The sequence below is a fragment of the Ictidomys tridecemlineatus genome, chromosome 8 (genome assembly GCF_052094955.1).
Source record: "Ictidomys tridecemlineatus isolate mIctTri1 chromosome 8, mIctTri1.hap1, whole genome shotgun sequence".
NCBI lineage: Eukaryota > Metazoa > Chordata > Mammalia > Rodentia > Sciuridae > Ictidomys > Ictidomys tridecemlineatus.
The window spans coordinates 49,639,145-49,711,233 of NC_135484.1; the positions used below are offsets into that span (position 1 = coordinate 49,639,145).

The following is a 72,089-nucleotide window of genomic DNA, read 5'->3' on the forward strand; positions in this document are numbered from 1 at the left end:
AGGGAGGGTAAGTATATTTTTTTGCCAACATAAAAGCAGACAAATTCAAATGAGTGGTTGGCAAATATTTTCTCCCACTCTGTTGATAGTTGTTTTATTTGCTATTAAGAAGCTTTTTAGTTTGATGGAATCAAACTAAATTTTTACAAATGAATTTTTCCTAGTTTTGCTTATATTGACTGTACTTTTGGGTTTATATTAAAAAAACTGCATTGCCCAGTTTTTGTCATGGAGCTTTTTCTCTGTGTTTTCTTCTAATGGTTTTTAGAGTTTCTAGTCTTATATTTAAGTCATTTTTCCATTTTGAGTTGATTTTTGCTTAGGGTGTGAGATGAAAATCCAATTTTATTTCACTGCATGTGTATATCCAGTTTTCCCAACACAGTTCACTGAAGCAACTGTTCTTTCCCCATTGTGTGTTTTTGGTGCCTTTGTTGAAAATCTTTTCACCATAAATGCCTGGGTTTATTTCTGAGCTCTCCATCCTGTTCTATTTGTCAGTGTGTCTGTTTTTATGCCAGAACCATGCTGTTTTCATTACAATAGCCAAATTCACTGAAAATGGAACATTTCCCAATCTTAAGAACATTTTTGAGGTTTTAGATTGGCATATCTGCCATGTATCAACTCTATTCCTTCCTTGTCTTTGCCTCTACTCCAGTCATGCCTCAGTTATAACCATGCTTGGGATGAATCTTCATGGAAATAGGAAAGCATTCAGTAGAGTATAATCCAAGAACAGCTAAGACCTGGAGTTCAGAGAAAGGGTTGATAAACATCAGCTAAGTTCATAGAAGCAGCCCTTAAACTCCAAGAAAAGGCCCTATTGTTTTATGTAAATGTTCATGGCAAGACGGGTCTTGCGAGCTGAAGGAATTGGGTACACCAAAATCATATGACAGTAGTATATAAGAAAAAAGATGAAAAAAGGACAAATTTGCACTAATATCTTTTTTGATGGAGATGAATGTCTAAAAGTACATTTTTATATCCCATTTTTGGGGGAAATACATAGTACAGAGTAGTATATTCCCAGGAATCTGTAAGGGTTCTTTATTTCTTTGCCCTCTCTGATCTTAACTCCAATATAGGGTGTTCACTGAACAAAAGAAACAAAACACAACAATAAGAAAATGATCTCCATCTTAAAGCAATTGGTTTTTAATTTTGCTAAAGTATGTTCTACTTTCCTTTATCTCTTTATCTTCCTTTGAGTTCAGTTCTTTTCTTCATCCGTCTATACAGAAAGGAAGTGAGCCACAAGACTGAAAGCAAAAGGGTACAGATATAAGTACAGTAGGTCTTAGAATGCCTAATGAAAAGAGAAACCATCTTTGGAAACAAGATAGAAGATAGTTCACTGGATGCCCTGCATGCTGAGGAGGTTCTGTGTTATAGTGCTCAATCTATCCCATTCCCAAAACCTCAAAATATGAACTTAACTGGATATAAGATTTTTGCAGATGCAATTAGCTGAGTCATAATAGATTAGAATCAGTCCTAAATTCCACATGACTGATAGTCTAATTAAAAGAAGAGCTACAGATATGGACATGGACAGAATAAAGATGGCCGAGTGAAGACAGGCAGATATTGGAGGGATGCATATACAAACCAAACAACGCTAAGATTTTAAAGCAATCATCCACAGCCAGAAGAGGCAAACAGGAGTTCTTCTCTAGAGCATTCACAAGGAAGTATGATACTGGCAGGCACCTTCATCTAAGAATTCTTGTCTCCAGAACTCTGAGGGAATAAATTTCTTTAAAGTCACTTATTTTGTGGTACTTTGTTACAGCAACCCTAAGAAGTTGATCCACTGGGAAAGGTGTGAGATATGAACTTTTATCTTCAGAATTTAAAGAAATGCAAAGTAAACAACTCTTCGGGATAGGTAGAAAACCCAAAAGCATGAACAGGGGATGGTAAATCCTCACAACAAAAGCCTTGAACTACATTGGACTCAAAGTCAGAGACACATAAACAAAGGTAAGGGCAAATTACTTTTGAAAAGAAAATGGTTGTAATATGAAGAAAGACACAGAAATAATATTCTGAAAACATAAATACCTCATGATTACAAGAAGTAGGCTTTCTTTTCAAAACTTATGTAAATAATAAAATGCAATACATTTTTAGCCTAAGTCGTGAGCACAGACGAGAAACACTGTTAAACCTATTGTTAGTAAGATGCCTAAGGAGGCACATACTGCTACCAAAGTGTAGTCCATGGATCAGCATTGATCCTCAAGCTCTTTGCTTCTTATCTAAATGAGTGACTGGTAAACTTGTATATTTGGGCAAATAATCTGTTCCATTCCTGTGATTGAGTCTCGTGTCTTCTGAGTTGCACACTAATCATGAAAAATAGAATCATGTTTCAACAAGTAATATTTAAAAGTCAGTTTCTCAACTATAACCCACAAGTGAATAAAAATATTAAAACTGTAAGCATTTATGTATTGTCAATGTTCATTACTTATATAATCATTTTATTGTAAATTAAATTTTATTTTTAATTTATAGTTCAACATGATTAACTAAATTAGGAAAATGATATTTGCATTATTAAATCTTAACTCTCAAGTTTTCATTTACTTCTTAAGAAAAACATCTTCTCTGAATGAAATGATGAGGATGAAAGTGATTCCAAACAAAAACTGATAGCATTTGGATTTTCACCCAGATATATGATATCTCATGCATTGCATTAAATTTTATAGTCATGAAGAAATGCATTAAATATATGTTCTTTTTCCAGTATACAAGGTAATATAAAGGCAAGACAATCTTCAAAACTTGAAGGGATATGTTCTTCCAAGTCTCAGTGGCTTTCAACAAACATTTATTTTTAAAAATATACTTTATTTAGATTCACAGCAATATTGATCAGAAGATATAGAGAATTCCCATCTGCCACCTTCCACACATGTTTAGCCTCCCCCATTATCAATGTCTCTCTCTAGATTGGCACATTCATTACATCAGTGAACCTATATTGCCACATCATCATCCAAAGCCTATAATTTACTTTAGGGTTCACTTGATGGTGTGCATCCTAGGGGCTTAGACAAATGTATGATGACATGGATCTACCAATGTAGTATCTCATATCAGTTTTACTGTCCCCAAAATCTCTGTATCCTGCCTATTTGTACCTCACTTCCCCTTAACTCCTAGTAGCAATTAATCTTTTTTACTTTCTCTATAGCTTTCCTTTCCTAGAATGTCATAGTTGGAAATATACAGTGCATGGGTTTTTTAGATTGGCTTCTATCTCTAGGTAATGTACATTGGAATTTCCCCCAAGTTCCTTCATGGTTTGATGCTCATTTGTTTGTAGCACCAAATGATATTCCATTGTCCAGATATGCAACATTGTTTCAGCCATTCACCTACTAAAGGACATCTTGGTTACTTGAAAAAATTGATAATTATTAATGTATTTAAATATCCATGTGAGGGCATTTGGTGTAGATATGTTTTATTTGGGTAAATACCAAAGAACATGACTGTTGGATTGTATGATGAAACTATGTTTAGTTTTGTAAAAAAAAAAAAAAACTGTCATTAACATAGAACATTTAGTAATTTAGTTAGCTTTTGACTTCTTTTTTTTAAAAAATATTTATTTATTTTTTTAGTTTCCAGTGGACACAACATCTTTGTATGTGGTGCTGAGGATCGAACCCGGGCCACACACATGCCAGGCAAGCGTGCTACCGCTTGAGCCACATCCCCAACCGAGCTTTTGACTTCTTTTATCAGAGATTTTTAGTTTTTTTCACACAAATATTCTCTCTCTCTCTCTCTCTCTCTCTCTCTCTCTCTCTCTCTCTCTCTCTCTCTCTCACACACACACACACACACACACACACACCACATACACATAGTATAATTTATACCAAAGTATTTTTTCTTCTAGTGTAAATGATATTGTTTTCCATTTCAAATTTCACATGTTCATTATGGGTACATAAGAAAATGATCAACTTTTGTATACTAACCCTGTATCCTGAACCTTTCTATATTTGCTTTTTAGTTTCAGTTTATTGTCTATTCTCTGGGATTTCCAAAGGAAGGCCCTAACTCTCTTCAATCCTCTGAGATCTGAGAGAGGTGAGGAAGCTACATAAGAAAAGTTTGAACCTTTCAGATGTTTGTTCATGAGGATTAGGGAAGGAACCCATCTACATACTATAAAAATATAATATCACGCAGCAGGTGCTCATCTAGAATGTGCAGCAAGTTATCCAGAAAATCTACCAAAGATAATTGATTAAGGTGGCTTCACTGGACAGCAGGTTTCAATGTAGATTTAAAAGCCTGATATTGAAAGAAGATGCCACTAGAACTTAAATAGGTAGGGAGAAGTCAATTCTGGTCTTCAAAGCTTCAAAGAACAAGCTGATTATCTTCTTAGGAGCTAAGAAAGATAAAAATGTTGAAGAAAGTTCCAATGTGGTTAAATGCATTGGAACTTTCTTCAAAATTGTAGTCAATCCTTTCAAACTCTGCCATGTAGCTTTATCAGCTATGTTTATGTACTATTCTAAATCTTTTGTCATTTCAGTAGTATTCACTGCATCTTTACCAGGAAAGGAGTCTATCTTAAGAAACCACTTTCTCTGCTCATCCATAAGAAGCAGCCCTTATTCATTCAAGTTTTATCATGAAATTGTAGCAACTCTGAATTCTAATCCTCTTGCTATCTCCTCCACATAATGCAGATACTTTTTCCACTCACTGAAATCTAGAACCCCTGAAAGTCATCCATGAAGGCTATAATCAACTTCTTGCAAACTCCTGAATTGGTATTTCAACCTCCTCCCTTGAATCATAAAAGTTTTTAATGATATCTAGAATGATAAATTCTTTCCAGAACAGGCTTTTAATTCAAATTTTCCTGATCCACCAGAGAAATCACTGTCTATAGCAGCTATGACTGTAGTCTTATGTAATGTATTTCTTAAATAATAAGACTTGAGAGTTGAAATTACTCCTTGATCTATGGACTAGAATGGAAGCTGTGTGAGAAGGCATGAAAACAATATTAATGTCATTATCTGTCCACATCAGAGTTCTTGAGTGACAAAATGTATTGCCAGTGAACAGTGATATTTCAAAAGAAATCTATTTTCCTGGGTAGCAGGTCTCAACAATGGGCTTAAAATATTTAGTAAACCATGTTTTTCAACAGCTGTGCCATTACACAAATTTTGCTTTCCCATTTGTAGAATATAGCAGCATATATTTAGTATAACTGTTAGGGGTCCTAGAAGTTTAGAATGGTAAGTTATCATCGGCTTCAACTCAATGTCACCAACTTTCTTAGCTCCTAAAAATAAAATAAACTACTCAACTGTCTCAGATATTTGGGGATGAATGCTTTGCTTTATTTTCTTCCTTCAGTATCCTGCAAGATCCTCTTTAACTTGCCTCCCTAAACATGACTTGTCCATTTGACAACCATAATTAGAAAAATTGGACAAATAAGGTGGGTTCTCATTTTTATATTCTGACTTGGTAAACCAAACTGCCAACTTAGCAAAGCCCACTTTTGGACTTAATGCTTTTACCATAGGGACCTAATGATTAAATATCTATCCTTCTATTTAAATTAACATTTCCATATGTGCTCTCCATGATAGATATTTCTGCCTTCTTTTACACTTGATAACATTTTCACCATTTTATGATTTTTGCTTCCTCCTTATTTTTTCCTTGCCAATAATTCATCAAACTTGTTTTAGATCTGATATCATACATTTATTATAATATTTATCTCAATTTAAAGTGTGGTACTTGAGCATAACTTTTATAGCTCTTTTTTATGTATGCTCTAAAGGATATTTGAGCCATGTGTCAATGATCTTCTTTTCTCTTGTACTTCTCAACATAGTACTGAAGGCATGCCCTATGTTTCATGCACATTTATGGGATGAACACACGGCAGTCCCCAAGAATCCTCCAGTATTCATTGATGCCTTCTCACAGTCTGGCTTCTTATTCCCAGCCCTTCCTATAACTTTGTATTCTATATTTTATATTAACAGTGTGAATATCCATGGTCTGGTTTGCTACTGATAAAACAGTTAATACATAAATGATGATTACCATCTCCCATATACCATTGTAAAAATTTCACAACTATTAACTACTTTTTATAGCAACTCTAGTAATAATACCTTATGGAGTAGATATTATTATTCCTAGTTTGCATTTGAGGAAATGTTAATATATGGATACTGGGTCTTTGGGGGTATAAATGTGAAGATTAATTTTAAAAGCTAAACAATAGATAAATATAGACATAAGAAAAGATCTGATCCTATTCTAGCTATTAAGCAATTAAGATGGAAGGTATTGCTTCTGAGGATTTTTCTTATAGTAATTGATAAAGTCCTTAAACGAGTAACCCAAAGGAGCCAAAACATTATTATAAATCATCACTTAGCGGGTTTGTACATCAGATAAAAATGAAGCTCCCGTCCTGTCTACCCATGTGGAGCTCTCCATGAAGCTTAAGCATTATCTTTCATGTTGCTTTACTCGTTCGTTCTGCTGTTGCCACAGCAACTAAAGGATTCTATTCCACTGCTCTTGCAGATAATTTACAAATATGGTTTTTGGAATAAAGGCAATGAATCACACTTTTAAAAAACAAAGGTTGTCAATATAGAGAGCTATTATTTGTAAGTTTAATAAGACTCAATCCTTTTTTTCTTAGAAAAAAAACATGTCCATTGTAAGCATCATGTCCTATATAATATTGGAAGTGGACAACATCCTATATAAAATTGAAATCAGAAAAATCAAGTTTTCATTAATTTCTAAGGAATCCATGTATTTATATAGACCATGAATATACTTAACTATATTAGTAAGGGTTCTCCAGAAAGACAAAACCAAAAGGAGATGAGATTAGATAGATAGATAGATAGATAGATAGATAGATAGATAGATAGATAATAGATAGATAGATACGGATAAAAGGGACTTTATTAGGGAAATTGGCTCCTAACATATGGAGGCCTGGAAACCCCATGATAGGGCATCTGTAAACTGGACAACTGGACACACCAGTAGTATGGCTTTCTAAAACCAAATTGCTCCGAATCAGGGAAGTTGATAATTAATTCATGGTATAAGGCCAAAGGCCTAAGAACCTGAAGTTCTAATGTATAAGGGCATGAGAAGTGTGTCCCAGCTCCAAAGGAAAAAGCATATTCACTTTTCCTCTACCTTTTTTTTTTTAATCCATGCTCGTAGCTGATTGGATGTTTCCTCCTACTACGGAGGAATGCCAAACTCACATGCCAAGCTTCAATAGAAATATCCTCACATGAACAAACAGAAATTATGCCTTACCAACTTTATAGCTATCCCTCAATCCAAGCAAGTGGACATAAAATTAATCACCACATTAGTTATAACTGATCTATATTTCTCTAATCTTGAAAGGACAATACCCCTCTGAAAGTTTGCCTTTATACTCTCATGTTCTATGTTTCAAGAAAAAAAAAGAGTATGCTATTCTTTCTGCCTTCACTTAACCATTTTTTGGAAAGATTTTCTAATACATCAGTAAATTCTAAAATTGAAGCAAGTGACAACTGGGACACTGCTATCTTAATTAGGGCTATTTTGGTTGAAAATGACAAAAATATGATCCAAGTTTGATTAAGCAAAAGGAAATGTATTACAATTGGCCTTGAATAGTTCATAGAATCCAAAAGGTAAAAACATGGTAGGGTGAGAAGAACAAATCTAGTGAGGATCTCAAACAATGCCTGGTTGGATCTATCACTTATCTCCATTGTCTTTGCTCTTTGGTTACCTGCATCTTTCTCCCTAAAGACCAATTATAGTGAAGCAATGCAAACATGTGTAATGATGGCATAAGAATTTTACCTCTATAGTCTAAGCCAGTACAGAGATATTGGGCTCTTTATCCAACATGCTTAAATAAACAAAAACAAAATTTAAAAAAATGGGAAGAGAGTATTTATTTACTGGCCCAGTTTGAGTCAGATGCTATTCAAAGAACAGTCAGCACCTGACCAGGAGTCAGGGTCATATAGCAACTTATTTATCAGCAGTATGATTGCTCATTTTCTGCTTTTCAAAAATTATCCTTCCCCTGGTTCCCTGAATGCCATTTTCCCTCTGTTTTCTCTGTCTCTCTGGATACTTGATACAGTATTTTTCTCAACTCTATGCACACTCGCTTCCATAGTGGACCCAGCCAGGATCCTGTTACTAGCATATAATTTACATGCTTCATTTAAAGTTTTTTTCTCTGTTTCAGATCTCTTCTTTTTCTATACTTCATAAGAAGTATACTTATACTTCATATACTTTTCTGTCTTCAATTCAGTAACTAATACATATTTTAAATGTGATTTTTCAGTGATCTCATTCTTTGTATACTTCTTGAACATCTTTCTCTTCCCAAAGCCTTTTCTATCTTAGTTAAACCAACATCACTTTATGTTTTCAATTATTTAAGATAAAAACATTCTTGGGGTTTTCTTTGATTCTACTTTTCCTTCCATATCTCTCATACAATCTGTTATGATTTTGATATAAGGTATCCCCCAAAAGCTCATGAGTGAGACAATGCAAGAAATTTTAAAAGTGAAATGATTGGGTAGTGAGAGACTTAAACTAACAGTGCACTTAACTTATCAGTTAATCCACCGATAAAGATTAACTGGACATAATTGTAGGCAGCTAAGGTTTGGCTGGAGGAGACGAATGTCCTGGGCCATACCCTTAGTTTTATATTTTGTCCATGTTGAAGGTGAGCATTTGTCTGTCTGACTATCTGACTCTCTTTCTCTCTTTCCTCCCTGGTACTATGTCCTGAGCTACTTTCCTGTTCCATGATCTTCCTTCATGATGTTCTGTCTCATCTTGGGCTCAGAGGAATAGAGTTGAGACCTCTGAAATCATGAGCCAAATAAACTTTCACTCCTCTAAAATTGTTCTTTTCAAGACTTTTGGTCACAGTGATGAAAAAGCTGACTAAGACACAATCCATAATAAATATTCAAAATATTTTAATCTAACTTGTTATGCTCTCCACTGAGGCACCCTAAAGAGATAAGAAATTATCATTTCTTACTAAGATAATTGTAATAGTCTCTCAAATGGTTATTCTCATTTAGCCCTTGCCCTCTTGCAGTTTATTTTTAGTAGCAGTTAGAGTGATTTCTTTAAAGCATGAATCTGGTCTTGTCTCTCCTTTTCAAAAACTCTTCAATAGACTTCTCATCTCAAAATGATATGGTTCAGATGCATGTCCCCCAGAGGTTCATATATTAAAGGCTTGTTCCCTAGTGTGGTGCTTTTGGCAGGTGCTGTGAACCTATAGGAAGTGGATCTTATGGGAGGTACTTAGGTCTGTGGAAGCATGCCCTTAAAAGAGTTTGTGGGACCTTACTGACATATTCTCTCTCTCGCTCTCTCTCTCCCTCCCTCCCTCCCTCCCTCTCTCTCTCTCTCCCTTTCAAATATAAAGAAGAAAAATTATTTCTGCTCTGTTTCCTGGATTGAGGTATGGCACATTCTTCCACCTTGACATCCAGCTCTTGCCACAGGCCCAAATTAATGGGATTACCCAATCTTGTACTTGAAACTTCAGCACTGTGATCCAAAATAAACCTGCCTTTATAAGTTTCCTGTCTCTAGTATTTCATTATAGTGATTCTAAACTGAAAAACATACCAAATAAAAACCAAGCCACTGAAAATTGTTCTTTCCTCCACCAGAACACTATTCTCTCAGATGGTTATTCGTTTGCCCCTGGCAATTCTTTCTTCTTTACCCAGCTATAATGTCTCTCATGAAATTGATTGCCTCTGATGGTCTATATTTACTGTTTATTGCCTTTCCTCTCACTAAAAAGAAAGTTCCCTAAAGACAGATTTGTTCTACTTATAGATTATTGGCATCAAAACCAGTGGTAATAAGAAGTAAATATTCAATAAATAATATTGGTTAGTGATTAACTTGGTAGCTCTTTTTCACCCAGAACACTTTGAAGACTAGAGAAACTAAGTTTTCCATAAAATCACCAGAAAAGGGGACTGAGAAGATAAAACCATGTTTGCCAACTTCCAGTTGATATGGTGGGTTAAACAGGTATTTATTGCTTTTCCTTCCTCCTAAAATTATATTAAAGGTCTTTTTAAATGGAGTAAAAAAGAAAACTGTAGGGTCACTGGCAAAAAGAAATTTCAACAATTTTTGAAAGAAATAAAAACATATTAGGAAAACATTAACTGGTGAATGAAAGAGATGGAAACTGTAGCTTCAACTGTACATAGATAAGGGGAATGAACTTCAGAGAGACTTAAAATTCAGAGACTGGAATGAGAATAATAAGAAGTTGAACTTATATGAAGGGACTAAAGGTTTGTAGTTTCTCTGAAAGAATTACCTACATCCATTAAATTTAGCTCAGAAAGCTGCAAAGAGAAAGAGGGTAGGTATCTTGGATGTATCCAGAGATAAACTCTTTCTCATTTTGACAATTAGGGTCCCTGCAGTTTTAGACAGAATCCAGCTGTCTAAAAGCCCATTTAAAGTAAAATTTTCTGAGAGAGAGAAAGAGAGAGAGAGAGAGAGAGAGAGAGAGAGAGAGAGAGAGAGAGAGAGAGAGAGAGAGAGAGAAATTTCAAAATACCAAGGATTAAAGACAAGATATCTGAAAAATTTTAAGGATGGAAAACTAGTTAAGCAATAAAGGAAAAAAAATCAGACAGGCCTAAGAAGTTTCATTTATATCATAGATGAATGAACACAGTGGAGTGATGTTTTCAATGACTGAAGCAAAAGTATTTCTGCTCTAGAATCCTAAATATAGCCAGGATAACATTCAATGGTAGTGACAGAATCTTGTCATAATCAATTAAGAAAATTAATGTTCCTGTCCTTAGACATCCCATAAAGATCTTGCTTAACAAAATAATGGTATCAACTAAGAAAAATAACAAAAAATTGGGTAACAATTTTGAATTGAAGAACAGAAAATCATGAGTGATGTATGGCATCCTGTAGTGCAAGAACTCAAGCCTGGAGTAGGATGGAAGCTATGGAGGATGGCTTTTGAGGAAAATAAATAATAAGACTCAACTAAATAAACTCTACTATGGAGAGCTTGAGAAAACAGTCTATACAATACAGACACAAAATCTTTAGATCAATCCTCACCCCATTACCAAAGCAAAGTACATTAATATTAGAGAAAAAGATTAAGCAATAAGGAAAAGATGACTCAAAGCACTGATATCTAGACATCAAACAGTAACTTAGGTGGTCAAATTGGATCAATATCAAAATAAACACAATATTGAACCACCATTTTTTGATAATTACAGTCAGTTTCACATCATGATTGATTTCTGAAGCACATCAAGAGTCCATTCCCTGAGGAAATTGGAATCTGGTAGAGAATCATAAGATAATAAGATAGTGCACAAGAGATAATAGCATTTGTTAGGAGAATTGAGAGAAGAGCGAATCCATATGCAATACAGCCTGACCTATATCCACAGCAGCAGGCAGACTTTCAGAGCTGGGAAGACTTCCCTAGCAGACCAATGCTCATGAACTAAGCAAGCCTCTCAATTGCACTTCTTAATTAATCTACAGCAGTACAGACTCTGAATAAAAAAAAAAATCCCTGAGTAAGGTTTGATACACATTTGGTCTTGTCATCAGAAGTAACATCTTTCCTATTATAAGTCTCACTTTTCTCTGAATGTTAGGTTTAACTGCTTTAGCAACCACATTTCCACTGCCAGGGTTGTCATCAATCAAATTACTGGAGAAGTTTTGAAGAAGAGCAGGAGTTTAGGGTTTATCTTGTGTAATCTGCCAGTTTGGATTCCTATAAGGAACAAAGAACTGGCATTTTGGGTTTGGCCTTCCCTGGCATAGCAGCTCTCTAGTTCTAGTCTTTTAGAAAATGTTACTGTCCCTCTGTTCTTTTTATTTGATACAGACTGATTATCCTACTTTTTGTATTTTCCTTCCCCAAGCTGGCTCTCGAGAGGAAACATACCTCCAGTTGTCTCAAGCATCTAGCAATCTTTCATTTTCATTCTCTTGTTTATTATTCCTTCTTCTTTTGTCTCATCCCTTCAACTATCTTTGCCTTGTTCTTCTTTTTTCTACTTAGCTTGTTGTCCATTTATTTGTGAAGTCATTCAGCAATATTACACACAGTTACAGGAAGGAGAAATAAGAAAAGAAATAAACCATTTTTCTAAAAGTCTTCACTATCTGATAAACCTTTAAATGGACATTGTAGTAGAAGATGTAAGCTTCAATCAAGGTATGATAGAGAAAATATTTTGGCAATTAATGAGACTTGACATCAAGATGGGGAAAATAGACCTTGCTGAGTAAAGTTTTGCAGAGGAAGTACACAGTGAGTGGGGAAACAAATAACCCAGTCAATAAATGGGCAAAGGAATTGAACAGACACTTCATAGAAGAAGAAGCACAAATGGAAAAAAATATTTAAAAATGTTCAAAATCTCTTGCAAATTAGAGAAATTCAAAGCAAAACTGCATTGAGATTTCATCTCACTCCAGTGAGAGTGGTGGCAATTATCAAGAATACAAGTAACAATAAATGTTGGCAAGGATGTGGGGGAAAAGTACACTCATACATTGCTGATGGGACTGCAAATTGGTGCAACCACTCTGGAAAGCAGTATGGAGATTCCTTAGAAAACTTGGAAATGGACCACCATTTGACCCAGTTATCCCTCTCCTTGACTTATACTTAAAGGAATTATAATCAGCATACTTCAGTGATGCAACCACATCAATCTTTTTAGCAACTCAATTCACAATAGCCAAACTATGGAACCAATGTAGGTGTCCTTCAAAAGATGAATATTATAAAGAAAATGTGGTATATATACACAATAGAATATTACCCAATCATAAAGAAGAATGAAATTATAGCATTAGCTGGTAAATGGATGGATCTGGAGATTATCATGCTAAGTGAGATAAGCCAGTCCCCCCAAACCAAAGGTTGAATGTTCTTTCTGATATGTAGATGTTAACCTGTAACAAGGGAGGGTAGGGAGGTGAAGTATAGAAGTCTCTTGGATTAGACAAAGAGAAATGAAGAGAAGGGATGGGAGATGAGAACAGGAAAGACAGTAGAATGAATCAGACATAACTTTCCTATGCTCATGTATGAATACATGACCAGTGTAACTTCATATCATATACAACTACAAGAGGGTGATGGGTTGTACTCCATGCATGTATAATATGTCAAAATTCACCCTACAGTCATGCATATTTAAAAACAATAGGTAAAAATAAAAATAAACACTATTCCTCAAAAAAAAAAAAAAACTTAAACTAAACCAGGGAGTGGGGTAAGTAGGAAATGGTCCCTAGGTGAATTTGACCTTACAGAATGAACCAAGTGTTTGTGAGATTCTTCCTACTGGCAGTTCCTTCTAGTCTTGTTTGATTCTGCTCTCCTGAAGATACTCAGTGAATTCCATCAGTACTTCCACTGCTCCTGGTGGAGTATTCAAAGGAATTCTTCTGGGTAGTTCTTGAATTGAGTAGCTCACATTGACTCCCATTGAACCCCCTCCCCCATTCATCATTCTCTGCTTCCAGGATTTATCAGGGGTACCAATATTATCTCCAAATGTGAACTCTGGTGAAATTTGTTAACTTATCTTTTGCAAATATTAAACAGATTATTGCAATGACAGATATTAAGGGGAACTGTTTATACCTGTATTTTGAGATACTCAAATAATAGTCTTTGAGGGCAGCTTACCAATTGCATTAAAGGAAGTCATTTGGAAACTTCTTTACTGCTTTCAGAAACAGGAGAATTGAACTTCTCTTTTGCAGCCAACTCTCTTCAGCCACACACACACAAATGAAGGTTTACTAACACCCTTTCTCCCAAGAACACTATCTCCTGTGAGCCGTGCCAAGAGCTGAAAGCATCAAGCCTGCCCTTGCACTGTGAGAACACAGCTCTCTCCCAGGGTTTGCCCAGATGCTCATTAAAATCCAATGAGTACCCCCACAAGGATGTGTTGTTTGGGCCAACATCATAGCTTTTGGAAAGGAAAGAATTTCAACTTGGTGTGGGAAGATGGACAAAGTCAAGCACCATGGTAACTGGGTCAAATTAACTCTTTAAACAGAAGCTGCTCACAAATGAATGGATGTTGATGATCATACCCTGTAAGACATTACAATTTAACTTGCTTCTGCCTTCTGTGATTTTTGCTATTCTCCAAACTCCACAGCATTCATTTTTTTCTCCATATTCATTACATATTTGGGCCTCTTAAAATCTACTCCCTTACTCTTACCCTTCTGCCCCTATTCCTATCACTAATTGATGTTTTTCTCCTATTAGTTTGACCTCTTCAGAATATCTTAAAGACCTGTTCAACACGCTTACTTCTTTCATAACCTCTGGATCCATAAACTATAGCCATTTCTACCCCTGTATAACACTCTTGTGGGGGATGGGATAGGGAGTAAGCCACATGCCTAATAGTCTTGTCAAAAAAAATATATATATTATCACCATAATTCTCTCTTATTGAGCACAGTACAAATCAGGGAGAGATGAGTATAAATGAGAAGCCTAAAAATAGTTCCCATTTTTAAGGAGCTTTAAATCCATTCGGCTGTCACAAAGAATACTTTTATTAAGCTTCACTGTGTGAGAAAAATGCTTATTTCTCCTAAATAATTGGTGTGTTTTCTTTTGGCAGATATTGGAAATTATAGTATTTAGACTTGTTCTCTTGTTTTCTCTTGTTGCCAGAATGCCTAGCACCGAATGCAATGCTCACAGACTGTAATTACATAAACTTTAATTGCTTCTTTTTCTTTGCATGGCCTTGACTTTATATGCTTATTACAAATGGATAGATATTATTGCAAGGCTAAACCCTTCTTAAGCTTTTTTAGAGTGACATAGGATTTAAATAATGAGACAAAAATTTTTTTAGCCCTGACTCAGATAAAAATATAAAAGAAATGTCCATCAGATTTGTACATAAGAGGCTAGTAAAGATCATTCTAGTATTTTGTATGATGCTGGGTAGCTAGGAAACTGATTCCTGAGAATTTCAGGCAACTGTCTCCATGAGAACAGTGATTAGAATGGGAAGGTAGTGATATAGTGGATGACAGGCTTGGGTCATAGAGTTGAGTGAAGTAAAATCTGAGTTCTCTGGTCCAGTGGTAAATTCTTAAGGGAAAGAGGATGAGATTGTGAATACTTGCTACGAGTAAAACATTTTGGGAAAAAAAGATGTGTTTTTAATAATTACTTTAAGGACTTGTTCTTTTACAATGCAGTTAAAGCTCTTATGGTCATACTTTCGTATATTTTTTTTTATAGTGCATTCTGATATCAAGAAGCCTGCTTGGCTTTGTGATGTTAACAATACCTAGATTCAGAATGAAAAGAAGACTTGGCAGGCTAGGGAGACTGGTTAGCACTGACACGGGGAATATTAGCAAGAAAAACAACACATTGTAGTTTAGGTTCAATATCCAATTGCAAAATCACAGATTGAGGTAGACATATGAAAGAAGTAGAGGTTTTCATTAACAGATGATTTAAAGTGTGATGTGTTTAAAGAACAGTTACTTCTAGGCAAAATGCTACAAGGGTAGCATGGAAAACAAACAGGTGGTAGTCAGGGTGAACTACCATCAGTTCTGAACACCAAAAAATAAGCACAGTATTATTTTGTTGATGAACTACAGGGAGCATTTCATGACCAAGTGGGAGAGCAATTAGAATGATGTTATACGAGGAATCATTAAGCAACTGTAGGACAAAAAAATGGGTGGAAGGTAAGATCACTATTTTCAGATATTTCAAGAGAAACAGCTTGGCTTTAGGAAAAGAACATATGATGTCAAGGCACAGAAACTGCGATCAGATCTATATGATCTGCCACCCACTTGCCATCTAACCAGTGTTTTCACAACAATGGCCCTAGGCTCCATGGTAAATGGAGACAAAGGTCCCTGTGCAGCATATGGTGATTAGGAGGTTCTCATCAAGGGTGATTTTCTTCCTATAATAAAAACATGAAAAAGCATTGTACATATTCTCTACAGTCTTGAAGGGGTAGGTTAAAAGCCAATACAGTATGTAGGACCCAGAAAGAAACAGACTTTGGCCTAGTAAAAAAATAATAATAATAAAATAAAATATATACTTTATTTTTTTTCCAATATATAAAATGAATTGTTATATTATCTGATATACTTAGAAGGTTAAAAAAAATTAGTAGCCATTTTACTTATCTGGTAAAATATTCTGATAGACATATAGATCTAAGGAAATGAAATTCCCCACAAAATTCTAGGAACTGTAAGAAAAGCACAGGTGTACATGAGAAAGGAAACAATCGTAGTATTGGTTCAATGATGAAAGATATTTTTACAAATGCTGAGCAGTTATTTAACACAATGAGTTGGAAAGTTGGAAGAAATACTCAAGTACCAAAATAGGAAGTCAACTGATAATGAAAAACAGATAAAAGTAGCAATATAAGCTTACAGTTATGCATAGAAATAGGTAGATAATCAAAAGAAGAGCCCAGTTAAAAGTGTTAAATGTGGTTGTCCCTGAGAAATGTGACTGGCAGGTGAACAGGGAGAAAAGACTACCATTTATTCATTATGACTTTGAGTACTGTTTTATTTTTTAAATTTATTTATTTATTTATGTCAGTATGGACTCTTGTACTTCTGTTTTTTTTTTTTCCCTTTGGTGCTGAGGATGGAACCCAGGGCCTCACTCATGTTAGGCAAGTGCTCCACCCCTGAGCTATGCTTTAGGAAAAGAAGATGGGCTTTCTCAGCAGGTGCTTTTGCTTCCCAACTTTGGAAATATTCAAACCTAAACTTTCTGAGCCCAGTGTAAACTAAGAAATTGGTGACCTAAGGCAGTTCCTCTTGGGAGACTTTCGGCAACAAGGAATTTGGGGGGTCTTCTCTTAGAAATTAGAGACGAAGAAGAGGCAGAAGTGAGCAGGTGGAAACAGAAGTTAGTAAATGGCAGAAGAAAGAATATGTATCAATAAGGAAACAGAGCACCCTTGAAATAAAATAATTTGAGGAATGTTTTTCAAAGTTTCCATTTAAAAAGTCAAGTGAGGAATAATCACAGCCCAATATTAGCAATGGAAAAAAATACCCTAAATCTGAAAAGGCAGCGGGACGTAAGGGGGTCACCTTGAGAAGAAGGAGAACTAGAAGGTCACCTTGAACTGTTCAGGGAGGTGAACTGCTCTGGAGACCGGGAAGAGACTCTCTGGCCTCACTCTTCTCCTTCCTTCCCATTCCTAGGGCTCCCCATTGGCCAGAGACAGGAGAAAAGGGAGCAAGAGAGCATATTGGTGTTTACCAAATGGGTCTATTCTGGGGAGTGGGAGGCAGAGGAGAAAGGTAGGCCTTATTACTTAAAGATATAGCCTTAAACAAAATAGTGTAATTAATCTGTTTTCCATGCCTCCCAAAATTCCTTTGTAAAGGCAATCTAATCAGAAACTAAGAATTAAATTTCTCTTGACAAAAGCAAAATCCTTCTTTCTTCTCTCCTTTACTTTCTCCCCTTGAATTATTCCCTATGATTTATTGTATTACTGTTTTCCTAGTATTTCTGTGGCTGGATAAGCAGATGGGCCACCTCAGTTGCTCATAAGAGCTTATCATTTCAACCACTTTCACAGGTCAAGTACTTATGAAAAGAAAAATAGATATTCTTCATAAGTCCTTTACTTTTATTTCTTTTCTTTATAAATCTCCCTTTAGGATTTTGACTCCCAGGAGCAGATAAGAAAGGCTGAGTTGACCCTGACCTTTATGTGTAGCTGTGAACTCTGGGGTATCACCTCTGTTCCCTAGTCTCCATCTGAGTTGTACCACCCTAATTGGAATTGATTTATTCCCAGAAACTTTATGCACACATTGAAAGCAATTACTTCTGAATATGAGAGCTATAAATTTTCTGGAGGAAAAAATAATTTTCTCCAATAAGACAATATGGTTCATGTACTTGCATTGTATGCAAGAGTCTCCCAAATGGGCTGAGTGACCTATAGGAAATTCTTATATGTGTTATCTAGAAGAGTTTTTTTTTTTTACCTTCATTTTAATTATCAAAAAATGTGTCAGTTAATCCTCAGTAATTTAAGTAATCACCTTACAACAGAGCACTGCTTTGCAATCTTAGCTTCCCCATTTGTCTTTAAAACTGAATTTGCCAAGCAACATTTGCTACATAGGTAATGAAGTTATCAGTATTTTCCACATTTAAAAAATGCATTAAATGAACCTCATTTGTCTACATACTTCTTACTCTAAGAGTTGCAATAAATGAGAAAAGAAGTAGTTTCTGCACCTGATTTCAGGAATGATTAGATTGTGCATTAATTCATTCAAGTATTTACTTGGCCAAGAATAGGGTTGGAGGTGTGGATATAGAAATAAATTTTGATTTTGCATTCTATTGTGAGAATGGGAAAAAGAATGAAAAAATATGCAACTCAGTTAATAAGATAATAAAGGCACATAACCAAGAAAACATGAGTTAGTGATACTCAGATTTCAGTGGAGCCAAAGGGCAACTTTTTTTTTTTTTTTTATCACAGGAGAACCTTAAAGAGGTATTTAGTGACATTATAATAAACCTTGCTTTTTTGGCTGGCTCACTGGTAGAATTTAGTTGTGTTGAGTCTGATTACCATCAACCAGCAATGAATCTCAAGTTGCTAATTGCCATTTTGTAAACCATGCTAATGTGACCAGGCATTCATTGTTTTTATTAGTCCAATTGAAATAAAAACAAGAAAACTGATTAAATGTAGAAAAAGACCTAGGCTACATTTCTCAAATATTAATTCCAGTGTCTGCTGTTTGTTTTAACATATCAACATCATCAGTCACATTCAATTAACATTTTAATTATACTGAATTTTTAGTTTACATATAATTTGTAATTTTGATTTCTACTTGATAACTGTATAAGAGCTCTAAGAACTAGAGGTTCTTGAAATTACTTTCCTTAATAATAAATATTAATAAAATGTTTATAACATTCACTGTGGTTAAGATTACAGGAAAATATTTTGTAGAGTGAGAAAAGAATTAAATTTTACAAACTTTTGGAAAGGCAATCTTACAAATATGTTGAAATTCAAAAGTTTCACCTTTTTTAGAAAACTATTCACCAGAAATAACAGCATCTTCATATGTAGATTTATACATGATAATGATCATTGCAGTATTTCTATTAATGCCGCAAAAAACTAAAAAAAAATTTTTCATACATCATATTCAGCAATCTATAAAATAATAATCACATGATAATCAACCAAACTTTATCCCAAGATTTAACATTCACAGCTTTTTCTATCTTTTGTGTTAACTTTAATCTCCAGACCAAGGGAGAATTTTCCAATGTAAAGTTACTCTCCCCATCTCATCCCATTTTTAATACAGCACTGTATGGAAGAAAGTCAATATATATAGTCTGATTTGAGAATTTCCCCTCCTTGAAGATGGAAAATCTATAAAAACTATTTGGAATTCTTCTTTATGCATAGCAAATTTATCTGTTTGCCTTTGTCAATCTATCTGTTTATTCATATCTGCATGACTCATGGATATTTATTTAGTGTGCTAGGTTATAGCTCCTTACTAGATTGCTTATGTTGATGCTCAAATTGTTTCAATTTCAATAAATTTGGCCATTTAGCAATCTTTTAGTTGGCTTTTGTATGCCTCTGACATACTTCCATTGATGTGAGGTATGGCATTTTTGGAGGAGAAGAGAAACACTTCCTCACTTTCTGGCATGCTACTTCAATCCTACCTGGTACTAAAATCAGTCATTTTTCCAAGAAGGCCTGGTTCTCTTTTTGCAGAATGATATTAGAAACCAAGATCTGAATGCTATGTGCTCAATAATTTTTAAAACCGTAAAAGTGTTCCGAGATTAAAAGATTGTTGAACTTCCAGTCTCCAGTAACTGGTGCAAGATTCATTTAAAACTTGTGGATAATTACCCAATAGATGCATGTATGGGAGAACGCCGTGCATTGAAAAGAGCAAAAGGCCAACTTGTTTTGAGTCAGAGATGTATGACTTATAACAACTCACCTCCTTTTCTAATTAGTTCTTCAAACTCAAACTAAACAAATGAGCTTCACTTCTTTGTAATTCTCCCAAAGCATAAGGAAATCTTGTAAAAAATATGCAGCAACTATATATACTTGGGTTTAAAATAAAATACTCTGTCTTAATGATATCTCACAGGCCACAGTAATTATTTGCTCCAGCACTGCACTTTAAAACACATTATATCATTTTATTCTTACAGCAATACTATAAGGTTTGTATTACTCTTATGTCCATTTTAGAGATAAGGAGACTGAGACTCAAATGGCTTAATTTAACAACTGTAAACTTTCTAATAGTGTGACAGACATATATTTGGTTCTATGGTTAATATAATTGGGTTAATGTTATTTTCTTTATCTTTTTTTTCCTATTGGGTAAACAAACAATTATTAAAAAGAAAACTTTTGGCCTGTCTTACAGGCCACGGAGTTGCTTGCAGATCTTACGTATGCCAGGGAGTCTCAAAAGAGTCGAGTGCTCTGTGGAGCTTAGTGAGCCTGCTGGCTAGAAGCCATTCAGTTCTTGCCAAAGTTAAAGTGGTCTATGTAAATACCCTTCCAGAGCTGGTACAACAAAAATGTAAGTAACAACAACAATCATCAAACGTTAAAAAAAAAAAAAAACTTTTGATAGTACTTGAGATTTTACCCTGTTATAAGCAGGGTATTAAATGTGTAAAATTCATCATCTTATTTCATTGTCACAACAAATTTGCGGGATCTTAACTGGTACATTTTTTTAGGTGAGAAAACTAAAGCTCAAAGTGATTAATTTTATTTTTCAACGTGATGCAAATTATAAGTGGCAGAGCTAGTGTTTGAAGCCAACCCTGTGTGATTCCAAGCTCATTTTCTCAACCATTAGAGGAGAGAACAACAATTGCAGGCAAGTGGAGACTGCTATGGGCATTTTTCAGTACTTGGTAACAGCAGCAAGCTTCCATTAAGTTCCAGGGTTGCAAATATTCATAAAATGCAAATGACAAGTAGGCTTGTGAGAGCTGTCGAAAGGTAACTGGTGAAGGCTTCAAGTTAAAAGTCCGAATACTGATCAACTGTGAACAGATCTGATTAGGATTTGAGGCACTATTCACAAAAGTTTTAGAACAAGGATAAAGAAATCATCTGGCACAAGAAAGGGGATCAACTTATGACATAGAAATAGGATAAACTATGGGAATTTAGGTACCACTGTGGCAAATATGTGTTCTCTGCTGTTCCTAAAAATGTGTCTTCATTTTTATGTGGAAAAGAGATTAGATTTGAAAATTGAACTATACTCTTTTATTTATACTGTGAACATATGTATTTTTAAAATTCTTCTTAAAAAAAAAAGACAAGGCAAGTTCACACATTTTTCTGGATGTGTCTGTGAGAGTGTTTGGAAAAAATTAATATTCAAATAGGTTAAATCAGATTGTCTCACCTAATAAGGGCAGGCCTCATACAATCAATTGAGGAACTGAAGAGATCAAAAAAGTTGAACAAAAGGGAGCTCCTACAGCCTGACTGCTTTCAGCTGGGATATCAGTCTTTTCTTGCCTTTGGCTCTTGACTGCCACATTGAGACTGAAACATCACTGTAGGGATTCTGACCATATACAGGGAAGCATTCCTCTGGTGAGCAAACTCCTAGAGGGTAACTGAAACTCTGTTTCCCACCATAGAATGCCCCGAAGTTTCTCCCAGGAACTAGTAAGATAACTAATATATGTGCTATGTTTAGCTGCTGTGGCAATGCTGCTAGATTCTTATCAGCTTCAACCTTGATCTCAGGCACACAGCTCCTGGGAATAAAGGAACTCTCCTGTTAGACAACCACAATGTTTCACTGAACCTAAATCTCTTCACATAACAGTAACTTTATATAATGGACTTTCTTGAGAGCTATATTAAACTCCTAACATTGCACATTGCAATTGAAAATGTAACTGAGGAATAAGCTGCATAATGTTGCTAAGTCTGCAACTTGCCTAGTAACACAATGAACAATATGTACTAATGATGTCAATGACCTTAAGTAACCTATGGACATAAATAAAACTGGCAGCTTGGCCATTCTGCCATTCTACCACTTTTCCTGCCTCTGCATCTTGTCTCTGTGTCTCCTTTTATTTTCCTTACACATCACTATTGGTTCTTCTGGTTTTCTGGTCTTCAGACCCAAACTGGGGATTATAACATTATCTCTCTAGTGTCTCTAGCTTGCCAACAATTATTCTTGAAATTTGTCAGTATCCATTATGGTGTGAGCCAGTAAGTATGCATGCGTGTGTGTGTGTGTGTGTGTGTGTGTGTGTGTGTGTGTGTGTGTGTAACAAAATATATATGATATATAGTATTTATCTGTTAGGGTTCTGGGATTGACTGACCTCAACTGGGAACTTTTCATACATACATTTTTTATTTTTTAGGTAGTGGTGCTGGGGATTGAACCCAGGGCCTTGTGCATGTAATGCAAGTACTCTATCAACTGAGCAACATCCCCAGCCCACTTCATAATACACAAACACACACACATATGTATGTATGTATGTATGTATATATATTCCTGTGTCTTTGAAGAACCCTGACTAATACAAACTCCAATAAACAAAGGGTGGAAGCCGTGTTCTCTCTTTTCGAAACTGTTTCAGTTTAGGGATCATAGAATATAGCAGAAATAACCCTGTATAGTTTTAGAGATTAGGTCATAAAAGATAATAAAATTCTATCTGCTGGCATCTCTTGAGACATTTGCCTTGGGAGCTCTGAGTTGCCATGAAAGAAGTGCATCTCCCTTGAAGCCTGCATGCTGTGCAGACCCTGTGGAGAGATCATATAAACGTAGAGGAATGTGTTCCAGGAGCTGCAGTTATTTCAGCCTTCAGCTGTTCCACCCTCAGGCTATTGAATCTTTCTAGTCCAGCCACCAGACATGTAAGTGAGGAAGATTTTCAATGACTTCAGTCCCAGGTCCCACATGAGACCTCCTGAGAGAAAGTGCCTAGTTGGAGTCAGTCAATCCCCCCTACTATGAGCGATACTAAGTTATTTCTATTTCATGGAAATAGTATGGAGTTTATTGCACAGCCATAAAAAACCAAAGTATGTGTACATATAGAAAGAAAACTATACAGAGCAGAGAGCTATAAACCTAAGCATATAGAAGCATAAGGATGCAATTATGTAAGCTTCATTAGCATCATTAAGATACAGTGTAATAATCATCAGAAACCAAAGTAAATTGTGAGATACACTGTATTAGTAGTCATGGTTCTCCAGAAGAATAGAACCAACAGGAGAGAGAGAGAGAGAGAGAGAGAGAGAGAGAGAGAGAGAGAGAGAGAGAGAGAGAGAGAGGATTTTATATATAGATAGCTATGATTATAAAAAAGGATATTTATTAGATTGGCTTAAAAAAAAAAAACAGAAGCTGGATAGTCCCACAATGGTTGTCTGCATGCTGAAGAGCTGGAGGAACCACTAACTGCTCAGTTTAAGAAGCCATAATCTTAGAACAAGAGGTATCAATGATGCAGCCCCAATCTGGAACCAAAGACTTGTAAACTACTTGGAGAGTCAATGGTCAGAGTATGCTTTGAAAGAGTGAAGCAACTGGGGTTTGATGTTCTCAGGTGATCGAAGTAGCAATTGAAGCCCCCACTTAAGAATAATCAAGCTTGCACCTTGCTGCTGCTTCCTTGTTATTTCAACTTTTGTCCCATCCAGACCTCAACCTATTGGACTGTGCTGCCCAAACTTAGGCTGGGTTTCCACCTTGGTTGGCTGTTCCACATGACAATCATTCCCAGAAACACCCTCATTGATATGCTCAGAAGCCCCTTGATTTCAGGCATCTCATAATCCAATCAAATTGACAATTCAGATTGACCATGACATAAGCCTTTCCATGATTATTTCAAAAATATGCAGCCAAAAACTGTTTTATACAACTTTTAAGTACCTCACCTACCTCTAATATATAAATGAGTATAATTGTTGACATTTAGGACATTTAGGAAGGATTGTGCATAAAACATTTTTGGACAAAGATGCACCATGTTTACACAACTCTACTCCTCTTCCCACCATCAATCAACATTCTTCTCAAGTCCAATTCAAGAAACTCCAATAGAATGATTTAGAGAACCTGGTAACTTACTGTAGTCTGAGAAATCTAGAGGATGAAAGATGGGCTGGTTAGTAGCTTCAGTGGTGGAATGAAAAGACCTTGACCCAAGGACAAAATTGAACTGTACTATGCAAAGGACATTGATTTCCAGTGGACTGGAGTTAGGCTAAGTTGGAACTAATAGATCTACCCTACAGATATTTTTAATTATTTCTAGAGGATTAACTGAATGAGTGACAGTGAGTTTAGAGTAAGCTAAGCAGTGCAAGAAGGGAAGAGGGATAAATATGCACCTAGAGGAAAATATATCACTGATAAAGTAGAAAGTACAGTTGAAGGTTCCCAGGAGTTTCTGAATGATCCACAGGCCTGTGTGGGAGTCTATTTCATTTATCTGCTTGGCTCAGAGTTCTTCAAGTTATCTTAATATGACAATAGTCAACTAGGCAATGCTCCCCACACCCACACACACTTCTGCCCAAACTCTCTGGTCTCTCTTACAGCCCAATAGCAATGAAGGAATTTGGTTAGCCAAATAAGGCAGAAGATAGAGATCTACCTTGCCCCCACTCTTATTGGAAAATAATACAGAAGATCTTATCACAGGTACAGAAAGCAATTTTAATAATTTGAAATTTTGAATATTAAATGAGATTAGCTATTTCGCAATTGCACTGCATGTGGCAAGCATTGCCATAAGTTCTGGAATTAGGACTGTGAACAAAACAAAAGTTCTGTCCTCATGCAATTTGCATTCTAATGGATAGATTCAGACAATAAGTAAAGGAATAAGTCACACTTATGGTATACCAGATGGTGACATGTGCCATGGAAAATGCAGCAGTCTCGTCCACATCCTACATCAGCAGAAGAAATGGGGTTTCCCTCGGTGGAATGGGCTGGCTGAGAAATAAACACTAAGAAAAATAGAATGGCAAAAAAACAGAGAACCCAGAAAGCAGTTTTAAAAGCGGGGGCAAAATTAATGGCAAAATTAAGCCTGCACCTGCTTTAGAGTGGTCTTCACCAAAAAAGGTTAATAGTGGGCTTTCAGTTCCTAATGGGTTACACCCATCTCCAGAGCTACTATGAGGATCTTTCTAGCAGAGCATAGATAAAGATTGTATGCATTGGGCTGTCTATTGGAGTGGGAGAGCCACAAATAGTTCCTAAGGCCAAACCTAAATCTCCCTGGCTTCATGCTGAGAGAAGATCCTTATGTATTTAACAGATGGCTTCCCACACAGCAGGGATCTGTATAAGGAGGGTTAAATGTGGGTCGAGTAAGTCATCATGAAAGCCCTCACTGAGAAGATATCACTTTCTATTGATTTTTTTCTCTTGAGTTTACTTATAAAGCAGTTGAAAGGTTTTTTATTAACTTTTTATTTATATATGACAGAAGAATGCAGTACAATTCTTCTTACACCTGTAGAGCAAAATTTTTCATATCTCTGGTGGTATACAAAGTATATTCACACAAATTTGTGTCTTCATATACGTGCTTGAATAATAATGCCCATCACATTCCACCATCATTTCTAACCCCATGCTTCCCCCTTCCACCCCACCCCTCTGCTCTATCATATTACTTTGGACAGAAATGTGTGTGGGTGTGGGGAGCATTGCCTAGTTGACTATTGTCATATTAAGATAACTCTAGAGTTTGTCTATTCCTCCCATGCTCCCCCTCCCTATCCCTCTATGAATCAGTCTCAGAGAAAACATTGGGCATTTGTTTCTGGGGGATTGGCTAACTTCACTTAGCATTATCTTCTCTAACTCCATCCATTTACCTGCAAATGCCATAATTTTATTCTCTTTTATTGCTGAGTAATATTCCATTGTGTATATATGCCACATTTTTAAATCCATTCATCTATTGAAGGGCATCTAGGTTGGTTTTACAGTTTAGCTATTGTGAATTGTACTGCTATAAACATTGATGTGGCTGCGTCCCTGTAGTATGCTGTTTTTAAGTCCCTTGGGTATAGACCAAGGAGAGAGATAGCTGGGTGGTTCCATTCCTAATTTTCCAAGAAATCTCCATACTGCTTTCCACCTTGGCTGCACAAATTTGCTGTCCCACTCAGCTCCATAAGGCAAGAGATGTTTTGTTTTGTTGTTGTTTACTTGTTTTAATTTTAAAAACATCTGCTATTAAGGGTATAATGGCATAGGATCCTGCCCATTTGTCCCAGGTGAAGTGAAAGAGTACATGTAGAAAACACAGATGTACTTTGCAATTGAATCCCAGATAGAACAGACATCACCTGCATCCATTGCATGAAATCACCTATCCACGTGTAAATAGAAGTAAGATTAACAGTGCATCCACAGAATAGTGGTAAATATGAATTTTGGTGATCCTTGTGAGTCTTGGGCCCACAGATCATTCTCTGGTTTTAATGGAAGCAAACAGACAATGAAAATTGAATATTGGAACACTAGTTGAGCTAGCTAGGTTGTTAAATTTCTTTCAGCTATGGTGCCTGATAAAACTGTTTGTAAAATGTGGTATGTAATTATGCTCAAGTACTAGAATTGGAGACAAAACATTAATAGCATTTTGATTCGTTAGACTATTATGAATGACTTTTTATCTTGTATTCCATTTTTATTAATTCTTCCTTTTATGTAATGAAAAGACAGAATTTATTTTAAGATAAAATTAAAGACTTGCTTAAATAAATGTTTGCTATATTTCTATGAAATGTCATCAAAGTTTCATGTTAAACTAAAAATATAATTTAGCAAAGACTGTGTTCTAAAGATTCATATTCATTGGACAATTTATCATGCAGCAAAAGGGCATTTGTAATATTGGGTGTATATAAGGAATTAATTAGAGAATTGCAAACATACCCAATATTGTATTTTGCTCTGTTTTAATATCAGATTGTTGGAAGATATCATTTATTTCAGGGAAAATAACAAAAGCATTAGAAATTGAAATGAAAACTGAATCCACAGAGCATAGATATAAAGGAACACAAAATTTTATTTTGAGTGGTGTAGACATTTCTTATACACCCTTTCCTAGTATTGAATCATCTTTTTTTTTCCAATATTGATAATTTACCTAGTAAGTCTCACTAACAAAGTTCCATTTAGCCAAAAGTCCCCCAGGATTTAAAATGCAGAATATTCTTTTAGATAACAAGACAATCCCTATGAAAGACACCCTTAATAGATTAAAACTGTAGATGGAGCGATGTAAGAATAATTGTCATCAGCAGTTTGGATTTCTTAAAAAGTTATCATTTATAACTTTTTCTTATTTGCTTATTTGATTACCTTTCCTAATAATTTATAGAAATTATTTTTACATTTCAGGTACTTGGTTTTTTAAAATCATATGTGCACCAAATATAATGTCATTTTGATTTTATGGTTTCTGTCTTTACAGTACCTTCTGTCATAACAAAATTTTTATCTAAATTCGTTAAAAAAGTCATATGTATAGTTTTCTAAGTTTATAGAATTGCTGTTCATATTTGGTTCTTAAAATAATCATTAGATTTTTGTATACAACATGAGATAAATGTATTTTGTTTTTCTTTCATATAATCTACTGTTCAAGTAATGATACTGAAAAGTTTACTTAGTGGTTAATTTGCAACATCACTGCTATCATTCTCTTGATTTTTTAGATTTGGATTCTTTGTATGTGGAAGATTGAGAGATCCTGTAGCAGTAGTAATAAGGCAGAGATTTTTCAATTAATTAATTAATTAGTTAATTAATTAATTTTAATTAGGTATATATGACAGCAGAATGCATTTTGATTCATCATACACAATTGCAGCACAACTTTACATTTCTCTGGTTCTATGCGATGTAGTGTTGCACCATATGTGCAGTCATACATGTACCTAGGGTAATGATGTCCATATCATTCCACCTTCTTTCCTGCCCCAAATACCCTCTCCCCACCTGAGACAGAGATTTGTATGCAGGATATTTATTGTGATGAACACCTGTGGAAGAAAGTAGAAAGTAAGATTGGGTACATGAGAAGTCAACCTATGGTGCAGACCCAAAAAAACAAACAAATAAACAAACAAACAACTCAGCCAATTCTGCAGGAGCTTGGGATATAACACGGCCTAAAACTTGTTCTCCCTTCCAAATCAGTCGTTAAATGTGGGCAACTCTGGAAACCTGTACCATGTGAAAGGTCACCCTCTGCCTGAGGAAGATCCCAAAAGAACTGGAAGCTGACACACATGACCTTGGCAGCAAAGTTCCCTGCCGCCCAAAAAGAATAGACTTTGTAGTGCATTTCCCATCCACCAAATTATTTTATTTCACATTTATATTATTCTATCTTTACATAAAACATTAATATAGGATTATATTAATATAGTCTTCAAGTTGAATTATGTATTATTAGCCCTTTCCTTTGTATTTTAATTTTGGGATTTGTATAATAAGTTCCAAAAATACCCATAAATTTTGGTTAGAATTGCATTGATTTTATAATACAGGAAGAAATAATATCTGAATATGACCTTATCATAAAAATAAATAATATGTTCTCATTTATTTATGTTCCATTTAAAAACCTTTATAAGTATTTATAATTTTGTCTATAAAGAATTTTCACATCTTTTCCTCAATCAATTTTCACTTCTAAGGTTTTTAAACCTGTTTTAAATGGGATTCTTTTTTTTCTTTTGCCATTTCCAAATATTTATTACTGACATATAGGAGCACTCTTGTTTTTGTATAGTCAACTGGTACCTGGAAATCGTGTTCAGCTTTGTTACTCTTATTGGTTTATCTGTAGATTCTTTCATATTATCTTCATAAAAAAATCATCATCCTCAGGATAATAATTGTAGATATTTTTGCTCTACTTTTATTTTTTTGTGATTCTTATGTTTTCCATATTTTCTAAATTTTCTTATTTCAAGGATAAAATTCCTAGTATGATCTTAAATAGAAGCATTATTTGATTTCTTATTTAAAAACTGTTTTTGAATCTTCCTCATCAACTTGGACTTTAGATTTAGGTTTTACATAGGTGATTTTTATCTGCTCATGATGTCTTATGTCCCAGTTTACTTTGCTTTTTTTTCTTTTTTTAATATTTGGTTGCTAAATATTATTGAATACTTACCAACATCTGTGATTTTCCTCTGGATCTTTTTTCTTTTATCACCGTGTTTTAGTCTTTATTATTAGATTTTCTTATGTTGTCTTCTTCTTACATTTCTGGGTTAAAACCAAGTTGCCTCTGATTCATCTTTCTTTTTATACATTTTATGTTAGAATTTTATAGAGGATATATGCATCTGTTGTGAATCAAGATTGGTCTATATATTTCTGATCTTGTACTATCTTTGTCTGATTTTAGTTTCAAGTTATTCTAACCTTATAGAATGAGACATTTCAAAGTTTTTTAAAAAAGTTATTTTAGTTCTTTAGAATAAGGTTATTTTTTTCTTTGTAATTTGACAAAAGAAATTCTACATAGGAATGGCAAAACAAAATTTTTCAAAATATGTAATGTAACTGTCTATTCATTGATAATGCTTTATGTCATTTTTTCTTGATATTTATAAATACTTATCTTAGTTTGGCTTTCTGATATTAAGATCAATTTTAGTTTATTAAATTAATTTTAATCTTCCCAGTTTTAATTCTTATTTCATTTCTTTGGTTCATGTTATCACTATCATTCTATTGCTAATTGCTTAACTTAAAGGTTAAACTCATTTTTAAAGTTACTGGTTTAGTTAGAACTGCTTTCAATATAATCAATATTTTATAGGCTGTTCTTTTACTTTCAGTTTTAAATATTTGTTCATGACCAGTATGATTTGACCTTTATCAAAATATTTAGAATTGTACCTTAAATGCCCTATTGAATGTGCTTTTACACACACACACACACACACACACACACACACACACACACACATATATATATAATTATTCCTATTATACACTGAGATGCAATGGTTATTGAGAAGCAATATCAGCAGCAGAACCATGTAGGTAATGATATGGAATGTGAATTAGGTAAAGGTTAACATGTCAACCAAAATTACTTTGTTGTTCAAAAATGGACAGTATAACTGTTAATACTTGGTAATGATGATCACTTTCCAGGGTAATCATTCTTAGGAGAAACATTCTGTTGGAGTGTTAGATCCACAGCAGGATATCTTATTGTTCCTGAAAGATTAGAAACCTACGTGGGCTCAGTTTTTTAACATGTGAATTAGACTATCAGCCTTGCTTAACTATGTGATAATTCAGTACTGTTACTGATCTCAATACTTACATATAAAAGAAGGAATATAACATTTTTCAATCACACATAAGATTGAAGGCAAAAACAAGTTTCTACTGATTAATATGACAAGTTTCACAATTTAATGACAAGTTTCATAATTTAATAACACTTATCAATGAAATAAGGTGTCATCTTTCTAATTGCATCTCTATAAAAAGTTGTCAGAGATATCTTTGAATTTAACATATTTATTTTAATTTAAATTCTAGGTGTTATTTAGATTATTCTTCCATCAAAGTATTTTTTTTTCTGTTCTAAGATTTAATCCAATATATCATGTCGCATTTGATTGTCATGTCTTTTCCAATCTGTGTTTCTCATCTGTTTCTTGGTTGTGCCTTTTTTCCCCAATATCCTTAATAATTTTCGAGAGTTTTGGCTTGGGTAAGTATTTTGTAGAAAGTCCCTCAATGTGAGTCCATCTAATGTTTTCTCATGATTAGACTGCTGTCATGTGATATAATATTTTGATTTTCTTTTTTTTTTAATCAAGAGAAACCCGTGAGCAGGAAAAAAGCATGGCTCCAGAGTCCATTTCTTTCAACAGAAGATAATTAAATTTAATTATAACTCCTCAGTGTTGGACCTGGATAGTAATGAAGAACTACTGATGATGTTTGAAAATACAATGTCATTTGCTTCTCTTTGGATAAGGGCTAAAATGAGTATCCCGAGACCTCCTGTGATTCTGGTGTCTCTACTACGAATGATATTAAGAAGAAAAATAGAAACATCTTAGATATACATTATCATTTGTGAAGGACATTTTGTTCATCTATTCCTGACTGGATAAATTGACGAATTACCTAAACCCACTTGTCTCATAAACCTTCCAATTTTTGTTGCTATGCATTGGTATCATTTGAACTGTCTAAGGGGAATCACTATTTTACCAGCAACTATTTGTATAATGATAAAAAGCTACTAGTGTAATAATGATGCTGTATATTAATTGCTTCATATGGTCTTTCAAGTAGGTGTACAATATTTGAAGATTTTTCCCTACGTTATATGTGTTCTAATTATATTTATTAAAATGTAGTTTAATGTCAATTGAATGTCAGGAAAACTTGTGCTTGTATTTTGGATGCCTTTGAAGTCTTTTCCATTTAATTTATTTGAATTCACTGCATTATTTCATCCTTGTCCTTTATCTCATGTATTGCTTCCACAATTCTCTTATGTATTTATTTATTTATGAGTGCTGGGGATCAAATTCAGGACCTTGTTTTTATTAATCAAGTTTCTACTGCTGATCTAGTCCCCAAATCCTATTTCCATACTTTTTCATGTCTACTTATTATTGCACCATTTCTGATTTTTTCTTTAAAAAAACCTAGCTCTACTTAAAAGAAAGTTGTACATTCATTTTTTTCTTTAAATATCTAATACAATTAATTTTAATCTATTTAAAAACTTTCATTAAAGTAAATTTTAAATATATTTTTTTTAGATGTGTAGACCTTTATTTTATTCATTTACTTATACGTGATACTGAGAATCGAACCCAGTGCCCCACACATGCTAGGCAAGCGCTCTACCACTGAGCCACAATTCACAAGCTGTTGATTTTAAAAAAAAGGAAGAAATCTTAGCATTAGAATATTTGTAAACACTCCTTTTAATTAGAAATCTTTTTAAGTAATTTGCTTTTTTTTCTTCCTCTATTTTTATTTTTCTTGTTCACTGTTATGCTTCATGGACACTTGTCTGGCTTTGAGTTTTGTGATTGCAGCCTTCCAGCTTCCCAGGCCTCTGGTCCAGAATCAGGACCTACAAATACATCTGGAACCTTCCACTATCATGGAAAATGAGTTCATGACAGTACTTTTTAAACAAATGGATAACTTTCTTCAGTTCTTGAATGTTTGCTTTCTCTTCTCTATGGATCTATATCCTTCATCAAACCACAAAAGATAATTACTAGTGGCCCTTGAGGTTCTGTCTTCTTCAGAGGTTCTGGCTTTGGTTTTCTAGTTCCCTAAACCTCACATACTCAGAACAACTTTGACCTTTCTATCTAATGGGAACCAGTACCTGGCCCCAGCTGCCCACTCCTGAACCAGGAGCCAAATTGATCACTACCTTCCACTCTGCCAATATTTTAGGTTTCTGTTCCATCTTGGACATTAGAAATGTCTTGAACCTGAGTTTCCTATTTTATATGTATCATCACTGTGACAACAGTAACAAAAATTAATCCAGAGTGTGAATCTATAGATCTATTTTGACCAAAGGTGTTTAGAATCCCCCACCTCAATTGTCTTACTAGGGAAGCATTGAAAACAAAAGCTCTATCAGGCCAGAATTTAGTATATTTTTAGTGTCTCTTTTGTCAAAACAAATCATCACTAATGGTACCCAATTTAGAATTTCTGTTGTTTGGTTTGTGATCATAATTTTAAGTTGAAAAAAAAATCATTACTGCAGACATTGAAATTCACATGAAATAAAACTTGAACTAAAATTCTGTTCTTTGTGTCCTCCCACACTTAGTTACTAAGATAATGCAATATGAAGAAACACAACATCACAGAAATTTAATAACTATGATTCATCTTAGTTATATCAAAAAAAGAAACCCTTTTAACCAATAAGATTTGCTTCCATGTATTATAAATCTTTTCATGCTGGCCTTTATTGTTATTAATAATAATAACATACTGGGAATTTTTCCTATTTTCATGCTACTATATGAAGTTTGTAGTGAATGTCAAAACAAAGATATTTCAAGTTGAGCTTAATACTGGAATTCTTTTCTGTGAATGAGCAATAGTACTACTAAAGTGGTATTTTTCCTCTTCAAACATTAACAGCCCTAAAGGATGATATGTTTAGTATTTAGGTTTCACAAGTATATCTTTTCTTGTTCTACTTTGTGGTAATAAATTTGGACAAGACATACTCCAAATAGTGACTAAAGACTGAGTTAATTGGCCTTGATAATACATTAAAATTTAACTATAAAAGCATATTTAATGTTCTCAAAGAACTTTTTTGTTTCTTTGAGAAATAAGTTTATCAAGTATTTTAGGAAGAAACAACAGACTCAAACATTTTTGCTGCTTTTAAGATAAAATCTAGTGTGAAAATATTAGTGTTGGGAGCCTGGTCAGGAACCATTTGTCTCTAGAACAGACTCTGGTGATTGCCTATCTGGTAGCTATTTTCTCCCACATTTTCCCTGTCAGAAGATCTGTCCAAAGAGACAGAAAAAGTCTGGATATTCATTTTCCAACACCCCTGGTCTGCACCTGACGATATGCAATGGCATAGGAAAAAGTGCTCCCTTTAGAGAGATAATGGGAAAAAAACAAAACGACCACAACAACAATCCTACTTTTTTCCTTGACACTTTTGGATGTTGTCATGCAAGGACATAATAATGAATGCTATAGCAGTCATCCTGTGACTGTGACAGATAAGCATCATTCTCTGATACTCCAGAACCACAGAGAAAATAGACTTGGTAACCCCTTATCTATACTTTCTCTTCCATGATTTTTTTTAAGTCTCTGCTTTTATGTACCATCCTGGCTAAGGTAGTCTATATCTAATAGAATAATTCTTGTTTATACAGAAATTATAAACTACACAAAATATGTACACATATTTTGGCCTGTTCCTGTTACAGGTAGAAGGATGAAGAGGTGAAGGATAAGGAGTGTTTGCTATTAAGCTGAAATTTTAGTCTCTGATACTTAATACAACTACGTTTGTTTTTAATGATTAAGAAAAACTTAAAGGTCATATCGCTAATACAAATGATACTAAATATTAGCATTTTGTATGGGTAATTACAATTTTTAAGAAAGCGTAATGAGAGAGGAAGATTTTAGCTAAAACAAAAATATTGAGAGCTAACATCTAATTTTGGCTCATAAACACCAGAACCTTCATTTCAGTGGTCATATAAGTATTTATCCATTAAAGACTTTTGTAATATTTAATTTTCTAAATTGAGGAATTTATGAAAGCCGATTTGTTTTTAGATATGCACACTTTGGATGTTTTCACACATTGTAATCAATATCTTGTGAGACTCTGACATTAAGATTCAATCTATCCTCAACAGAGTTGTCAGAGAAAAAACTTAGTTTGCTGAGAAGTAGATTTCTCTAATCCTTTCAGGGTTCAGATTCTGCTGATCCTCTTGAGCATTTTATGGCATTCTGTGCGGAAGGAATGATTGGCAGGTTTAAGCCATCCTGTAGAATGGAAACCACAGAGCCTTGCTCTTAGGTATGTAGAAGCTCTCCAGTTGCTTTTTTTTTTTTTTTAAAAATCTCTTGCATTTAGTGGTGATGGGGCTTTCTGGAATGGTAAATTCTAGATCTATGTCCTATGAAAAAGAAACATAGATGCCAATCTTCATCCAATATAACCCAATCTAAGTATTGAAAGAGAATGGTGAGTCTAATTATTCACCTTTAATATGTCAGAAAAAAATGGTATAATTTAGATTTATGGCATTGAAACCCCAGTCATTTGGGACTAAAAAACCATGAAAAAAAATAGAGGCTTTGTCTCTAACAAAACCTGAGAAATATAATATTTGCTCCCCCGACTTGCAGCTCTGTAAAGGAACAGCTTGATAATAGTGAGAAAAGTACCAGAATAAGATTTACATGTTCTAAGTTCTAAGTGTGGTTCTTTTATTCACTGGTTGTTTAATTTTAGACAAAACACTCACCTTTCCCAAGTCCTGATTTTTTGCCTGTACCATGAAGATGATAATTTCTTTTCTGACAAAAACAGCATTTCATGAAGAGTCAAAGAACTAATATGCATCAATGTGTTTTATAAGCTGTAACACATTAGGAAGTGGTGTTGTCTTGCCTCTTGGACCACAGAAATTTTGAAAGCTATTATTTGGAAAAGAAGAGCCTTTGAGAAGCATGCATACTGACATCAGAAGTCACAGGTGAGAACCTGACCCCAGAGTGGAAACCAAAGCACAATTGACAGCCGTAATGATGATAGAGTTATCAATAGGAATGTGAGTCATAATTTAGAATATTGTTTTTAAAAACCTACAAATTAGCAGTATCATTTACAATGCTGTTTCAATGGTTCAGTTTGTCCATATTTTTGGACAAAAAAAGAGGTGAAAATGGATACAAATGGCCCATATCAATTCTAAATATCTTATAAATAGTGGTACCAATTGCTTTGGATCCCCAGCTGTCTGTTCAGTGATGAAAATCTAGATATTCCACTGCCTTTATTTGTGCTCTAGGCACAAAGTAAAAATTTATCTCTCTCAGGAGAGGCAATGTAGCTCAGCGGAAGAGTTCTAGCACCTGTGAGGCCCTAGGTTTAACCCCAGTACCACACACACATACATACACACACATGCACATTATATATAGTATATAATCCTTCAAAATATGTATATTTGTGTGTATATATACATATATATATAATACCTTTTATACATATAGTCTTTCAAACTCTTAAATTAATCAAAAATTTTAATTATAATTTTTACTCAAATATTTTCCTTAAAAATGTTTTATAGTCTACACACCAAGTTGTTCAACCTCTTTTGACTTCTTCTTGAGTCTTATTTGCCATCAGCTTCCTCTCCTTTCTGGACCTATTCTCGGCACAGCTATTCCCTTTGTATACTTTGTTCCAACAACATCTGTGAGCAGTGAGCTCCAACATTCACAGATAGGACCCCTGTAGTGAATATGAAATGATTTTTCAAAAATTTGACACCTATTCCATCAAAAGGGAGAGTCCAATTGCTCCCTTTGAACAGAGACCAATCAATGTGAAAAACTATAACGGGCCTGAGAGTGTATTCTACCTTCAAGTCAATGAGTTGGCCTGTCACAGTTTCAGAAATGTTTGCAGAAGAAATGAGACTCCTGGGTCAGAAAAGAACCTGATTACTCACAACAATAGTAATAGCCAGAGTACCAGCATTTTCTTGTTCCCTAATTTGCTGGGTTCAAATTTCCCCAGGGAAGCACAAAGAGAGCCAGATGACAGATGCACACACGGGAGAGAAATCTGAGCTTACGGAACCCCCAAATCTTGCAAAGATCAGTAAGTTCATCATCTTTCCCTTTGGAGGGAGTCATTATTTTTTATTATAGTGGGTAGTAAGTATGACTGCCCATTTTTCTAGAGGGCACTCTATATTAAAATTCTGTCAATTATTTGAACATCCTTTAAAAAGATCACCTGGACCAAAGGCAGTCAGTGTCTCTATTCACAAGACAGCAGGAAGCACAAGAGATGTATGGAGATCATCTCCCCATACTCTCCAGAATGATGATGGGTGACTTCTGAGACGGAGAGGTTCTTTTCACAGGCCTGGTAGGGATCTAACTGCTAGATATGCAAGTTAGTCTTCAGTTGGGTTCAGCTCCCAGGTTTCAGGCCATTCTGATTAACAGGTAGATAAGCAGCCCCACCAAGCCATGCTCAAATTACACACTAATGAGCTAGCAAAAAATATTTTTTTAAGCCACTGTGTTTGAAGACAGTTTTTTATTCAGCAACAAGTAAACAGAACAAACTGTTTATATCTATACAGGTCTGTAAAGGCAAAACTTCCATTAGATTTTCCCCAACCCTGGGACTAGAATCCATACTCAAAGAGTTTGAATAAATCTGGTTACTATATCTGTACCAAAAGGAAAAAAGAAAGGAGGAGGAAAGAGGAAAAATAGAGAAAGAAAAGTCAGTGAGGAAGTTGTAACTCCAATGGAAAACACTACCATCAAGATTCAAAGGGATTGTAGTAAGTAGAAACTGTTACCCCCTCAGTCCCTCCCTGTGTGATCATTCCTCTACAGGGGGGGAAAAAAAAACATGTATTTGGTATTTGGTAATGAATTTTCTGCATAGTTCAGTCTTCCCTAATGCACGTCTCCTTGCCATAATTCAAACAACTATAAAGAAGTTCAAGAAACTTCATGTAGTTTTATGTTTGTTATTAAAACTATTTTTAAGATGTTGGGTCTACAAAATGTAGTTTTAAAAAAATAACCACTTGGGGACCAATTCTGCTCAGAATCTACCAAATGAGGTAGCAGTATCCCCAGCTTAGACCTAGCATTTTCTGATGTCACTTCTACTTGGAGGAGAAAACATCTGTACACTTTGAGCCTGTTGAAAGTTAACGTGAGGGTGTTGAGTTGTACCAATTTTAATTTTAATTTCCCAGGTCTTTGTTTATGATTCTATCCCAGCAAAGACAATCAATTTATGTTCCCTGAAGATAGTCATTTTTAACTGTTCTTATTGAATTAGCTTCACTAATGAAGTGTTTGTTGAATCTTGTTGGTTATAAATTGACTTGATCTGACCATTCCTGGTTCTCAAAACTGTATACCAAAGCACTTGCTTTTGATAAAACTCTTCCAAGTCTGAACATATATAGAAAGCATATCTTCTTTTTGCTGCCTTATACTGATTAGCTCAACATCATTACCCTGGTGATGTCTCTACCCCACTGTGTTTTTCTTTGGGGGCTGCCAGGGATCCTGTCTCAGAGGTAGATGTTTTGAGAAATTTCCTTTTAATGTTCATTCCAAATACTATGTCTTGAAACCCTACAATTAATCTCCAGCGCTTCTTACACCACAAGTCTGGTTATCTCTGTAATATTCCAAGGACTTGACTGAACCACGATTCAAAGGATGATACTATACTCCCTAAGAATATCTTCAGTCCTTGGTAGACTGTGACCTAAACCAGATATTTTGAAAGGCTGTTATAAAATTTTATCCCAATCTTCAGATGACGTGGATTCAGTTGGTAAAGTAACACAGACACACACCAAAGTTTATTGGGACACAACGACACCCAATCCTTTATGTATCACCCATGCTGTTTCTGTGCTACAACCGCAGGATTATCAGGACAGCGACCACATGGCCCCAGAGGCATAAAGAGAAAAGGCTTGCCAAACCCTACTTCCATTGCTATTACACATATTTTCATGTACTTTTAATCTTTTTTCTTCTGTGCCCTTCAATTTACATATTTTCTATTGGTCTTTCACTAATACTCTCATCTTTTTTTATGCTATATATAATTTTATGTTAAACCCATTAATTGAGTCCCTAAATTTGGGTATTATATTTTTCACATTTAGAATTCTATATAATTCTTTTTTATAAGTTTTTTATTTCTGTTGAATTTCTGCATTTTATAATTCATATGCAAAACACTTTAAGTACATTTAAAGTTCATGTTTTGTAGGCCAATATGTAGAGCACTGTGGAAATATTTATTTTTCCAGGTTTTTTCCTGTTTTTTATTTATTTTTCTTTGCCTGACTCATGGTAGTCTTTTTTTGAATACCAGATAACAATGGTTGAAAAAGTGCAGAGAAATCCTGAAGCATTGTCTGTGCTTATCTTCATTCGCAGATGAGTTTCTTTCTAGTTGGCAGTTAGAGTGAGACAGATGACCATCATCCAGAATAGTCTTGAGCTGGTTGGAAACTGGATTTCAGTAGTTCATAGGGTTGGTCCATGGCCAGGTCTTCCTTCTCTTCTGATATAGTTCCTCCAACATCCTAACTGGATGCCTAGAGTAAAAACACATCTTTTTTCCTGGACTCCTGTTGTAGTCTGCCTGCCCCATGTAGCTACTTGTAATTAATTACTGCTTGTTTTTTTCAGTCTCTCAGCAGCCACTTCTGGATTAGCTCTGCAATCTGGCCACAGAGAAAAAGAGTGCATAATGTTAGGTGTCTCTAGTGAGCACCTCTTCTCTCTGGGACCCTCTCAAGTCCTGGCTGACTTAATAGCTTTCTGGAGACTTCCAACACATTTTTTTTTTAAATGTCTGTACATACCATGAACACTATTCGAGTTATTCTCATAATGGAGCATTGTCTACAAGAAACCATTCAACCATTACCTCTCTATTATTTGTAATAGTTGTTTTCCTGTGTTGTGTATTTCAGTGGATTTAGGGCCATAGGTTTCTGTCTTTGGCCACCTGCACTGGAAGAAAATCACATTAGGGTAGAATTTTTCTCTACGACTTTGTTTTTTGTGTTGGTTGCCTGTGGGGGACATCTGCTTTGGAAGGAAGCCACACCACACAGTTTGTTGATTTGTTTTAGCTTGTAAGGAATCCCTGTTGCACTGAATTTGTTTGTTTTGGCTACCTGCCCCACTGCCTGCCTTTACCTTGCCAAATTAGGGGTTTTATATAGGGTTCTTCTGAGATTCCTTCATTTATATCCCCAACATCTTTTTCCCATTCTGAAGAATTGTGAGTCAGTTAGATGTGTCTGCTTCTACACTGAACCACATATCCTATATTATTACAAAATTCCTCAAAGCTCATGGCATGTATATACCAATTTTCCTGATTTCCATTGCTGGTTCAGCTTTCCTTCAAATATCTGCATAGTTTTCTTCTTGAAAAACTATACATCTTTGATCAAATGTCATCTTCTAAACAAAGCTCTCTCTGTTCATTTCATTTAAAATAGTAAACACTTTCCCACATGCAACCAATCTCTTACCTTATTTATTTTAGCATTTATAATCTCTGATATACTATACATCTCTCCTACTCCATTTTCTATATGAGCAGTACCTGGAAGATTACTGGGAACACAGTAGATACTTATTACACTTTTGTTAAATGAATAAAGAGAAATAACTAAAAATTTAATTGCATGTATTACAAACTGCTGGATGAGAAACTCAATGAGAAAAATAATGTAGTTGATCTCAGGGATCATTGCTCTTTCATTGCCTGATGTTCAGTATCTTGAGAACTGGTGTTTTATTTATGTTATCCATTTTATAATTGCCTCAAATCAGAGAGTAAAATGACTTTCTGTTACTTCATCTTGGCCAAAAGAAGTTCATACCTTAACTTTTATTTATGTGTTATGTGTGTGTGTCTCTAAAAGAAAATAATTTTCATAAAGTTAGGGGATTTTTCTGTTTGGTGTAATGCTGATTTCTTAGGACATGAAATGCTTTCTACATGTAGCAGATACTCTACAAATAGTAGATAAATGAAATATGTAAATGTTTTTTATTATTTCACTTTTAAAAGTTAATTATAACTTAATATTCAATATATTTCCTATTATTCCCAAATATTACATTTTATGGGTTTTTCTAGATTCACTCTTCCATCAGTATCTGTCATAATTTATTTTCACATATATTCTCTGTAACCTGTTTTTGTTGAATGTCTAGTTATCTGACCACTGGGAACTATTTTCTATGGTGCACAGAGCATATGATAGATGTTTTGAATCTAATTTACGTGTTAATATAATAATGACATGTGACAGCAATGACTTTATTGCTATTACCCTCTTTCTCCTGGTCTAGGTTATTAAAAGGGAGTTTAAAAACAACTTTATTTCTATTCTATTGCCAATATCTTAGAGCCTTTGCTGTATAATCTTCATTCGAAGAAATACGTGTTGATAACACAATACATATGGAATGGAAGAGAGAGGAATCAATTACTCCGTTCTAAAAAAAGTCTAACATTCCTTATTGCTATTGACTAATACAGCTGAGCACGAAATATAAAATGTAGACAACAATCACTTCGTTTGCAAAGTTCATTGTAATCTCTACACTTGGAAACCTCATTAACATGGTTTCAGCATGTCCATAAGAGTTTGTTTAGATAGCATTATAATTTTGCTTTTCTGTAGATGCCCTAGATAAATTAAGTGACTTTCTAATTGTCAAACATTAAGCATTATTGCTAGAAAAAAATATTCATAGAAATCCAAGAATCAGAAAGTCTTTAACACCCACTAAATTTGCAGACATTTATTCAGCTGAATGTTGATTTGTGGCAAGGGGGGTGGGGAACCCATAGTCTTAATAATTCATTAACTCAGCACTTTGCTACACACAAGAATTATATTTGATGAAGGAATTTTCTTGACCCAAGGGAATGCAAACTTGAAGGTTGAGTAGCTTATTTGGAATGGGAACTCCCTGAATGGAACATTAGACATATGCTTTGGGGTTTGGAAGACACAAAGCTTGTAAAACTATTAAAGTCATGCCTGGAGTCTCTTGAAATGCATGGCTAGTCTTTATTTTCAGAAACTGTATTGCTTATTTGTCTTTTTTCAGATATAACGTTAGCAATTCTTTCATTCTTTGGGTGCTAAGGTCTGCATTTAGTGGCAGCAATTAAGGAGTGAGCGATTTTATCTCCTGCATGGGAGATAAAATCACAGGAGGAGAGAGCAATGGAAAACTGGAAGCTAGGACTCTCATTGATTTAGGAGGGGACATAGACGGCAAATGGAACCAATCATGAACAGCGTGCCTTCGAGGAAGAGCATGAACACATTCTGCAGCCTAGAGGAGGAAACTCAGCCTCACACAATTTGTCTATTTTGCTCTGCTTTACAGATTCATTTCCATAATATGCTTAAATAGATGATGATGGACTCTTAGGCATTTTGTGATAATTTAGTAACCAATTTCTACCTCTTAAATTACCCCTGAAAAATAATTAAAGAGTTAAAGTTTATTTAGACACAACAGGACCTCAGAAATGGTCTGGAGTGCATTCACTTTACATAAGGATGAGAGGGAAAATATAAGGCCCAAGTTCATAGGGTTTACAAGCATGAAGAATTTATGTGTATCATCTCGTTTAATTGTCTTCAAATTTCCATGAGGTAGTCAGAGAATTGTCCTAATTTCCATTTAACTGAAGACAAATGTTGAGTTTCAGATATTCCAGTGCCCAACATGAGCAGAAAAAAATGAGGTATAAAATCAGATCTAGAACCCAGAGCTTTTAACTCTTGCTAAAATATTCTGTGGCCTCTGGATAGTACTTAGATTGTAAAGTATTAAGAACCACAGGTTCTGCTGGGTGTGTTGGTACATACTTGTAATCCCAGAAGCTTGAGAAGCTGAGGCAGGAGGATTGCAAGTTTAAAGCCAGCCTCAGCATCTTAGTGAGGCCCTAAGCAACTCAGTGAGGCTGTGTCTCAAAATAAAAAATAAAATGGGTTGCTGATGTAGCTCATCGGTTAAGTCCTCCTGGGTTCAATCCCTGATACCAAAAAAAAAAAAAAAAAGAAAAAAAAACCCAAGAAACAAATCAACCTCTGGCTTAGTGTAGCTGCCTACTATTTTTTTACTAAACCACTAGTTCTTCCTTTGAATGAAACTTGGGATGTTAGTCAAAAGAGCTGTTGTTCTATTACCCCATTTCCTTGTAACTCTTATAAGACTCACTCTTATAAGACTCACTCAACATAACAAACCAACAAATAATTCATGGACAATTATGCTCTTTCTATTGTAATTCCTGCTAACATATACCATACAGTGTAAATGTTATGTGCACACAAATGACACTCCCTTCACCTCCTAGGCCCTTGGCCTTTAATTTGACTTTTCAATCTGTTTTCCTGCTCACATATTGAATATTAGCCAATGATAAGAAATATTCCATCTCAGACATTTTAAACACCAACATCTTAGGGAAATGCAACATGAGGTAAGGATGGAAATTTTGGCTGCAGCAAGATGATGGAAGTGGACACAAACCATATGACTGATTTTGGACTTTAATGAAATTGAAAACCATTCAAATGTTTTAAGCAATTGAGTGATAAGATCAGATCTGCATTTTTTAAAAAAACATCACACTACTATCTAGAACAAATTGAAGAGTGACAGGAGTGAATTCAGACAGGCGATTGAGGTTATTAAAAGATGATAGTGGGTTGGATTATGGTGATGGCAACGGGAATGGAGAGAGTTTAGTGCTGGAATCAGCGGAACCTGAACTTAGGTGGAATATAGAATTCAAGGGAGAGGAAGCAGTTAATGTTTTCAAAAAGTGTTAGGGCTTTAAAAACTAAGGTGAGTTGTGCCACTGGGGAGCACTGAAAGAGAAATACAGTGGGGGGGGGAGCAAGTGGGAAAATTTATGAAATTAGGATTTGATATAATGATTTGTGTTAACTCGGAAAAAATCTGAGTCCTAAAGGGAATAATAAATCTGGGACTGGAATGAAGTAGAGAGTTTAGAGACTCGGGGCTGCAGTGTCATAGAACACTAAAGACAAAAGATGCTCTAGATAAGTGAATGTGGTCAAGTGAACCCAAATAGCATCCACTGGATTTAGCAACACTGAAGTCAGAGAGGTTTTTAGTGTGAGTTATTTCAGATTGATGGTAGCATTCAGAATTAAGTGGGGCTGAGATATAAGGTTAATATAAGAAAATGGAGGCAGAAATTACAGATACTTCTTTTAATAACTTGATGATCCAAGTTTAGGCTGTCCACTACTGATCCTCTCACTCATTGCCAAGATGAATATCAATCACCCCAAACTGGGAGTTCTACTTCTTTTTTTTTCAGAACCATCCTCACTATCTCCACTAGGCTCCCTCTGAACTCTCTTAAGTTTTAAATGGGTCTCCTTACCTTCAGCCCTCTTTCAGAGCATTATTCACCAGAAGGGTCTTTCTAAATCCCAACACTACATCAAACCCTTCTCTATCTCTCTTTATCATGACCAACTTCCTAACTCTACACCTGCCAGCCTTGGTGCATCCCATGTTCTAGCATAACACACTATTTGAACTCCCTTATAGTACCTTCTTTGCTTGGCATGTGCTTTTTATCTTCTAAGAATACCAAAAGCCTTCATTCATACCATTTCACTTTGTAGATTCTTCCTCATCCATCAAAATTTAGCTCAGATTTCAATTCCTCCAGGAAACTTTGTCTACTCATTCCTACCGCTGCATTGATGGTGCTTCTGTACATAGTGTGTTCACCAATTTTAACAGGAACTGTTTGCTTGTGTGCCTTTCATGGCTTTATCCCCAGTACTTGGTGCAGAATCTAAATCTACATTGATGTGGGCTGAAAAAATAAATGTGTGATTTGGAGACAAAGAGAAAGAGATGGAGATGACCTAAATCACTCTCCCCTAATCCACCTTATTTATCATTTATTTCTTTATATTTATACTTACATTTGCATTCAGGTGACTTGAAAGTCATTATGGTTAGCCTTTATATTTCTGACAATTTAATATTTTTAGGAATAATTCTAGTGAGGATTGAGAATGCAGATTTTAGATTATGCAGAGCTTGTGAGAGAAAGAGATCACAAAATGTGTGTTAGGATTTTCATTCTCTATTGTCTTGTTCCCTACATGTTGTATATTTTTGTAGGTGTAAGTATTTTTAAATCCCATTAACATGATGAGGCATGACAATTAATTCCATGAAGAATTAACTCCATGTAGCATTCTATGAAAAATTATATATTTTATGTATGTATATATACAAATATAAATGCAGACACACACACATATATATATTCAATACATATAACTTTAATATATATAAAACATACACGTATGTGTATACATATATACACATACATACACACATAGTTTTAAGGTTCCTGTGTAATTAAACAGGTTATGTAGGCAATATGAGGACTTGTGAATGTCTCCAGTTGTTACCATGGAAACACAATTTTTAGAGTTGCTCTGCAGAGTGGTGTGATACTGATTAAAGAGTTCAAGCACTTCATTTTAAAATTAGTCGAAAGAACCAGCCAGGAGGAAGCTGCACATTGCAGGGCTCTTTCGCCACTGGTTGCTGAGCTGGGTTGGGTGGCTCATGCCAGGCTGCCACCACCAGCAGCTCTTCTTTTAGACCCTCTTGATATAAGGAGGCCAGGAGGTGATTTATGACGTGGTGGCTTTGGCGATCATTGCCAAAAGGTTAATAGTTATGAACTTCGCAGTTAAGAAATGTAATTATGTTCGACTCTGCAGCTGTGAGTGCTCAGCCCAAAAGGGTTCAATGAAGATAATCTCCTGGCATTTTGTATTCTGACAGGAACCTTTATAACCATTAAAAACAAATGCTGGGGAAATTAATGGCTGTCGGATCTTTATTAACTTGCACTGAAATATAATATCACTTTCATTAAAATATATTGCTGAAAAATGATGGTGAGAAAAATATAATCTGAATGACAGTGAAGCTGTGAGGGCCTCGGGCTACTTATTTGATTACCATGGCAACTGTGATAAAACACACACACCATCCATGTTTTTAGGTTTACTGAAGATTCTAAATTATAAATCCACTTGCTAGCTAATTTCAAATTTCATTTTTTTTAAATAGTTATTTTTAACCTTCCCTCTAAAACCAGAATTTTAGACTCTTCTGAGAAAGACAAATGTAAAATGAGTGCAGGACAATAGAAATTTTAAAGTAATACTTTAAAAAAATTAAAAAAATTTTTGTAGCTGGATTTTTCTCCACACCTCTCTAAACCTTTCCGCCTTTTCTCTTCTTGACTTGTCAAGAATAAAGTGTTGTGTAATTATGAAAATTCCAGTATTTGTTGCTATGAATCAGAATGATACTTCTCAAAGCATTTGAAGAGATGCTAATTCGTCAGTTTTAAAGGGCTCTTGCACGACTGCACAAAGCCTCTGGAGGTACAACGGCATGGTGCACGTTTCATAGAATATGTTCTACTCATTGTGTCATAACTTAAAAGAAGCTCTCTGCCAGAGTTAAATAATAAATAGGCCCATACAGACATGTATTTATAAATAGATAGACAAATTATACATTCATGCTTAAGCACTTGCCACTAGTAAAGTAGAGGAGGTGGAATTTCAGTCAGCTGGAAAATGCTGAAATATGAGTCTAGTTCATTCATTTATTTATAAACTATTTATTTAGACCCTACTAATTCTGTGTATGCAAAGTTCAAGGACCCTCACCTATCCACAAAACTTTAAATTTACACATATTGGCCTTCACCACAGATCGAGTAATTTATAAAGAACAGATATGAAATTGGCTCACAGTTAGCAGGGTCAGTCTCTGGTTCCAAGATGGTGTTCTTCTATCTACGTCCTTCAGAGAAAATGGATGCGCACATGAAAAGGTGGAAGGACCAAATTTGCCCTTTTTAAATGGCATTAATCACACTCATGAGACCCAAGCCCTCAAGGCCTCATAGTCTCTCAGACTCCACCACCCAGCATGTGCTAGGACCACCACCAAATTTTCACATGAGTTTTAATAGGGACAAATTTTGAAACCGTAGCACTTTTCCGACCAAACTAAAAACTAAAAATTTGTGATTCTTCTGTTGAAATAAATGATATTTGGTACTAAGGTCTAATAATTACATGTATTCTCTGGTTGACTGATCAATTTTAATAATGAGAAAAATAAAAAGAACTTGGGGTTTCTTTCTATTTTAAAAATGCATTTGCTTTATTCTGCTCAAGAATATGGAAATAGAGATTACCAAAAACAGTGACTTATGATTTTGTTTGGGTGAATGAAAAAAATTTTTTTTTTGTTTTGTCCTGCCTGGAGTCTACATTTTGGAAGAAGAAGTTCCATTTTGTAAATCTTTTTCCAGTGGACAGTGCATGTGGGCTCCAAGAGCATATGTTAATTTGTTGCAGTTTCTTCTTTGGCCTTCCTTCATTTTCACCAAAATAACCTGTAATAATTTCAAATAATTTGATCTTTTTTTTTTACATAGAGAAGCTATTTCTTTTTCTTTCTTTCTTTCTTTTTTTTGTTTTAGTATTATCTTATAGACCACACATCATATCAAGATAAACTCATATATATTCATATTTATTAATATATAGTTTCTTTTTTTATTTTTGGTATTGGGGATTGAACTCAGGGCCATTGACCAATATATAAGCCATATCCCCAGCCCTATTTTATATTATATTTATTTATATTTAATTAGAGACAGAGTCTCAGTGAGTTGCTTAGCACCTTGCTGTTGCTGAGGCTGGCTCTGAACTTGAAATTCTCCTGCCTCAGTCTCCTGAGCCACTGGGATTACAGGTATCTGCCACTACACCTGGTTTAGGGAGGCTATTTCTGACTGCATCCCCTCAGAGTTGTGTGGGCTGTCATACTAAGTTCAGATCAACTACTCTCCCAAACAAAAGGCAGAACCAGGTTGGATTCACAGTCTATGGTATACAATATTTACTCAAAACCTTGTTTGAGCTCCAGGTTCATCATTTAATATCTAGTGATAAACCAGGTGCAGTGGTGCATGCCTGTAATCCCAGCAGTTTAGGAAGCTGAGGCAGGAGACTGCAGGAGATTTTGAACCGCAAGTTCAAAACCAGCTTCAGCAACTAAAATATAAAAACTTCTGTGAATATGGTCAACAATTAAGTATTTCTGGATTCAATCCCCCATTGTAAAGAAAAAAAGAAATAAAGAAAGAAAAAAGTATTCACAATAATACTTTTTAAACCGGTTTGTTGAGAAAATTGGAAAAGATAACATGTATGAGTGCCTAAACACTGTCCTATCTTTATTTCTCACAGATTTATTTTTATTTATTTTTAATCAAACAACATAGCCTGAATTCTCATCCAAGGAAAAAAGGTAAGATAGGCCTGGGATGGCAGCTTGAAACAGATAACACCTATGTGTTTGTGCACAAGTTCGCTTGGTGGTTTTCTATCTTGTCCCAGAGTCATAGTCAACCCTTCCAATTCTGGGTATTGAGAGAATTTGAAAGGAGGAAGATGAGGAAGTAAGTAAAACAAGTATCATTTATTTGCAGCTGTCCCTTTATTTATTTATTGACAAAAAAAAAATCTCAAGTCCACATAATAATTGCAAACACAGTACAAATAATGTTTCCCACATCTGAACCATTTGAGAGTTGCTAATAGCATAGCTAGTCATATTTAATACTTTGGTATATATTTCTTACAAAGAAGGACAATGTTCTATACAACCAGTATCTGAAAATCATAATCAGGAAACTAACACTAATATCATCTAACTTTCAGATTTTATTTAAATTTCACCATTTGTCCCAATAACATCGTTTATAGCCCAAGAATGCAATCCATAAATCATTTGCTGCATGTAGCTGTCATGTCTAATTGACATGTCTCATTAGAGCCTTCAGGTGGACCTGTGATTTGGTCTGCCCTTGATCTTTTATAACCTTGACACTTTTGAAGATGACAGGGTAAATATTGTGTAGAACATCCCTCGATTTGGTTTTGGCCAATGCTCCTTTCTGTTTAGATTTGACTTATGCATTTTTAGCAGAAATACTACAGAAGTGTTTTCATGGGATCTTATTTTGACTTGTACAGCTGTAGTGACTCTAATGACATTAAGTTTGATGAAGTTGATTAAAGTAGTATCTACCAAGCTTCTATACTGTAAAGCTGTGATTTACCCTTTGAAATAAGGGGATAGTTTAAGGACAAATTGATATAAATATTGAGATAGAGATATAAAATGAGAGAGAAGGATCTTATTTCTTATCAAATTTTCACTTTCATTTACTTATATCCATTCAGATTTCTATTTTATCCATGGACTCGACTCTATTATCATTATAATTTATTTGATGCTCAAATTGTCCCATATTTGACAGTGAAAACCTCTTCAAGTTACTTTCTGTCATTTTTTGACATGACCCTATTATTCTTTATTTCTCTATTTTCTGGAAAAAGAGTATTCTGGAATCACTTTGTACTTTTCCTACTTGAGCCCTGAAATCAAACAGTTGTCCAATAAGCTCTGATTCTTCTTTTTTTTAATATTTATTTCTTTTAGTTGTAGGTAGGCACAATACCTTTATTTTATTTTTATGTGCTGCTAAGGATCAAACTCAGTGCCTCAAGCATGCCAGGCAAGCACTCTACCACTGAGCCACAACTCTAGCCCCTGCTCTGATTCTTTTTTTGTGGAAATGGGTATTTAGGAATTGATTTGTTCATTAGGTATTCTTTTTGCTATTGGGATATGTTTGTTTCCAGGATTTTCAAGACAAAAACTAGAAAATATATATGTGTATATATGTATATGTCTATGTGTGTGTATGCTCGAGTATATGTGTACCTATGGATTTATGCATTTACAACTATAAAACTTCACATTTACAACTATATTTATAATCTGCCATATAAAATGAAAACTACAGGTTCACACCAATACCTCTAATTCCAAACTAAAGCCACAATATTAATCTAGTTTTCTTTGATGCTGCAACTGCAACTTTTTGTCTCCAACAGCGAGAAACTTGGTTCTCATCATACTTAAAATATCGATTGATTCCATCAGTCCTCTGTATGTAGACAGTCTTAGACCATATTTACCTTTTCTAGCACAAATGATCTCCTTCTGCCTGGGCCCCGATACCCCACAGTGGGCCACTCTCCTCCTCTGATATCCTCCTTCGCACCTTGGGCTCTATACCCTGAGCAAGGCTGTCCTCTAGATGAGGGTCCTTTTCCCTCAAGCTCTGAAACTAATCTGAGTCCGTCTCTCTTCCTCATACCAGCATGTCCTTGTCCTCTCTAGCCTCATGGCTTTTGGACTAAGTTATTTGGGAAGGGAAGAAAAGAAAAGAAAATGAAGAAAGGAGCACAAGAAGGAGAAGAAGAAGAAAAGAAGAAATTTGGCTCTTGTGGCTTTTGAGAGTTCTTCTTGCATTTGTATTCATTCTTTGCCTGCTTCATACCCATTTTCATTTTTACTTAATCTTATAATTTTACAAAATTGGAAGCCTCTCTTTCTCTGTTTTCTTTAACATATTTTTGTGATATTTTAGCTGAGTTTTGTGATTCACACCTGTATTCCTAGTAGTTCTGCAGATTGAAACAGGAGGATCACAAATTCAAAGCCAGCCTCAGTAATTTACTGAGGCCTTAAGCAACTTAGCAAGATCTTATGACTCAGTGGTTAAGTACCCTTGGGTTCAATCTCCAGTACCCCCCCACCCCAAAGGAAAAAACCCACATGATATTTTGAAATGATAACCACATTGTAAAATGATAACCACAATCAAACTAATTAACACATCACCTGACATATTTTTTTCTTGTAAGAACCATGAAGAAACACTCTTTTAGCACATATCAAGTATATAATTCAGTATTATTAAGTGCAGTCACCATAATATAGGAACTTGTTCATCCTGCATAACTGATACTTTGTAAAATCTAACCAACATGTCTTCCAACTCCCAGCTCCTAGCAACCACCATTCTCTGTCCTCTGCCTCTAAGACTTTGACATTTTAATATTCCACATGTAAGTGAAATCATGCAGTATTTGTCATTTGGCACCCAGTCTGTTTCACTTAGCACAAGATCCTCCATCTTTATCCATGTCATAGTGAGTGATAGGACTTCCTTCTCTTTTAAGGCTCAATAATATTCCATTGAATATATGTAACAACATTTTCTTCATTCATTTATCTGTAGGTGTATGTTTAGTTTTAATTTCATATCTTGGCTCTTGTGAATAAAGCTGCAATAAACATGTGGAACAGATAACTCTTCAGCATAATGATTTGGAAATATATCTAGAAGCAAGATTACTGGATTATGTGGTAGCTCTATTTTTAAATGTTTGAGGAACCTCCATATTATTTTACTCTATGACTGTACTAGTTCACATTTTAACAGTGTCTAGTATTCCCTTTTCTCCACACCTTTGCCAGGTTTTGTTATTTTTTTTTTTCTTTTTGATAATAACAACTCTAACAAATGTGAGTGGTACTGTGGGTTTAATTTGCATTTCCTGAATGACAAGTGATGGTTTTTTCATATGCAGATTGGCCATTTATATGTCTTCTCCTTAGAAACGTCCATTTTTATATCAGTGTATTCGCCATTGTTTTCTTTGTATCTGTTTTCTCCACTGAAATCCCACTTCAATTTCAATTAGTGTGGGAAAAATTAACCCTACAAAAGATGGATGCCTCTGCATACCCTTTCCTCAATCAGCTCATCCTTATTCTAATTAACCTCTTCATCACTTTGGCTAAATAACTGATTAGTCCAAAGCTTTATAAATAAATTAATTGGCTAAAAGTAGAGCAAACAGAAAGGGATTTTGATTTCTGGAATGTGTTTAGACTATTTTGATTCTAAAGAATCAAAGAATTAAAGTAGGGAGAACAGGGAAAAAATTACTTATTAATTCTGCTATAGGAAACTTTTACTGGGGAAGGTCTAACCCAAAAGGCATGATAGAGTGGGCAGAACCAAGTTATTGTGTCTTTCATCAGAGTGATGAATAAAGTCTGTCTCTCAGCAGACTACACTAATTTAGAGTAAGACAATTGATGATGATTTCAAATCAGGAAAATGCAGACACATCGTGAAGAGTGAATGTTTTGAATCTGTTGCTAACAAGAGAAGAGATTGCTTCAGATTAGGTCTGGAAAAAGGATGAATAAATTTGTCCAGAGGCTCCCTGGTTCAGGAGTCAGCCAAGTATCCAAAGGTGATATTAACCTTCTGGGAACACAAGTAGTCATGTTGGCCTATCTCAACTAAATAAAGGCAAATAAAGGAATTTTGTCTAAATTTGGATTTGAGTTTTAAAGGAGATCAGCTAAATCTTGGGTGTTGTCTATGTTGGGACTTAAAGATAAAAAAAAAAATTCCTAAAGGCAAATACAGAGGGCAAAAAATAAGAACATTTATTTAGTTGCTGAAACTTTTGTGAAGATTTCTCCTTGGAACTCTTGCTTTTTTTATTTCCCCCCTTATTTTATAAATCACGAAGTTTGCAATTCTCTTTTATAAATGAAGGCATTTCTGCCCATTTCTGCAGTCATCCACAGATACTTAAGTGAAAGTGTCTAGCATAGCATGCCTTTAAAATGTGAGAATCGATCCCTAGCTGAAAAGAAGAAGTGAGAATTGAAGGAAAGCAAACATGCTATTTCTGTGAACATGCCAAGCTGGGTCCTGCCTTAGGGTGATTTCATTAGTTGTGTTCTCAGCTGGAAAGCTATTTCCCTGGAGCTTCTTTCCATGGTTGACTTTCTCTTGCTCTTCAGGTCTCAAGTTAAATGTCATCTCTTCAGTGAAACCTCTTTGATTACCTAAAGTGAAGTTTCTTGTTGTTTTTCTAAAACAGCACTTTCATATATTTGCACCTTAGTACATAGCTAGATAACGTATTCGTGTTTTATTTGTATACTGTCTGCCTCTATCCCACATGAATTTAAGTACCAAGGGAGCAAAGAACTTGACTGTCTCCTTCACTGTTGAATTACTAGTACCTTGACTATCTGGTGGCATATAATATGTACCCAGTAAATACAATTTTGAATAATGAATGACAGGAAAGCAATATTTACTAAGTGGAATGAAAACTATTCATTGAGTCACATCAGACATAAGTGAAATAGTTGGATTGAATTTTAAAAAAAAGATAAAATAACTATTTATATTGGGATTAACAAACAGATTCAAGAGTATAATCCCCTTTCCCATTGACCAGGGAGATGTAATAACAAGCTGCTTTCTATTTGAACAGAGTTCAATCAATAAGATTCCTTATGACCAATTAAACGAATCCCTTTCAACTTTGCTAAGTGTCTCATAGATATTTAATATGTCTAACAAGCATTTAATACATTGCCATGAGACATTATACTGCACTTTCAACTTTCATGGAAAACAGGCTCCATTGAAAGCCCTGAGGATACAATGAATTAGAAAGCATTCACTGTCCTCAAAGAACAAAGTCCTGATCCAGAGTCTGTTACATGCCATGAAACTCAGAGGGAGTGGAGCAGTATGTGTGCTCTACGTGGTGCACAGAATGTGGTGAATGTGGTAGGCACAAGAGTAGGGTACAGTGGGACATAGTGAGTCTCTTGAGAATGCAAAATCTAAGATAAATAAACTTCCAGGAGAGCTACAAATCAGCTGAGCAAACTGGAGGGTTGGAGAAAGGAGTCAATGATCCAAACATGAGCAAAAGGAGGTAAAGGATTTCAAAGTCACTTGGAGAAACTTAGGAACATCCATATATTTGTTCAGTAGACCATGACAGATGCAGTGAGTAAATCCTACCAGATGATTATGCTCATGCTGTGCTAAAAAATGATTTTGTGCATCACTGCATTTACTCAGGGTTACTTATTTTAATGAAAAAATAAATGCTCAGTGTGTCATATAACTTGTAGAGAAAGACAAAGTGAATTTGTTTTAAGAATTTTGTCGTATATTAGAAATGATGATGATTGAGGAAAAGCACCTTTATTCATTGAGTTTGTGTTGTTTGGTTTTTGTTAAGCACTGTGGTTGATGCTGAATGTACACTGGAGAACAAAACTGATGCTATGTACATTGCCATGAATTGTAAAGACTTATTGGAAGCCTCTTTGGCAAGGGCTCTGCATTGTTCTGAGTGCTGTCAGGAGTGGCAAAAGTGGCATTTGCCCCCAAGACTTTATGAACAGTAGATATCAACCAGGAAGCAAAGCAGATATTGTGGATGTTCTGCTGTTGCCATAGCACAAAGCTTTACATTTGTGTTAGAAGACTCCTTAGTGTTTCTTGGAAATACTTGATAGTTGGGAATGACTTTGTAAAAGAGATGGCTGAAGTCTTCATAGACAAAACAGAGCAGGTCTCTGGCAGACATCTCCCCTCCAGGGTAGCAATGAAAGTAATGCACCAACTTTGCCAACCCACTTAGGTTTGTGGTTACACTTGTGATATTAATGGTTTATAGAAAAACTTTAAAACATTAAAACGAAGCAAGACTGAACAAGATATTTTGTTGAACACACATGTGTTGATGATGGTATCTCTTTTTCTCTTGAAAGCCAAGAGGGAAAGAATGTTTCTCATCAAGAATTTAGATCTGGACAATCTCTTGGGGAGTGCCCACGCAGTCTCAGAGAGTCTTCCAATTTTAACTAAAATTTTATAAGCTTTTAGAAAAATTGGATGGCAGGGTAGAAAACATCTGGAGGGTTAATGGGAGAGAGCTATTAGTCTTATTTCATTTGATTGTTTTAAATTAAAGTTACTTTGCTTAGAGCTTGATTCCTTTTATTTGTTAAGCTTGTTGGTTTGTGCTAACTTGTCACTTATCTATCTCCCTCTTTTGCTGAAAAGTTCATTGAAAATAAGTTAATTAATAAGTGCTTTGTGATTTTAGGAGTAAAAAACACACTTTCATTAAATGAAAATACTATTATTATTGCACCTATAATCATTTCTGTCATGGGAAATCATGTTTCTTTGCAGCCCTAATGAGATCTGTGCAGGTGTTTGTGCATTTGCCATAAATCTGTGCCCACACAAAGTTCATTCTGTAACATAAAAATAAATCTTCTCATTCAGGTGGAATTGAGCTTTGACTCAGGAATACTGTTTCTCACTTCTTTTTCCAAAATCAAAGCAACACTTACGTTTCCATTGCCATATGCTGTTTTTTCAGGTCTTGAACTATTTACTAGACATCCTGGGTCCTTTTCCTTTTTTATCTCAAAGACATGATAAAAAGTGGAACATGGTAATGGATTTCAGCTAATGTAAAATCACTGGGAGGGCTACTTTAGTGAGGTAGGGGGAGAAGGTTTGTTCTGAAGTTATGATTAGCTATCACAGGCAGGCCTCTAGCCCAACTTGCTGTCATATAATATTGTATTTAAGCTGAGGGAGGGGGTTCCTTCTACAAGATGTATCATCTCTTCAAATGCTTTAATTGAGGTCTTCCCCAGTAGACACACACACACACACACACACACACACACACACACACACAAATACGTATATGCATGCAATATACAGTATATACATCATATACACATATGTATATAGTAGCTTTGGCAGGGGGAAATTATAGATATATTTATATATAATAATATTACATACCATAAAAATAAAAATATGTATTATTTTTCTCCAACACTGACATTCCCCAATAATAACCATTATATATGTATATGTAGTATTTTATTAGCTTTCCCCAATTATAGCACATGTGCATGCTCACTCCGTCTGCCTGTGTGTGTTTGTGTGTGTGTGCGCGCATGCGTACCTTTTCCCCCAAAGCTAGTATTGTAAGTATACAAGCTTTGGTTTTCTAATAGTGATGGAGGGGCAGTGTGCAGTTGTCTTGATTATTTGCTCCAAATATCAAATTCTGTGTTTTTAAAAATTTTTTTTAGTTTTTGATGGACACAATATCTTTATTTTTTATTTTTATGTGGTGCTAAGGATGGAACCTTATCCCCAATCCCCCAAACTCTAATTTCTGCTCATTTTCTTGCCTTGTATTCTTGAGCAAGTCCTTTGATTTCCAAGTTCCAATTTATAGAGTGATGGAGTTGGAACAATATTAAAAGAGAGTCAAAATACTTATTAGGCTATTTTCATATATCAGAAACCTTTGAACTACAAAGACTAAGAATCCAGAAAACACACAAAATCACTTGTTTTATGTTTGAAGTCTGGATGCTACAAAAACCCCAAGTGGAACCCTATACAAGTCACAGAGCTCACCTTCCACCTTCCGAATGGATGATCCTGGTGGGAGCTTCTCCATGCTTATTCCATGTGTTGTCAGAGAAACACACTGCTGGAGCCAGGAAGTTAAAAAAAAAATCCATGTTGGTTGGATCAGTGGCAACACGGTGAGGTAAGAATGTTGACAATTAGATATGTGAACATATTCAATTTTGACTTCATCATGGAATTTCAGGCAACATTTTTATTGAAAGTTAAATGAACTTAGTATTTGAACACATTGTTGAACGTTGAGAATATACACAGGAAATGCTGAGGACAGCCTCTCTGGCCAGGTGACTAGGATGAAGTTTCTGGAAATGGTTGTGATTTATTAAAAGATCTTTATTCTGCTTTGAAATATACATATCTAATCAACAAAGATAAGACAGATGTTTTATTGAAGAATTTACTGAAAGGGCCTTATGCCCTGCAAAATGACTCCAAGAAAATACGCATCATACCATGGTGTTTAGTAAGTATGTATAATTGCACTGTTCCTTGTCTTAGTTTCCTGTTCTTTATCCACATTCCAGGACACAACTCAAGGTGAGGCTGTATGGTGTCTCATGCCTTCACAGGAATTAAGCATTTTCATAGGGGAAAATAAAAAAGAAGGGAGTGGGTTAAGTTAGCTCTTGGTTAAACAATCACCCAAGTTCGTTTCTTCTGACCAGCCTTGGGCTCTGACTGGAGCCAGGGTGCTTTCTGCAGACTTGGTCCTACACCCAGAACATTAACAATATATACTAAAGGGACAGGATTTAACAAAATTTCCAATCTCTCCCAATCTTAAGTGAAACTGGCTTCTTTCTAAACATGAGTGCAGAGCCATGCAGAGTACCCTTCGCTGTCTTTGCCTTGATGCATGCTCAGGTGCCCGCACTGTTACGGAGCACCTATTGCTCTTGCACACTCAGTGCAAATGTGAGCACGGTCCATATCAGATGGAGCCCTCTTTTGATTGTGAAAACCATTTTGACCACACAGACTCCCTGAAAGTGTCATCAGGGGGCCAAGAGGCTTGCAGACTACATTATGAGAACCACTAGTTTTCCTTTTTTTTTTTTTTTTTTGTCCATGTCCCTTTGATAGGTTTTATAAGTTTGATAATATCATTTGAAGTTTCTTTCCTTTTCAATATTCTGGACCACTTTGAATAGCACTGAAATTACATATACTTAAAAGATTAGGGAAAGTGGATACAATGACACAACCCTGTAATTCCAACAGCTCGGGAGTCTGAGGCAGGAGGAGTGCAAGTTCAAAGCCAGCCTCAGCAACTTATTGAGGCCCTAAGCAATTTAGCAAGACCTGTCTTAAAGTGAGTAAAAAATAAAACTAAAAAGGGCTAGGGATATTGCTCAGAGGTTAAGCACCCATGGGTTCAACCCCTGGTACCTCCCCCAAAAAATGTTGGGGAAAATACTTGTAAATCAACCCTCATACCTTTTGGGGACATGTCACTTCAAGATAACCATCTCTGTCCTTGACTATTTAATCAAATTAATTAGTATCTTTATACTTTCTAATTCTTCTGAGATTCTTCTGAGGCTACTTCAAGTACTTTATATTTTCCTTGAAAACCAGCTTATTCAGATTATCATCATTATTTTACATAGAATAGGACAAGTAGACACTCATTATAGTTATAATTCCTTCATTGTTCATATTCCCTTTTATCATTTTTATACAATAAGTTAAGGATTTTTTTTTCCTTTTTGCCTTCATTTGGTTAAGTCTATTTTATTGTTTTGTTATTCTTTAAAACAATATTATTTGCTTTAACAATTCTACTGTTAATATTTCAAATTAAGTACTTTCTACTTTTTGAATTTCCTTTTTAAATCTGTTTGTTCATATTCTAACTTTTTTTTAAATTTTTTAAATTTTTTTAATTAGTTATACATGACAGTAGAATGCATTTATGCACTTTGATATATCATACATAGATGGGGTATAATTTCTCTTTTTTTCTGAGTGTACATTTTCAGAATCATAGTTGTCATGTAGTCACATATATCATACAGTAATAATGTCTGCTTTGTTCTACTATCTTTCCTATCCCCACATTCCCTCCACTTCTTTTCCATCACTTCCATCACTATTATTTTCTAGTACCCCCTTCCCTCCGCCTTATTGTGAATTAGCATCCACATATTAGAGAAAACATTCAGCCTTTGGTTTAGTGGGATTGGCTTATTTCGCTTAGCATGATATTCTCCAATTCCAACCATTTACTGGCAAATGCCATAATTTCACTCTTTTTTTAAAAAGCTGACTAATATTTCATTGTTTATATATACCAAATTTTCTTTATCCATTCATCTACTGAGAGATACCTCAGTTGATTCCATAGTCCCACTATTATGAATTGAGCTGCTATAAACATTAATGTGACTGTGTCACTGTAGTATTCTGATTTTAAGTCCTTTGGGTATAAACCAAGGAGTGGGATAGCTCGGTCAAATGGTGGTTTCATTCTGAGTTTTCTGAGAAATCTCCATACTGTTTTCCATAGTGGTTGCACCAATTTGCAGTCCCACCAGCAATGTATGAGTGTATCTTTTCCCTCATTTCCTCACCAACACTTATTATTGTTTATATTCTTGATGTTTGCCATTCTGAAAGGAGCGAGATGAAATCTTAGAGTAGTTTTGTTTTGCATTTATCTAATTGCTAGAGATGTTGAACACTTTTTTAAATATATTTGTTGATCAATTGTATTTCTTCTTCTGTGAAGTGTCTATTCAGTTCTTAGCCCATTTATTGATTGTTTGTTGTTGTTGTTGTTGGTTTTGATGTTAAGTTTTCTGAGTTCTTTCTATATCCTAGAGATTAATGCTTTATTGGAGGTGCATGTTGTAAAGATTAAAGATTTTCTCCCAATCTGTAAGCGCTCTCCTCATTTTATTCTTTTCTTTGATTAGAAGAAGCTTTTTAATTTGAATCCATCCCACTTATTAATTCTTGATTTTACTTCTTGTGTTTTAGGAGTCTTGTTAAGGAAGTCAGATCCTAGGCTGACATAATGAAGATTTGTGCCTATTTTTTCTTTTATTAGGTACAGGGTATCTGTTCTAATGCATAAGTCCTTGATCCATTTTGAGTTGATTTTTGTGTAGGGTGAGAGATAAAGTTTTAATTTCATTTTTCTATATATGGATTTTCAGTTCTTTATTTAGATATTTAACCGTTTAAATTGAATAATATAAAAAGTTAAGGCTGTGGCTTTAGACCCCTATTTTTGTTTTAAATATATTCTGCTATTTTTTTTTATTTTCTCTTGATCCACAGAGTTGTTTAAGACAGGACAGCAGAGTTTTTAAAGATATTTATGGGTAGGGAACAGGCTAATGATAGTAAAATTTATAAAGAGTAAATTTTGTTTATTTTTTTTAAATTTTATTTTGTAATGTCAGTCTTATTGTAATTTGAAAAGCTGATACACATGCAATTAACTTATTACTCTCTTAATTACTCTTTTAAAACCAAATATAAGTGTTTTTGTGAATATTTCTTGTGTTCTTAGAAAGAAATTGGCATCTCTATTTTCAGGACATTGAATTTGATATATGTTAATGAATTCTACCTAAAAAATCATCATGCTTTATGTCTTCTATTTTCATACTAATTTTATCTCCATTTGAACTGTCATTGACTAAGAGAAGTGAATTGAAGTTCCCTAATATTAACGTAGTTTTATTTCCTCCTCGTATTCCCTCTTTTATCCTTCACAGATACTGATACAATGTCATTTGTTATAGATATATACACACTGTTAGGTATTCGTGTGGTTTTAAACTGAGTCTTAAATTCTTCATCACATTTAATGCCTTTTACTCTGAATTCAATCTTCAATCTTATCTAATATTTAAATCACAACCTTTGATCTCTGGCTACATTTGTCTAGATCATCTTCTTAATTACTTACTTTTCAGTGTGTGTGTGTGTGTGTGTGGGTGGGTGTGTGTGTGTGTTTGTGAGTTGAAGTCTACATCAATATTAGCAACTTTTAAAAAGTTAATATTTGTTATCTATCTTTATTTTATTTATTTATTCTTTTGGTTCTTTTTTCATTAACCATCTCAAAGAAAGGTAATCCTTCCTGAATGAGTAAGAGGGGCTTATGAGCTTACAAATCTTCTTAACAATAATTCTTACTGTGATTTTTTTTGTTTTGTTTTTAGTTTATTCTTTACTCATTAATGAGATCAGCAGCTCTAGGACTAATCTCATTGCTATGTTTCTCACCTTCATCCTTTCTATGATACAGATGATCTGTTTTCCTATTCAGCTCTAACTTAGCTTCTCTTGACAACCAAACCAGACATGGGGATGCTCTCAACAGCAGCCTATTCACATGTTTTCCACGTGGCTGGTGATATTTCCCTGGCTTTTCACTGTGGCAGTTTTGAAACATACCACTACACTTTCATTGAAATCCCTTTGGTCAAGACCTTGAGGTTTGGGGTTTCCCTTAAGTCTGGGTGGATTGTGAAAGCTTTGACCAATAGAGGATAGGAAATGTGATGCAATGTGACTTCGCAGGAGAGGTCATAAAAGGCCATGTAGATTCTGCCCTATTTGATGGGAACTTGCTCTGAAATTTTGAATTAAGATATAAGTCCCACTACTCTGATGTCTCTAGAGTAGAAGAGCCTATGAGACACAGTTTAGACAGTCCTAGCAGAGCCCTGCATTTCATTCATCTCCACCAGAGCCCCAAAAATGTAAGTGAAGCTGTTCAGAGCAGTGCTCTACCACCTGGTACCAATGGCCAAATGGGAAAATAAAAATCTTAGGTGAATACTGCTCAAGGCATTGATCAACAAATCCAGGATCATAGTAAAAATGGTTGCTGTTTTAAGCTATTAACTTCAGATGCAAGAAATATCTTTGTGCTACATATTTAGATAAGAGGACTCAGCCTGATCATTAGGAGATTTGTATGCTACAGGCCAGCTTAAATGTGCTTTCCCATACTATTTATTTCCATGGCTTCTAAAAACCACTTTCCTATTATTTGTACTGAGACTTTAGTTATCCCCACTGTTTCAAGGAAAGTGATGTTTCTGTTCTTTACTCCTATTTACTTTTGGGAGACTGTTGAAAAGGGAGAAATAACAGAACTGTAACTACAATTCTAACTAATAAGGGGCTTCTAATATAATATTGCTACACCCAGGACTAATAATGAAGTCAAGTCTGCAATGTTAAGTGACTTTTCTAAAGACATAAAATTAATTAGGTAAAATTTCCAAATGTCTGACTCTTCTTTCTTTGCTTTGTTTATTAAAGCTGTTAGCAATATAAAAAGTCAATATTGGCAAGAATTCCAGATTCAGTGTTTGGAGTCTATGAACATGCTTTTGTTTCAAGTATCAAAGGAGAATTGAAATTTAAAGGATGGAATACAGTGTGGTAATTTATTAACTAATAATCTATAAATAAGCTTTCCTTTAGGGAAAAATAAAGATGATGTCTAAATATTATAATTCCTGGAATGGCTTCATGCATTACTATATTATTTAAATATCTAATATGTATGAATAATTTTGGACTGTTCCAAACATTCAAATGGTTCACAATGAACAAAATCTCACATTCATCCATTTAGTATGGCAATAGTCTCAGTATTAATTTATTTTAAATTAAAATTTTGCACAAATATTTCCATTCTATAAAGAGAATATTTCCTATTTATAGCACATGAAAGAAAAGTGGAAGCAGGTTCTTTAAATTTCAGAGGGGTCTACATTTTATTTAAGGATGCACATTTAATATTCCAACTTACATTTCTCATAAAAAATGAACATAAGAATAAGGATCGATTTCAATATAACATTGTTAATGTCTTATAAAAGTAGAAATTCTGAGTTACTAGATCATATGCTTTTTCCCACATCTATCGAGATGATCATATGGTTCTTATTTTTAAGTCTATTGATTTGGTGAATAACATTTATTGATTTCCATGTATTGAACCAGTCTTGCATCCCAGGGATGAATCCTACTTGATCATGGTGAACAATTTTTTGGATATGTTTTTGAATCCGATTCGCCAGAATTTTATTGAGGATTTTTGCATCTAGGTTCATTAGAGATATTGGTCTGTAGTTTTCTTTCTTTGAAGTGTCTTTGTCTGGTTTAGGAATCAGGGTGATGTTGGCCTCGTAGAATGAATTTGGAAGTTGTCCCTCTTTTTCTATTTCCTGAAATAGCTTGAAAAGTATTGGTATTAGTTCCTCTTTAAAGGTTTTGTAAAACTCTGCTGTATACCCATCCGGTCCTGGGCTTTTCTTAGTTGGTAGTCTTTTGATGGTTTCTTCTATTTCCTCCATTGATATTGGTCTGTTTAGGTTGTCTATATCCTCCTGACTCAATCTGGGCAGATCATATGACTTAAGAAATTTATCGATGCCCTCACTATCTTCTATTTTATTGGAGTATAAGGATTCAAAATAATTTCTGATTATCTTCTATATTTCTGAAGCGTCTATTGTGATATTGCCTTTTTCATCCCGTATGTTAGTAATTTGAGTTCTCTCTCTTCTTCTCTTCGTTAGCATGGCTAAGGGTCTGTCGATTTTATTTATTTTTTCAAAGAACCAACTTTTAGTTTTGTCAATTTTTTCAATTGTTTCTTTTGTTTCAATTTCATTAATTTCAGCTCTGATTTTAATTATTTCTTGCCTTCTACTTCTTTTGCTGTTGTTTTGCTCTTCTTTTTCTAGGATTTTGAGATGAAGTATGAGATCATTTATTTGTTGTTTTTTTCTTTTTTTTTAAGGAATGAACTCCAAGCAATGAATTTTTCTCTTAGAACTGCTTTCAATGTGTCCCATAGATTCCGATATGTTGTGTCTATGTTTTCATTTATCTCTAAGAATTTTTTAATTTCCTCCTTGATGTCTTCTATAACCCATTGATCATTCAGTAACCTATTGTTCATTCTCCAAGTGATGCATGATTTTTCCTTCCTTCTTTTATCGTTGATTTTCAGTTTCATTCCATTATGATCAGATAAGATGCATGGTATTATCTCTACTCCTTTATATTGTCTAAGAGTTTCCCTGTGACATAATATATGATCTATTTTTGAGAAGGATCCATGTGCTGATGAGAAAAAAGTGTAACTGCTTGATGTTGGGTGGTATATTCTATAAATGTCAATTAAGTCTAGGTTGTTAATTGTGTTATTGAGTTCTATAGTTTCCTTATTCAACTTTTGTTTGGAAGATCTGTCCAGTGGTGAGAGAGGTGTGTTGAAGTCTCCCATAATTATTGTATGGTGGTCTATTAGACTCTTGAACTTGAGAAGAGTTTGTTTGATGAACATAGCTGCACCATTGTTTGCAGCATATATATTTATGATTGTTATGTCTTGTTGGTGTATGGTTCCCTTGAGCAGTATGTGGTGTCCCTCTTTATCCCTTTTGATTAACTTTGGCTTGAAATCTATTTTATTTGATATGAGTATGGACACTCCTGCTTGTTTCCGCAGTCCATGTGAGTGATATGATTTTTCCCAATCTTTCACCTTCAGTCTAGGGATGCCCTCTCTCACCACTTCTGTTCAACATAGTTCTCGAAACACTGGCCAGAGCAATTAGACAGATGAAAGAAATTAAAGGCATAAAAATAGGAAAAGAAGAACTTAAATTATCACTATTGGCAGATGACATGATTCTATACCTAGCAGACCCAAAAGGGTCTACAAAGAAACTATTAGAGCTAATAAATGAATTCAGCAAAGTGGCAGGATATAAAATCAACACGCATAAATCAAAGGCATTCCTGTATATCAGCAACAAAACTTCTGAAACGGAAATGAGGAAAAACGCTCCATTCACAATATCCTCAAAAAAATAAAATAAAATACTTGGGAATCAACCTAACAAAAGAGGTGAAAAACTTATACAATGAAAACTACAGAACCCTAAAGAGAGAAATAGAAGAAGACCTTAGAAGATGGAAAAATATACCCTGTTCATGGATAGGCAGAACTAACATCATCAAAATGGCGATATTACCAAAAGTTCTCTATAGGTTTAATGCAATGCCAATCAAAATCCCAATGGCATTTCTTGTAGAAATAGATAAAGCAATCATGAAATTCATATGGAAAAATAAAAGACCCAGAATAGCAAAAACAATGCTAAGCAGGAAGTGTGAATCAGGCGGTATAGCGATACCAGACTTCAAACTATATTACAGAGCAATAGTAACAAAAACAGCATGGTACTGGTACCAAAACAGGCGGGTGGACCAATGGTACAGAATAGAGGACACAGAAACCAATCCACAAAACTACAACTATCTTATATTTGATAAAGGGGCTAAAAGCATGCAATGGAGGAAGGATAGCATCTTCAACAAATGGTGCTGGGAAAACTGGAAATCCATATGCAACAAAATGAAACTGAATCCCTTTCTCTTGCCATGCACAAAAGTTAACTCAAAATGGATCAAGGAGCTTGATATCAAATCAGAGACACGGTGTCTGATAGAAGAAAAAGTTGGCTATGATCTACATACTTTGGGGTAAGGCTCCAAATTCCTCAGTAGGACACCCATAGCACAAGAGTTGACAACTAGAATCAACAAATGGGACTTACTAAAACTAAAAAGTTTTTTTTCTCAGCAAAAGAAACAATAAGAGAGGTAAATAGGGAGCCTACATCCTGGGAACAAATCTTTACTCTTCACACTTCAGATAGAGCCCTAATATATACAGAGTATACAAAGAACTCAAAAAATTAGACAATAAGATAACAAATAACCCAATCAACAAATGGGCCAAGGACCTGAACAGACACTTCTCAGAGGAGGACATACAATCAATCAATAAGTACATGAAAAAATGCTCACCATCTCTAGCAGTCAGAGAAATGCAAATCCAAACCACCCTAAGATACCATCTCACTCCAGTAAGATTGGCAGCCATTAGGAAGTCAAACAACAACAAGTGCTGGCGAGGATGTGGGGAAAAGGGTACACTTGTACATTGCTGGTGGGACTGCAAATTGGTGCAGCCAATTTGGGAAGCAGTATGGAGATTTCTTGGAAAGCTGGGAATGGAACCACCATTTGACCCAGCTATTCCCCTTCTCGGTCTATTCCCTAAAGACCTAAAAACAGCATGCTACAGGGACACTGCTACATCGATGTTCATAGCAGCACAATTCACAATAGCAAGATGCTAGATGCCCTTCAATAGACAATGGATTTAAAAAAATGTGGCATTTATACACAATGGAGTATTACTCTGCATTAAAAAATGACAAAATCATAGAATTTTTAGGGAAATGGATGGCATTAGAGCAGATTATGCTAAGTGAAGCCAGCCAATCCCTAAAAAACAAATGCCAAATGTTTTCTTTGATATAAGGAGAGTAACTAAGAACAGAGTTGGGAGGAAGAGCATGAGAAGAAGATTAACATTAAACAGGGGTGAGAGGTGGGAGGGAAAAGGAAAGAGAAGGGAAATTGCATGGAAATGGAAGGAGACCCTCATGGTTATACAAAATTACATACAAGAGGAAGTGAAGGGAAAGGGGGGGGAAAACAAGGAGGAGAAATGAATTACAGTAGATGGGGTAGAGAGAGAAGATGGGAGGGGAGGGGATGGGGGATAGTAGAGGATAGGAAAGGCAGCAGAATACAACAGACACTAGTATAGCAATATGTAAAACAGTGGATGTGTAACTGATGTGATGCTACAATCTGTATACGGGAGTTCATAAACCACTTGAATCAAAGTGTGAAATATGATATGTCAAGAACTAAGTAATGTTTTGAATAACCAACAATAAAAATTAAAGGAAAAAAAAGAATTTGAAGAACTAGATTTTATGGGGAATTACATTTTAAAGTAATTTTACATTTTCAAGTAATCTTGGATTCTTCATAGATAATGTTGTAATAATAATTTCCAGTTTGATAGACATAGGGCTTGAGATGGAAATATGGTTACTGAAACTGTTACACTAAGAGCTCTCTCAGATCCTCTAAGTAAAATTATAAGAGGACAAAGGATAGAACTCTGGAATACAAATACATTGTATTCAAATGATTCCCATCACACATATACACACCTTAAAATGCTGGAAGAAAAATACCATATTTTCTACCATCCTTCACAGAGAGTGCTATTGAATGGTCTGTAAATTCCATTTGAAAATTGGGAAATTGAATCTCAGAGACTAAGTGACAGAGTGGTGAATGGTCATATTTGAGGGGGACAATAAAACCAACATCTCTGGATCTGCTTTCAGAGCTTTCTCACTTTTTTCCTATGTCACAATGACTTAGGGATGTGACAGAAAGAGTGAACATTTAGATGAGGAGGGTAGTAGATATTTTCAAGAAAAATAATTATTTGCTTTTTTGTAGCATGAGGAAAAGAAAGTAGGAGTTTGTAGATACTGGCAGGAGAGAAAATAGTGGTAATCAATGAAGTGCAAATGGTCCCCAACTTTTAATGATTGAACTTAGGATTTTTCTACTTTATCATGGTATAAAGGTGACTTCAATTCAGTAGAAACTGTACCTCGAATTTTGAACTTCGATATTTTTCTGTGCTAGTGGTAAGAGGCATGGTACTTTCTCAAGATGCTTGTGGATAACTTGCAAGAAAAAAGGAACCTTAATCCTACAATCTCAAAAAAAAAAAAAAAAAGACTGAATTCACTGAAAGAATGACCTTGGGAGTTGCCTTGAGAACCTTTAGATAAGATTTCAGCCCAGCCAACATCTTGATTTCAGCCCTATGATATCCTGAGAAGAGGTTGCTGCCATGCTGCTCCTGACTTCCAGCCTACAGAACTGTGAACAAAAGAGTGTTGTGTTTAGCCACTAAGTTTGCAGAAATTCGTTCTTCAGCAGCAGAAAACTAGAAGAGCATCTGTCTTCTGGGTTTTTGAGTTGCTGTGCCCAGTCTCTGCTGCCTTCCACTAAGCACATGCCACTATATGCTCAGCATACAACACAGACACTTAAGAAACCTTTGAAAATTGCCAAAGTCTTCAAAGAGAAAGGTAAAAGAAAATCCAAACCATCCAAGTCCACAACTAATGGTCTAGTCTACACTGCCAATCATCAAATGATAAAAATGGGAGGCAAGTGAGAAGAGTGAGAAAGAAGGAAAAGCTTGCCATTTCCCATATACAAAAGGATGCTAAAAACAAAATAACCCATTTTTTATGGAACCCCCATGCTTCCCATAGTATATACTAATTATTTTAGAGTGAGATTGTAGGAATATAAGTACAATCCATATTGATTTTCTTATCATAGCTTCTAGAATCATCTGAATGAACTTGGAGCATGTTTTAATTCCTCTACATACTTCATGACATATTATTTTAAATTTCATGACTTTTTTGAGGTAAAAAGATCCTTTATATTGTTTCAGAGTCAAAAATCCTTTTTATTATTTCAGAGTCAATACATTTTATATTTATCTATTATTTCACATACCCTACAATATTACAGAAATGTGCTGGTGATTTTCTTTAGTTCTGGTTGTGTACTTCATAATCCACCTGGGAAACATTCAAAATGTGAATTCAGTTGTTCTCCAAAAACAATAGAAAGTAGTGCCAAATTGAAATAGAAGTAAGCATTATGTCATATGTCAGCAATACATATGGAAAAAGCAAAGTGAAATTATATACTTATCAAAGTTAATAGCAAACTTTATATTTTGGGAAGTAACAAGGCCACTACTAATCATACCACTGCACATGGAGAGCAACTGAGAAACAGATGTTTTAAGTGAATATGCTGCATAACTAAATCCATTAATAACATGTACATTAAAACACATTCTTGCACCCCAACTGTTTATTTCTTTTCCAGATTCTGCCTAGACTTGTTTTTATAGCTGTCTCAATGACTCAGACCATAAATATGCAAATGCCCTAATGCCTATTATGATAGCTTGGTGCTGCCTCTGAATTACTTGATCGCACCTAAGTAGGCAATTGATACAATGTGCCTGGAGATAAATTGGTCACATTTTACATTCTTTTAATGCATCTTCCACCATGTTTTAATATCTATATCTTTTCTTAAGTTCCAACTATAATTTTTCCATCTCCTTGCATTCTTTTTTTTTAACATAGTTTTCTCACAGATACCTGAGAGTTCTTTGGGTCTATTTACCATATTGAAGTTTTAATATGTATATGGGAAACTCTCAGTCAAATTAAAATATTATGTTATAATTCAATTTAGAAAACATAATTTTCCAGTGAATCTTTCAGTCATTATCCTTTACTGTGCCAGAGAAAATATTTAAAGATTGGTATGAATTAGCCTGGTAGCGTCTGGTCCACTTGTTCCACTGAATTAGGGACTCCACATCTGTACTCTTTTTAAGTTTGGAATTGTGGCAGAAGCTGAATAATTGATATTCACCACTTATCATTAAAAGTTTTACTAACATTCTTTTAAATGGCCTCTTCCTAACATAGAGTTATTTTATTTTAAAAAGTTGAAAATGGTTAAATAGAGAAGACATTGCTAGTGGAAGAAACCGATAAAACAAATGTGGGTCTTTGTGAAATATTCTTCATAAGATTATGTATTTTAGCAAAGTAAGTATTTTTGCCAAAATACTTACTTTTACATAGGCAGATGGGGACCCTCTCCACATTTCTTAGTAGAAGTTCTAAAAGTGGATAAATATAATGTTAAGTCTAGCAAAAGATTATGAAGAGAATAATCATCTGCCTAGGACTGTGAGTTTTGTAGGGTGTTTCTCACCAGGGGATAAGTGGAATGTAAACATGCATTTACAGATCGCCTTGTGGTTATAAGAATCTCATTTGGGCAGCTAGATCTGGAAGGCAGTGGTAAATCAGATTCAAAACCTGCAAATATGATTGTCCCGGTTGTGCATGGATTATTAAAGTCCTAAAAAAGAACAGAACAAGACTTTTTCCTTATCGTCTCATGCAGTTTTGCTGTGCAGATCAGTCATGCTGGATTATGCTATTACCTACTGATTTTGCCATCTCGTGACCAATTTGAATGGACTGACAAAGTTTTGGGAAAATCCTGAAATCTATTACTGTTCTGTATTTTATTGGCAATAATTTTATGTTCTTTATACTCATCTGAATTCAAAAGTATATAAAGGTGTACTTTAACTTAAATCATAATTCTCACAATTGAAATTGAGTGTTTTCTTGCAATCACTGTACTATTTTTTTTTTACTATCTACTTTAAAATGCTTAATGGTTTACTTTGTTGCTAGAATTTCAAACCAGGTTTGAAAACCAGGTTTGAAATTGCATTGAAATTTCATTGACTCTGACCATTTCATAGTTTTATTTTCTAAGTTTTATATACTTGATAGGAACTCTATCTCTTACCAAACAAAAAATTGCAAAGAAATAAAAAGGGTAAATATCTTGAATCATCAGTATAGGACCAGAACTGATCTTCAGTATTTCTAATTTGATGTATTGACAGATTTTGGTTCACATTATAAAAAGAAATGATGTTAAAGATATATAAATTAGCATTGATAACAGCTGTGACACTCTATTATCAATTCCTTCTTTAATTGATTTTAGGAGTTAGTTGGGCATTAATTGAATGGTCTCTTATTATAAGTCTATTGGTTATTTTAATGTCATTTATTACAAAACAGATGAACTCTATTTCTTTGGTTTCTATTGTATGCCCATGAGAAAAACAGCTTGAGAAATGGTTTAATTAATGAAGAAAAATTAGTTTATATGTTGATAAATCATAAAGAAAAGAAGCAGTTTTACCTTTCATTGCTTCAAGGAAATAATAGCATTCTTTCTTTGAAAACTGAATTTTGGTCAACTTTATCTTTGCATATACTATTTTAATTACAAGTTGATATTGGAACATAACTGCATTTATTCCTGTAACTTTGCACAGAAACAATTTAATTAGGTTTAAGTACAATTTAAAGTCTAGTTTACTTGGTATCTTGCTTTTTCTAGAAGTGGATATTGAGTTTTGTCAAATGCTTTTTCTTCATTTATTAAAATAATTGTATGGTCTCTTTAGGGCTGTTACTATGGTGCATTGGTTGATTTTTAAAATTTTAAGCCAAATTCATGTTTTCATGTGAAATCTCAGTAATGATATATTATACTTTTCATATATTTCAAATTGGAAATATGTTATTGAAGATATTGACTGATCTCTTTCCCACCTATATGCTTCTAATGTTATAAATTTCCCTCTTTTTTATTGATGTATTTTTCACTGGTGCATTACAGTTATATAGAAAAGTAGAGTTCATTCTGATACATTCATACATGTGCATTTCACAGTCTGGTTAATTTCATGCTGCTTTTCCTCCCTGCTTTCTCATCTCTCTTACCTCTCCAGCATTACCCTTCCTGTCTTCCATGATTCTCCCTTCTATTTTCATGAGATGCTCCCACCCTAGATTTTTCTGAATTCCTTGCATCTCTCTAGCTTCCACACTTATTAGAAAACATTTGACCCTTGAGTTTCTGAGCCTGGCTTATTTCACTCAGCATGATGTTTTCCTGTTTTATCCATTCACCAGCAAATGCCATACTTTCATTCTTCTTAATGATGGAGTAAAACTCCATTATATATATATATATATATATATCATTATATATATAATGATATATACATATATAGATATAGATATAGATATAGATATGTGTGTGTGTGTGTATACACATATGTTTACATTTCTTTATTCAGTCATCTATTGAGGGACACCTAGACTGATTCTATAACTTGCCAAAATGTTGCATTAGGTGAATTTCACAAAAACTTTAATACATTGGGTTTTTATTTTCACTTGATTCAAGATAATAAGTTCTCTTGTGACTTCATATTAATACATGGTCATTTTAAATCATGTTGTTTAATTTCCAAGTATTTGGAAACTTCTCACACATATTTATTAATTACTAGTATAATTTCAATGTATTAGAGAATATGCTTTGTATCATGTCATTTTTTAAAAAATTTATTGATACAAATGAACATGCATGAGCATTTCTCAGTTTACATTATGACAAAGTCATCTACAAAGTTTTGCCTATTGCAGTAGAAGCCTTATATTGTTGGCCACAGTTCTTTACCCAGTTCATTGTGCGCAGGGTGTTCTGCCACATCCACTGATTCCAGGCTCAACTTTGTGACTTAGAAAATATGATGGAATCAAAAGCTGTACTAAAATGCTTGCATATCCCCAGCTGTACTAAAATGCTTGCATATCCCCAGGCTAGCCTTCTGGAGGACAAGATGTGCAGAGTTAAGGACGAAGCAGAGCTCAGTTGCCACAGGCAAGGTTATCCTATCCCACCTGACCTACAGTTGACCTCAGATAGAAATAAACTAGAAAATATTTGCTAGCTGACCACAGCTTCAATTGCTGACATAATTGAAGCCTAGGAACTAAATAAATTGCTATTGCTCTGAGCTCATTAGGTTTGGGGAGTTTTGATATACAACATTATTGTGGCAATAGATAACTGCTAGGCAAAAAAATGATCATTTGTATGTATTTTGAAAATGAAAAGAGCTCTGGAGAAGAAAATAGTAAGGCATTACCCAATATTTTACATGTCTTCAGTAGAACTCTGAGGAATAAGGAAACAGGGTGGGGATGATTCATTCTGTTCATTTTTCTCATCACTGTTCTTTTAAAAATATTAAAAAATACATTGTATAGTTTAATGACACAAAAATTTTAAAAATGGACTGCTCACATTTTATTAAATCTTGTAATACCTTTAATTCTTCCTGGTTTTTTTTTTTTGCAGTTTTAGTATTTTATTAATGATAACTATAATTTCTTTTTATGTTTTTTTAGAAATGATTTTTATTCTCCTAGAGAGGTACATACTTTCCATAGAAATACTTCTGCAGATTGATAATGAGAACTACTGGAAAAACAGGCCAGGCATGCAGTAATTTACCTGTAGGCAATTATTCTGGGACATAGTTTAAAGAATTTTAGAAATTCTTACAACACAAAATGAGTTCCATCTCCCAATTTGTGTGGAAAGCTAAGATCAAGCTTTTCTTCTGATTAGATCCTTAGTAAAAAAAAATCTTTCT

At 34.7% G+C, this 72,089-nt stretch overlaps 1 long non-coding RNA gene across 1 annotated transcript; it reads left to right on the forward strand.

Annotated features, from left to right (window-relative positions):
• The first annotated feature begins 621 nt into the window (after positions 1 to 621).
• Positions 622 to 33,272, forward strand: LOC120889306 (uncharacterized). The gene is made up of 3 exons (XR_013424950.1): positions 622 to 1,989; positions 20,653 to 20,811; positions 31,146 to 33,272. It is a non-coding gene; the product is annotated as an uncharacterized LOC120889306 (long non-coding RNA).
• The last annotated feature ends 38,817 nt before the right edge of the window (positions 33,273 to 72,089 follow it).